This window comes from Chiroxiphia lanceolata, chromosome Z (genome assembly GCF_009829145.1).
Source record: "Chiroxiphia lanceolata isolate bChiLan1 chromosome Z, bChiLan1.pri, whole genome shotgun sequence".
Taxonomy (NCBI): domain Eukaryota; kingdom Metazoa; phylum Chordata; class Aves; order Passeriformes; family Pipridae; genus Chiroxiphia; species Chiroxiphia lanceolata.
This window is the reverse complement of record NC_045671.1, coordinates 52071551-52143639: the sequence shown is the minus strand read 5'-3', so window position 1 is coordinate 52143639 and position 72089 is coordinate 52071551. Positions and strand designations below refer to the sequence as shown.

General features: G+C 38.1%; 2 long non-coding RNA genes across 2 annotated transcripts; one reads left to right on the top strand and one right to left on the bottom strand.

The window, feature by feature from the left end:
- Positions 1-15738: 15738 nt before the first annotated feature.
- Positions 15739-20167, bottom strand: LOC116781195. Its single transcript, XR_004354805.1, has 2 exons — positions 19713-20167; positions 15739-17465 (listed from the first exon to the last, which is right to left on the bottom strand). It is a non-coding gene; the product is annotated as an uncharacterized LOC116781195 (long non-coding RNA).
- LOC116781193 lies at positions 19821-48137 on the top strand. The gene is made up of 4 exons (XR_004354804.1): positions 19821-20114; positions 31709-31819; positions 42598-42722; positions 47828-48137. It is a non-coding gene; the product is annotated as an uncharacterized LOC116781193 (long non-coding RNA).
- Positions 48138-72089: the final 23952 nt, after the last annotated feature.

The window sequence follows — 72089 nt, the reverse complement described above, 5'->3', positions numbered from 1 at the left end:
TTGATGGGCTCAGATTCTCAGCCTGCTTGCATGCATGTCTTTGATTCTTTCCATTTTTAACCTCATTGCAAGGAGCCTACAAACCTGTTCCTAGAGTTGTGAAGAAGATCATCTCTGTTGACACACAGGTCACCACCACATGATCACAAAATGCAGATCTTAGCATGCCTGTTGTGTTGCTCCATATATAAATGAACTAAAGTTTTGAGAACTGCCATTGCAAAATGGCTTTTGTTGGTTTCTGACCTTTATCTTAATGCGAATGATGTCCTGTCAAGTATGGAAAGCCAGATGAAATTCAGAGGTACCTGAGTACCTGGGAGTCCAAATAGCAACAGCAGCAGAAGGAACATCAGAACCAGTATTAGTAATTAACAATAGCACACCAAAACTTGTCACTTTTTCCCCATTTTTTTTCATATTCCTTGGTGCACTGTAAGTACACAAGTTTGTTTACCAAGGCGTCAGCAGCAGCACAGTGTTTTTGCCTGGCTGTGATTTGGTTGTGAAGAAGCGGGGACAAATTACAGCTCTGACATCATCAGATCCCTGAGTCACAGGAGTTGAGGACAACTTTCTGACACAGGCAGGTTTGAGAGAGGGACAAATGTGGTGAGCAAATACTGAGGCAATAGCATGCTGGACGCTCCGACTTAGGTGTGATCAAACAAATACACATGTTCTTTTTCTATGCAGGAGAGGTTCAAATGTGGCCAATGTATGCAACATTGAGCTTCAAAAGAGTAATGAGATGTTTTAAGGGCAGGCAGTGACTCTTTTCTGTGTGCAGGTACCTTGGTTCTGAGTACAAACACTTCACCTCCATGACTGCCTGGCATATGCTTCCTGAGCTTTATTAATTCACAGGAATTGGTATAATACTGCTAGATCTCTGCACATTTTACTGTCATTTCTGCATATCTCTTTCACCTCTCCAAACCTGGCATATCAAAACCTGGTGTTTCAGAACAGGAAGTGTTATGTCGTCATTATTTCATCAGCACTTCAGCATCATTCCTGGAACCTGTTTCATAAGGCTTGGTGTTCCTGGAATTAATATTTGCAATGCAGAAGTTACATAAAGGATTTAGATGTGCAATCAATAGCAGAAAATGCAGAATACCTTCAGATACATACATCTCAAAGGAATCAGAAAAATAATTTTCCAACATCATCCAGCAAATGTTTGGCTAGTGTCTTATTGGGGTCTTAAATCTGCATGAACTGAGCTCTCCTTAGTAGTGACATTGACTTCAAAAGGACCAAAATCACTGTCTCTCATCCCATCCTCCAGAACAAAGGACAATCTTGTGTCTATAGTTTGGCTCCTACAGTTAGTAAATCGATGTTAAATTTTTTGAAACTTACATTGATTTTATAAAGCTAAAACCTATCCAATAAAACTAGTGGAAACTCAAAATCACACAGAGGTATTATCTTCCTCAGTTACAGATGAGTGTGTAGGCCATGTTTAAAAGAATGTTGTTTTTCCTCTCATCACAGACACAAGAGGCAGCAGGAACATCCTGCAACAGCTGAAGCCTTTTCACCCTGCATTTACATACATGAGAGACCTTTGAAACAAATAGTGCCTACCAGCAAAGGCCAACTAAAATAAGGCATTTCCCAGGCTTTGGACCAAAGAGAAGAAAAATATACTAAATCCTCTTTAAAAGTCTATCCGGAAATGAAATGAAACAAACTTTTATGTGAATAAATATCTACTGGACCCAAAGAAAGGTTCTGTGAATAGAAGAAAAACAGTAGATCAGTTAAAAATTGGTGAAAGAGAAAGAAAGAAAGAAAGAAAGAAAGAAAGACAGAAAGAAAGAAAGACAGAAAGAAAGAAAGAAAAGAAAGAAAGAAAAAGAGAGAAGAAAAGAAAGAAAGAAGGAAAGAAAGAAAGAAAGAAAGGAAGGAAGGAAGGAAGGAAGGAAGGAAGGAAGGAAGGAAGGAAGGAAGGAAGGAAGGAAGGAAGGAAGCAAATAATGCTAAAATGTCTTTCAAAACCCAGCTGAGTCCCTGACAAAGAGAACAAAATTAGTTAAAAGGGATAATATGATAAAAATACAATTATGGTACCCCAAGGTTATCTGTTTATCAGATTTCTGTTGTAAACTTCCCATGTGTTCTTCTCCTTATATCTCGACAGATCCTTCCCAATGTCTTAAATGATTTCTCTGAACTAAAAAGTGACCTTCTTGTATTTTTCTATGGGCCAGTATTTCCTCATATTTCTACCATAACTTTTTAGTGCAACAGTCTGCCGTTAGAACAGAGAGAGATACAGAAGTTACTTTTCCTTTGGAAATGTATTGGTTCCTTTCTCATTTTTAGAACTTTTTTTAACACAAAATTTCTATGATTTCAGGTCAGCAACAGTGAGCTTTTGAATGGCAAATTCAACAGCCAGACCTGTAAAAATGATGCATTTGCAAGGAAATGTCTATATTGTTATTTGAAGTGTATATATATGTAATAATTTTATTAAGAATAATAATATATAATAATAATATGAATTATTAAGTATTGTGACATGTACGTATCTGCATGTTTGTTAATTCCTAGATGCTATCACGCCATTTGCAGGCTGGCTTTATCCACATTGGAAAAACAGTCAGGAGTTACAAGGAGGTTGATGGTTCCAGCCCTATCTGCCTGGTGGTTTGTACAGATGATGATGTGAACACACCCTGCCAGAGAATCAAATGTTTTGTTTTTCTTCTCCTTGGGGTGACCATTGCCTCCAGCTGGTTCTGTACAGAATGAGTCATTAATTAAACCCGGATTCTTTGCAGGTGGCCTGTTGCAGGGCTGTGGTTTATTCTTGCTTATTCTGCTCCCATGAACAACATTTTGGGGGATTTCAGGCAATGTTATTTTTGTGATTTCACATTTTCTTCACTTTTCTTTCTGCTGCAAGTATTCCTCTAAGAGACAGAAAGTGAAAGGCGCAGTTAAGAAAAACACAGCCACCTCCAAAATGCTAAAACTGCAATAAACCCATCATCTCTAACAACAGCAGCATGAAAAGATAAAAACCAGCCTGCCAAGAATGTAGTAACCACCCATTCACTTTTAAATGCTCTCCACACTTCAATGCACAGACCTAATTACTTTTCTGCATTCCCAAATCCACTTTGCAGCGCTGCAATCAGAAACCTGGTGTTAAAATATTTTACACTCTAAGGATCAAGACTAATTATGGGCCTAAGCCTCACCTTTTGGTTTCCTTACAAACTAGCCTCCCCCCTCCCCCATCCACTGCACCCCCTTCCCTTCTTTGGGGATGCTTTACAGCACACTCCGCTAGACGAAAGGCTGTCCAGTCTCAGCCGGGGGTGAAGTAAAGACAGAATAAAACAAAAAGCTACTCAGTCCAATTCAGTAAGCTTCAATGGACCTGGTATATTTAATGTGAGCCCAGGGTTTGCCTACAGAATTGTGATAGAATGCAATATTCTCAACAAAAAAAGATGTGTTTAAAGTCAGGCAAGGCCCCATAAGGCTGTTGTTGGTGTTTAAGCAGTACACTGAGGTATTTAGCTCTGAGGGTTTCTAAACATTCCAGCTGAGAATAAAACAACAGCTTTACAGTAGCTTCTTAAAGGTTTGGGGGGCTGGGAATGTTCCCTCCCTGTTGCATTGAAAAGTCAATAAACAGTAGGAAAGATCATGTCATAACAAAGATGAAGTCACCTATTACAGGGTATAGTGACGGCTAATGGTTCTATCAGGAGGACTAATCCCATACATTAAATGATGTAATTGTTATAATAATATTATGGTTATTATAACGCCCAGGCATAGGGCATTTTTCATTTTGTGCAGCGTGAAGCTGCTCCTGACCATCCACCCTTTCTATGACTGGTGCTTGATAAAATATGAAAATATTAGGTAATTACTATTTAGTTAAATATTAGCAACATGGCAGGTGGCAGCCAGCAATCCAAGCACATTTTCTGTTACACATATCTTATTTTTCATGGCATTTACCAAACTTCTTTAGGCCATTTTGTCTGGAGCTACAGTCCTAAAAAGATTTCATTCATGATAAACCATTATCTGCAAAAGTTGGCACAAGTGTTTTTCTCTGTGAAACACTTTTAGTTCCACTTATTAATGTAGAGTATGAAATAAGAGTAATAACAACAACATCAATACCACCACTTTTTGCTTATTGCAACATAGGTGGTGAGCCACTTTTAAGGACCTTAATGAGAAAAAAACTCAAAGAAAATATTTAGTTCTCTGATGTCTCACTCTCTTACCTTTACATGCTTTGGGATAGGCTCAGATTATTGCAAATCACACAGTTTTGCGCACATAAAGGTTTTAAATCCCGGTCCATTTTAGGAAAATCAAAATTAAGTAGTCACCCTCAGCTGGTGATACAAGGGAAAGGGTTAAAACAACAAGATGGTGTGAGAAGCGATAGTTCACATGAAGGTTTAAGAAAAATAATAAGGGAATTAGCAGAGAGCATGCACTTTGGCTTACAACTATCAATTAACTCTCCTTGTTAGATAGGTGGTTTATTCCACTCAGTAGCATCAAATATAAGAAAAAAAGGTGACCAAACCAATAATTATCTTCATGGAATTCAAAGGCTTGAAAGTCACAATTCCTAAGAAATAAAAACAGAGTTCTTTTCATAGTATATGTTTCATCTAAAGATTGCAATAAGAACCAGGCCCTAGCTCTGACCCTTTACGCTTCAAGGTGAAAAAGTAGGTTAAAGAAAGTAATGGCAATAATCACAGGGCTTTTCTACATAAAACAGTCTCTGAGTTGAGGTCAAAGATCAAACACTCAGGGCACTACCTGCGTCACACAAAGATCTTTTCCACAATAGAAATGAAGAGCAAGGCTGGCAGAAAAGAGCAAGAAGACTAATCAATTCTAAAATTATTAGGAAAAGAAAGAGACAAAAGGAAAAAAAGTGGACTCTGAAAAGTCTGGGTGAAAATAAAAAGAAGTGTGACCATTCTCTCCTGAATTTTTTGAAAAAATAAGTCTGAGGATTTCTTGCACTTTGCAGAGAGGTTCTAACAGGAATGAATGTTAAATATTTCCATTTCATCTTCATCCCCACCTACCAGCTATATTCTCTTGCACCATCTGAAATGGTCTTTACATTCTTTTTCTGTACTAGTTTGGGCCCTTTTACAGAGAACTGAAGATGTCTATGCTCTAAGGATTGCATTCTTATTTTTTTGATTGTTGTTAAACCTCTGGATGATTTTTACACCGTAGCAAGTAATATCCCTATTCTGAGCTTGTTATGGGAACAGATTTCACATTAAGAACCACTAAGTGAAACACACTTCTCCTGCCCTCCATCGCTTCTACTGTTTGAGAGTTCAAAGATAGATCCCCACAATTGCATGCAAGAGCTCTCTGGACTTGCTGCATATCTTGAGGGCATTTAGTCAGGAATTTAATAATAAAGATACTCCTTATTTTTCAATGGAGAAGTTTAAGGCATGAATTCAGTTGCCCAATTTAAAGAATTTTTTGTTTTACAATGAGTTTAATGTCTTACAGGCTACATTTTAACATGTGGACACTGCTCTGTTGACTTTACCAGGTAAGGCTTTCTTCCCTTCTCAAGGCTGGGTAGACATAAAGATTTTGCTGAAATCAGAACAAACTGCTCAGCAGTGAGCAGGATCCAGTGCCAGCAAAGCAGAGGGAACTGCTGCATGTATGCACACACAAAGAGGTTACTTGCGCAGCTCATTTTTTTCCTTTGGTCTTCCTCGAGTTACAGTTGTCTAGGTATCTACTCATTGCCCCTGACAAAACCTTTCTTATAGTTGAAACAAAATAGAGATGTTTATCTGCTCTACAAGTTGGTTGAGGGATCCCCACCCCATCTTGAAGTTCTGGTGTGAGATATAAAGCTGATATGTAAAGAAATCCAGAATAGCATGCAGATATAGATACAGATATAGATACAGAGACCTGGCCATGAGCATGACACTGGGTGTTCTTGCTGAAAAGGTTAAAAAGGTTAAAGTAAAAATTGGTCATTATGTTTCTGTCATCAGAGTGGATAGCTATTTTATGGGACACTTTAAAAGACATATATAACTAATGCTTCCTATTCTTTAAAAGAAACAAAATAATAAGTGCATACTGTATGATTCTCCCTTTTTTTCTTTCTTTTTTTTTTTCTTTCAATGACAAAAGCCTTCGCTCATTCTCTCATTCTTTGCTGCTACCATGGAGTAGTCAAAAACTCCTTGGATGTCTGAACATTTTATGTCATATAATCTAATAATTCACTATAGCATCAGGTCACAGAAGGCTGATTCATCTATCTGACACATTCAGCTATATATTAGATACACGCTAACCCTGATGCCCATACTGTACAGAGCACATTCTGTATAAACTGAAGGAAAATATGACTTGACTTTATTTTTTCTAATGGATCAGAGAGGTCGCAGGGGTGGAAGGCAGAAACATAGGTGCACTGTTCATCTAATGTTCATCTAAGTGCTGAACTGCCTCCCCAAGATTTTAAGATAGACCAAGAGGATCTGAGACATGAAAATGTGTTCGTTTATTTGGTAGCCTTGGAAAATTGCTGTCTGAATTTTCTTCACATACAGGTCTTAGAGCATCCCCTAATGAATGTCATCACAGATATATTCCTGATTTTTAAATTGCCTTTAATGTGTTTAAGTCAAATATTTGCATTCGTTGTCAGATATCATAATTCACTTCCTTGTGATATAACTTCAATTAGCAATTATTGTCTGATGACTCCTTAGAAAAAAAAAGAGGCCTTAATAGTCACCATGTTAGAAGGTACAATAATGGCTACGTTGGCCTATTGTTTGAGATCTTGCCCAACTAGCAGAAGGTCACTGAGCCTCATCCTACTGATGTGATCTGACTGAGCATGAAGTTAAAATTATAGTCACACAATGACTGTGATGTTTTAGGTTGCAATATTTGCAATTAGCCACAATGTGACCTTCATGTTTCATCCCTTAAAAGCGGAGTTACATTATTGATTATTATTCCTAGCATTGCTGTAGTTTATTAGTTTTGTCAGATTTATTTTATATTCAGTTATTTGTCACATGAGGATTATGTGGCAAGTCATGGAGTATGTGACACACATTTTTTATTACAGCAGATGTTCCTAAAATAGATGTAAGCATCTCTGCAAAAAGCAGCCTCTCTGTGCCAAATTCCAGCTTGTGCTAGTGTGAGAATCCAGTAGAATGAGAGAAAGAGTATAAAGAATCTTTATCCATTGCTACTGCAATGACAGTTTCTGGTTTTTGAAAATGCACTACAGATTGCAGTGAGTTGCAAAGAGAAGAAGGATGGTGGAGGGCAAATCTTGGGTTTGCCCCTCTCTCTGCATTGCTATACTCCAGACCACAACTGGTGTCACTTATTAGTGCAATGTAATCTCTTCCTGACTATAACACAGGAATGGTTTGTTTAAAGTCAAAAATATATCCTATAAAATACTGTAGTCTAGTATACAAAAACTTCAACAACTGACCACATTTTTCCCCAAACTTACAATTTTGGGATGTGTCAAAAGTAACCAACACTGTGAGCTCATCTCCTCCTACCCTGTTATTTCACCCTGTTATTCTACTGCAACCTGCAAGGTTAGGCAAATCTTTCAAAATTGTTGTTTATTTTCCCATTGTATTGAAGATGTACCTGTAATCAGCACATACTATTTATTTTTTCTCTAAACTTAAATGAGAGATTAAAGTAAGTTTTTCCTAAAAAAGAACCTTGAGAAACTTCAGTAACCACTTTTCCCAAAATTAATAATTCACTTTAAACTGTTTTAGTATTTGAATTCAACAGACATCAGTTTTTCTAATATCAGCCCCTGCCCCTCAAGCTTCACCAATGATTTTTTACATGTCACACTATCAGGTACTTTGTTGAAGCCTAGTTAGTTGTGATTTGTCTCATTTCTTTAGTCCAAACGTGTCAGTTATCTTTTCCAAAAGATCTGTCTGTTATGATCTTCCTTTGGTTAGGACTCAGGCCTGTTTTTATATGGTATATGATGAATCATGGTAACTGGCCTCTAAAATCTGTTCTGATGTTTATGTCAGAATAAAAACAGGTTATTATAAGGTTACTTGATGAAGTAGAACTTTAGGACTGAGCAGGGATAACCTAGTTTGTTAGTAGGACTGCTACAACTAGTAGAATTGATAGAACTAGTAGACTAGTAGGCTTTGCTATGATAGTTTCTGATTAGAGAGGTGGAAAATCTAATTTGAACTTCAAGGGAAGTTTTAGAGAATAAGTTAAACTCATGACCCTGAGCTTATAATTTATTTGTCCCCCATGTCCTGTACGTGTGAGCAGAAACACAAACTTTTCTAATTTTACATTCAGGTATGCTCTCCTGTTTTTCAAAGCATGTACTGGGTTTCTGGCTAGTTTTCAACATTTTCTGGGAACTGCTGCTTTTTCTCTCATTGATGTGAAAGTACTGTGAAAGATTTTTAGGACACTTTTAGCCACAGAACAGTTGGGAAATTCAGACCAACCCTGTAATTTCCAGACGCTGTCTAGAAATAAGGAGCATCCCAAATCAAGCCACCCACTGTCACTAACTCAAGTGGGGTACAGAAAAGTCAGAGAACTATGCACAGTATACCAAAAGCAGGTTTAAACTCCCACACATCACCCACATTTAAGCTTTTATAAGAGTCAAGCTGATGATGGACAAGTTTTGATTTCATGGAGATCCAGTCAGGCATAGCAGGATGCAAAGGGAATGCAAGTGATTTTAAAATATGAAGTAAGAGGGGGAAACAGAGCAGGACACTATACTGGATAAGTGTAGAATGAAGTATTTTACCAAGACTTGGGGAATGGGTCAGGAGAGTTTTGTGTAATCAATTACTTCAGTAGAACATCTGTGAGTTTTAACAATTTTAAAATAGGCAAATTAGAGCTGGATAAGAAACAACAACCCATGTATATGCACAGTAGACTCCCTGAGAGCCAACAATAAACATTCTTCAAAAAGAGACTATGCCTACCAGAGATCTCCCAAGTTGCACTTGCAGCATTACTAATCGCAGCAACTGAGGAGGGTATCTTTAAGGTAGAAACTCTGCCAGTGAGGCCCATGAAGCAGTGAGGTAATAGGCCATGTGTTGTGTGATAAACCAGCTCAGGTTGGAAGGCAGCAGTGATACAACCCTCTTTGGCAGCATGGGGAGGCAGAGAGATTACATTTCACCTGCTATCACTTAAGCTTTTATATCACTTTACTTGTGTTTGCCAGGATATACACAAGCCCATGCCAGTTAAGATGAATATGTGTTTTCTTAACTGAATTGTAGCATTTTATAATGAATTTATTAAGGTTTAGTCCAAGTTCTTCAGTTACTTCTAAAGAGTACTGTCCATTTCATTATGCTAACAGCTGAATTATTCATGTTGAGCTGCATTCTCTAGCTCATGATATTTTTCTTTCACCTTTGCAGCAACAAGTTCCAGACAGATGCTCCAGGTACCTGTGCATACCATTCTGCCCTTTTGTTTCCCTTCATCTACCTCTAGGCTCCTTCTTCACTGTGTTTAGTCTGTAGACATGTGAATAAATAGCCTTCCAAGCAGGGATGTGGTTCTTGAACTCTTTTCTGGGGGTGTTTGGCCTTCTCACATTGATGACAACCTCTTCAGGATGCACAGATTTGGTACTGACACACACAAACCATCCCCCTTTCAAATGCCTTTCCACAGCAATCTCTGTGAGGGACACTTTTAAACTACATTCAGACAAATAATGAAATTCACCTTTTTTAAATCTTTGATACTTTTTATATACTTTTTATATATTGGATACTTTTGTATGTTTGGATTCAATGTCAGTTGCAGTTACTTGGCAGATCTGGAAAACCGGGTAAATTACGAACATTGAATTATTTGAATTATAAAAGCACCAAAAAGATGCTTGTAGATAGTTCATGAAGCCAACTGTAATATATTGTTATAATGAAACCTTAAATACAATGGGCTATTGTGTTAAACACAACAGAGAAAGCTTATGGTACGCAATGCTCTATGAAAGGTACAACATCTGGGCCTGATGGCTATTGACTTTGAGAGCTGAGAAGAACTTTCTGCAAAGTGCCATCACTGTGCCACTTAAATTGTTTACAAAAACAATGTTGTCACTTGTTCCAGTGATTTGCTGTAAGGAAAAATAAAACTCTTCCCAAGTCCGTACCATCATTCTAACTCCTTTGGGAATACCATGTAGCCAGATCTTTCCAAAGACGTTTAGGAAACAGCAATATTTCCTGAAGTAGGTCTGCCCATCTAGAGAGAAGAAAAAAAAATCCACCACCACTGTTTTCTAATTTCAAAACACATGGAGTCCTCTATTTTGCTACTATTTTACTGCCTAAGTTAGGCTGCCATGTCAGGCTGCAGCACCAAACAGCCCCACAGAAATACAGGAATCCCATGCTATCATTAGGACATTCAAAGTCAGCCCTGCAATAAACAGGTCTTAAGGGAGCTGACTTGGAAAGATGCCTTCCTTGATCTGCTGCTTGTCAACAGAATGGATCTTGTGAAAGGAGATGAGCGATGTCTTGGCCACAATGACCATGAAGTTATTGCATTTAGAGTCTCTGTTGACAGGACAAAAAGTGCCAGCAAAACTTCAACTCTGGACAAGAGGAGAGCAGACTTCAAGCTTCTCAGGGAATTAGTAAGCAAGGTCTCAAGGGAAAATGTTTTTGCAGGTGCTGGGGTCCATCAGTGATGGTCACTTTTCAAACATCTCCTCCTGAGGGCCTGGGAGCAGGCAGTTCCCAAATGTTGGAAGTCAAGCACAAGAGGCAGAAGGATGACTTGGTTGAACACCAATCTTCTCTTGGTGACAAGGCAAAAAAGGAAGGAGTATGCCCAGTGGAATCAAGGTCAAGTGACATGAGAAGACTTCAGACATACTGCTGCCACTATAGGGAGAAAATCTGTGTGGCCAAAGCTCAACTGAAGCTGAAACTGGCCAGAAATGTTATGACAATAAAAAGAGTAATTTCAAATATATTAATGGCAATAGGCAGTATAGAAATATCATCGGTCTGTTACAGGATGAGAATGGTCACCTCTCAAACAGGGACAGAGATAAGGCAGAGGTCTTTAACAATTTCTTTTCCTCTGTCTTCAACATGGATGATGGACCAAGGAGATTCTAGTGCCCTGAGCTGGAGGACAATGGCTGTGAGATTGATCAACTCCCAGTTGACCCTGAAATTGTATGGGATCTGCTGCTCCAGCTGGATCCCTACAAATCTATGGAGCCTGATGGGATTCATTCCTGAATCCTCAAAGAGCTGGCCGAAGTCATAGCAAAACCTCTCTCAATGATTTTTGAGCAGTCTTGGGAATCTGGAGAGGTCTCAGTTGATTGGAAGCTGGTGAATCTTGTCCCAGTTTTCAAGAAGACCAAGAAGCAGGACCCTGGAAACTGCAGGCCTGTCAATCTCACTTCAGTGCCTGATAAAGTTATGGAGAAGATTATTTGGGGAAGTGTTGAAAAACACCTGAAAGACAACACTCTCATTGTTCACAGACAGCAGGGCTTCACGACCTGATTTCCTTCTATGACAAGGTAATCCACCTAGTTGTCAAGAGAAGTTAGTTGATGTAATCTTTTTGGATTTCAGTAAAGCTTTCAGTACTGTCTCTCACGTGCTCCTTTTGGGTAAAATGTCCAGCACATAGCTGGATAAATACATCACAGTGTGGGTGAGCAATTGGCACATGGGTGGGGCACAGAGGGTTATAGTGAATGGGGTAACATCAGACTGACAACCCGTCACTAGTGGGTTCCACAGGACTCCATCTTAGGCCCTGTGCTCTTCAATGTCTTCATAAATGGCTTGAATGCAGGACTGGAAGGGATACTAAGCAAGACTGCAGACAATGCAAAACTGGGAGGAGCTGTTGACTCCCTCAAAGGCAGGGAGGCCCTGCAGAGAGACCGTGACAAATTAAAGGACTGGACAATCATCAAGGGAAACAAGGGAAAGTGCCAGATTCTGCACCTGGAATGGGGCAACCCTGGATGTATGAACAGACTGGGGAACAAGATGCTGGAAAGCAGCTCTGCGGAAAGGGACCTGAGGGTCCTGGTCAGTGGCCAGTTGAATATGAGTCAGCAGTGCCCTGGCAGCCAGGAGGGCCAACTGTGTCCTGGGGGGCACCAGGCACAGCATTGCCAGCCAAGTGAGGGAGGGAATTACCCTGCTCTGCTCTGCACTGGGGTGGCCTCACCTTGAATATTGTGGCAGTTTGGGGCACCACAATATAAGAAAGTTATTAAGCTGTTAGAGAGTGTCCAAAGGAGGGCAACAAAGATGGTGAAGGGCCTTGAGGGGAAGCCTTATGAAGAGTGGCTGAGATCACTTTGTGTGTTCAGTCTGGAGAAGGGGAAACTGAGGAGAGGCCTCATTGCAGTCCACAGCTTCCTTGTGAGGGGAAGAGAAGGGGCACGCACTGATCTCTTCTCTGGGGTGACCAGTGACAGGACTTGAGGAAAGGCCTGAAGTTGTGTCAGGGGAGGCTTAGGTTGGATCTTATAAGAAGGTTCTTCCCCCAGAGGGTGGTTGGGTGCTGGAACAGGCTCCCCAGGTAAGCAGTCACAGCACCAAGCCTGACAGAGTTCAAGAAGCATTTGGATGATACTCTCAGGCACATGGTGTGACTGTTGGGGATGGTCGTGTGCAGGGCTAAGGGTTGGACTTGATGATCCTTGTGGGTTTCTTTCAACTCAGCATATTCTGTGAGTCTGTTCTCACACAGCTTCCACAAGCTCTGAAAGTTGCAGTCCTAGAAGACCTCTGCCAAAATCTAACCTCTCCTCTGCTGACACCAGACTGCTCAAGAGTCAATGTCTGCGATGAATATTTCTGTGTCATCTGTGTTGATATTGTGCACTCTAAAGGATTCCAAGACACACCTGGGCGGGCTGAAGACACCCTTTACTGACATGGAGTGGGAGCAGCAGCAGCAGCAGCACATCCATACTCTGCAAGTAATCTTCACCCATCCACAGTCACTCAAGAAAGATGTGCTGAATTCCTTGGAAGCTGCTGAAAGATCTGGGTGCTCATGCATGTGGTTGGAATGGGTGGTGGAGTTCTGTGTTCCACATAAATTTTTTTTTTTCTTCGTTTGTTTGTGGTTGTTGTTTTCCTGATTAATCATTCATGTCTCACAGCGGACAGGAGAAAGAGCACTGATCTTTAATGGTATTCAGTTTTTGTCTGATGGTTTGTAAAGAAAAGGATGGCACGAGAGGGGTACCCTTGCTTTGGGACAACGTGTTCCAGCATAGGAGGGCAGCCACATGCATGGAGACCTCAGCAGCCTTTTCAGTTGCAAGCAATTTTTCAGCTGTTTTTTAAGAAGGGAAAATATCACACTCATTGTTTCATAGTCTCCTTTTTTGGGTATTTAAAATAAACCCTCTTACCTGTACAGAGGGGCCATTTGCAGAACAAGCACCCGTCTCATATATTTCACGTGCAACCTTGAGGGCTTCTAGCAAGGTAATTCTCATGCTAGGATGAGCTAATCTAGCACAGGATGCTATGCCTGCTTCATTTTGCTAACAAATCAGCCTCTGCCTGCTGAAGACTGCCTGATCAGACCTATAATACATTCCCCATCAGCAGAAAGACTCATACCATCAGTGGGCCAAAGGTGAATTGCCTGGACTCAAAGTCAGAATGAATTTTTTGCAGTCCTGTTTCACCAGGCGTTCAAACCACTTCATACTGAGGAGAGAACTCCTTTAACTGTCGTCTGTATATATGCTTATAAGGGCAGAGCAGATTCTCCTTGCAAATCTGCTCCAGGTGAATGTATCAAAACTGGTAAGCAAGAGAAAAGTGTTTTGGTCAAACCTTTTGTTCTACAACATTATCACCCAGATGAAGAAGAGGTATGGAAGACCATTCTGCTACTGATGTTCCCCATGTCTATTAGCATTTATGGAGTTAAATGTATGTAGCACATGTTAAAGCACAGAGATATTCAAATTCACACGCAGTCATGGGTTATTTGGGGAGAGCAAGGAGGGGAATTAGGAATTATATCCTTGTATGTGGCTTCTGGTCCAGAAAAACATCAAGATGTTTCCAGCTAATGTCAGTTTTCGTTTGAAGAATTGCTTTGTATTTACAGTTTTCTGAATCCCTAAAGTTAAAGAGTCTAATATTAATTTAAAACCCAATAACAGTTAAAATCCCCAATTATGATTAAAGTCTACAATGAGCAAGTGTTCTAGCTTTGTTTATTGCACACGTAAATAATCATACTTCAATTAACATATTAGTGTCTATGATCTCCTCCCAGATTAAGGTTGCCTTGTTTGGTTTGGCTACTGTAAATGTGACATGAATTACACTCAGGAAAATGTGTCTTACGTGCTGGGTTTGAAGTAAATTATTTTTTTCTAATATACTTACATAACTGCCACAAGGAATTGCACTGCAGATTTAGTAATATTAAGTGTCAATTATAATTCCGTGACAATCACTTTATTGGCTATGCATATTGCTCTGTGAGGACCTACTTCTCAGTATGGAGGCCACCATATCATTAAAAATCACTGATCCTTCACTGATGACATAATTTGACTGGCAGAGAGAGGAATATTGAGGGGTTTCCTTCTACCTGCATGGAATCTGCTGTGTGTGAGAGATGAATTTCCCTTCAAATCAGACACAACATAGCAGACGGGTGGCTGTGATTTTGTATGATTTCTTTTAAGGAGTTTTACTGGAATGGTTTCTGAGCAGCTGATAGGAGTGTGCCTTAGTATGTCAAACATATATACTATGCAACCTGTAAACAATTAAAATATTTTTAGACAGTGTGTTATCAGTGAAATACTTTCAGCTGAACTGTGCCACATGCTTTTTCTCTCCACCTCCTGCTTTATGCATATGCATCCATCCATCCTTTGGTCTGCAAGTCTGACTCTGCAATAGGCTCAGAGTATTAAATTTTTGTGTTAAAAAAGGAAAAAAATGTGTTGACATAAATCCAGTGTTTCAACAGATAAAATAAGTCATATAAATTGTGTAAAATTTAGAGTAAGAGGAGAACTATAATCATACATTCTGAAAATTTTATAAACTGACAATTCAAGTTACGTGTTTTATGCTCATACACATAGTGGTAACTTATAACAAACTGTGATTCACACATAGGGAGTAAAAAAATTGAAGGTATTATATACATAATATATATTTTTCAGATGTATATCTTTATATATACACATTATGTACTTATTCCGAGAAAGAGGAAATAGATTCCAAGACTTTCTTAGCAAATTTAAATCAACATAGCTGCCTTTCCATTTCCAGTATGTAAATGAATTTTTCCCTTTTTTTATTTTTTGCTGCAAGGCACTGCAATGAACAAAGCAAAGTACCTTAAAAGAGTTTCCCTAGTAATTTCACCTTATTTCACACCTATTTAGCAGCTTTTCTTAGCCAACTGGTTTCATTGAAAATGCTGACAATGTTCACATATTAAAATTATCCATATGGCAAGGTGTGCTTTCCCCTTCAGATTCACTCTATTAACTTTAAAAATAGAAAATAGTTCTTTTTCCTTAAGACAATCAACATTCCTCAATATATATTTTTGTCTATCTCCCATTTTTTCCACACTTATTCTCCTTTTTTTTAAAAAAAATCTTTACTGAACAATAAACAACACAAATTATTCGGTCAGTTTCAGTCCAGTGGCATAAATAAGACTCTAGCAGACATGTTAGTTTTGACAAATGCTTTGTGTAAGAGAAACATACCACTGAAGGTTTAATCAGAAGCTCTAAACATTTCAGACTTGCTCAATTTTTTTCTTCAGAAGAAGTACCATTTTTTTTCATATCTTCAAAAGCTTTGCAGGAATGTTCATTTTACCCATGAGAATAGGGAGGCCATTTTTACCCGCTCCAGAAAAGAGGAAGGCATTAATAAAGAACACTTTCTTCAAGAAAAATTCAAGCAGGTTTGGCAAAACTTCTTGCTCTTGAAAGCTCATCTCAGAGGGAGCCTTAAATGTTTTAAATGCTTCCTATATGATGAGGTATCAGGACTTGCATACTGTCCATTTTGAAAGCATAAACAGCAGGTATGAAAACACAGCCTTTTATGGGATAAAAGGTTTTTTAAGATTTTATTAACACAATTTAAAAAAAAAACGCACACCATGAAAGACACCCTCCACCACGAACTATCACCCTTCTGTTTTGCTGTGCTGTTTAAATAAGTCCATTAGATGCTTGGCCAAAATTGCCCTTCATCTCATTTAGAATCATGGTTTTTTATGGCTGGGAAAGTTGAATAAGTAGTTTATCCAGAACCAAACCATGTCTTTAAATATTAAATGGAAAATCCTATTGATCCTGAGGAATTTTTGGCTTTGTTCCTTGCTATTCTGAAATTACTTTTTTAAGAATATCTGCTTTGCTGTTAGGATTGTCTTTTTCATATCACTGCTGTAGAAGCCTCGAGCCTTAAGGAACAGCTGGATTACACCCTCCATGTTCCCAAAATTAGTACCTATACTCTAATAGAATGTTTTTGTTGGGGATTTTATTTCAGTATCATCTAAAATGTCGTTTGAGGTCCTGAAATAAGGCACTGATTCTTGGATGCCCACCTCTTGCATAGCCAAGAAAAATACTATTGAGTCAAATTTATTGGAAACAGCCACCTGAAAAAATGAGGTCATAACAGAAAGGTGGGAAAAGAACGGGACATAAACTATGTTCATCAACACAGTGCAGAGCTTATGTGTGAACACAATACAAATTATGAATAGTTTTCAAGTAAAGAGTAGAACACTAAAAATATATAGACATCCACCAGATTAACACAATTTGAAAAGTAACTGTATATAGACAAAATTACTAACATGTCCTTTTAAAGGAAAGTTGTTTTTGTTATTTTTATGTTCTGGCTGAGATGAAGACACCTGAATAGAGAAGGACCAAATGCAAAATGCCTATGCCAATTTTTGTTATTTTAGGTCATTCTAGGTAGCACCAAATAAAAAGGGAACATGAGTACTGACATCCTAAATCAAAGCTGTGGTTCTCTAAGTCTCATAGATACTTTAGCATAAGAAAAAGATGTGCCACTAGACACAGCGAACAAGTCCATTACCTATTAGTGATTCTTCATGCTTTCTGAGAGTGGTTATTTGTACAAACATTTGAGTCAGAGGCAGTATATTCATCCAACAAACATATTTGGATTATATATATTTGGATTATTAGAAGTCTTGTTTGCCTGTGCCCAGTTGGTTCTTCATGAGTCTTGCGAGATGCTTGGTCTGAGAGGTATTACGCACTGAAGCTCCACAGTATCATCACAGGCTGAGCAAGTGTTTATCTTTATTAGTTCACCTTACTAATATTGCAAAAGAGAAATTAAAAATTAGTACAAAGCTCCCATTATAAACCTACTGTCAGACACAAAAGAAAAAACATGAGCTTCCCCATCTAAGCGAATCTTATTTAATTAAAAAATCTCCCACAAACAAGGAGCAAGTGAAAAATCTAAGGGAGATTCTCTGATGCACTTTGGTTCTCAACAAACACTGCAGTAGGGTTAGAGCACACTCCTCTAACATTAAAGGAGTGTAAAGAGTGTAAGGAAAACAGAGTGACATTCCCTCTCACTTGCTTAGTTGATCATGCAAAGCTTTCCAGTCCACGACTTTCTCTGTGAACCGTTTTGACCAGATCCTTGTCCTTTCCTAGTCCTGCAAAATTCACTACTGGAGCAAAGTGCTGCATGAGTGTTTAAACGTGGATGCAGCTGAGTGAAGAGTCAGAAGCCTGGATGATGCAGTCTCCACTTTGCAAAACATCCTTTGTACAAAACCATGTTTAAATTCCAAGAATGCGAGCAACAGTGCACATCTCCAGCCGAGCGCTGCTCATTCATATAAATGCAATTTCCCCTCAGCTAAAGGGTCAGTGTAGTGAGGGAAATACCAAGAGCTGGAAATAATAAGATTTGTAACCTGAACATTTTGGAACATTTTTTGCATTTGGACCTCACAGGAAGGCAGGGAGACATTTATCCTTCTCAGAGTGCTGCAACTTGGTCTTAAGTGTAAAGGATTAAGAGCAGGACTTTTTTTTTTTCATGTTAGCGATGGATATAAGAATAACGTAGAAGATTATTGAAGTAGTTGATTGGTCTCATACAAAAAACTAAAAAGGGCCAAGTACTAAATGTAAAATAAGAGCCAAAGATTTTGGACATGACCTTCAGACTTTTTAATAATGTTTAATTGCATTTTAATTAATGGTGATGTCAGAGGTCATGGGGATCTAAGTTCACAAACAACAGATGTGAAGAGGCTACAAATTATGTGAAAGGGGTCAATCCTGATTTATTTACTATATTATGTGTAGAATTTTACACATATGTATGGATTGGTAAACACAAGGTGTTTGAGATGAAGACAACACCACCCAAATCAGACTGAAAGCTTAATGAAGTGACATTTTCTTTGTTTTTTTCCTTTCCCCCCTCCTTTGTCCTTTTCAAATTCTTCGGAAATCTCTTCCCAGTAAATGAGTTCATGAAAATCTAACAATTGTCAACATTAGGGCAGGCCAGGACATAGAAAGACATGTAGTGTAGCTTCTGTGACACAGGTATCAAACTATCTACAAGGTTAAAGCAAGTTCAAGCAAGGTCACACCTTTCTCCTGAAAAGGCTTTAAAAAAAATCTGTCCCAAACCATGCTACCACAAACCACCATGAAATCCACATCAACCCATTGTGTGTAACAAAAACATCAGTTCACAGTCTAAGATTCTTTGTAGCTTTGATGAAACCTGAAACTAAACCCACAAAACCAACTGCTGAGTTGACATGACAGTGTGAGAAGAGCCAGAAGATCACTATCATGTTTTAGTTCTGCTTTTCAGAAATTTGTTCAAGATATAGAATTTCTTCTGATTGTTGAATCGCTACTTAAGGTCAGAAAATAGATTTTTTTTTTTTTTTGCTAGGGTCTAGTCTATGAAGTGAGAAATTCAGGAATTGTTCAGAGCAGTGCAATATGTGAAAAATATTATTTGAATATTTTTCTGCAGTAGCTCATTTTCTGGGATGGCTTAAATCTTAATTCTTTTTTTCTAGGCAGCCTTCTCTTTTATTTTCTATAACTGAGGACAAAGTTCATCACAGACACTAGAACGGTGGTTTTGCATCCTAATACCGATTTTGTTCTTGCTTCACCTTCTGTTGATATGTTAGCAGGCACAAACCATGACAGTTTCTTCACATTGGCAAGAAAACCATTTCTGTTTTCTGTTTTCTTTGAAAATCCCACATTTGCTGCATTTTTCAGTGTCTTCTCAATTACAGCATCTCTCACCCCAGTAGGTCCTAAAACACTGATGTACAAATGACTGCATTTCTCATGATGGCAGCATGGGTTTTTAACTCACTCTCATAAAAACCTTGAAAAGACAACTTTGTTCTTTAGCTAATGTTTTTAATTGGGCACACACTGGTTGCTAGGGTAGGACTAATTGTGAACAACTGAGCTTTTATTTATTTGCTACATTTTTTCCCTCAAAGAGAATCTGAACTCTGCTATGAGAAAATTCATATAAAGACTTGGTACATACCTTGAGTTTGTAAAAGCCTAAGAATCCTTTGTGAGATCCTGGATCCAAATCTCACTGAATTATTGATATGGGTCGGAAGCACCTCACCGTGAGTGTGTGTGTGCATGTGGGGAAGGGCTGGGCCTGGACCAGCAGGAATATGGCAAAACCTGCACACAAGGCCTGTGCTTGGGGCACAGGGCAGAGCTGGAGGGCAAGGCCTGCTGCCCACACAGAGCACAGGCAGAGCTGCAGGCCCTGCTGCCAGACTGTCAGTCAAGGCAAACCGGCCCGGCAGCCCGCCCACAGCACACCCCTGCAGCCTGTGACTGCTACAGCACAACTCCCTCTGGCCTGGAAAGCACTGCCGAGATATCCTGCCTGGGAGGGAAAACTGAGCTCCATAAATACACGAGACTCCATGTGAGCTCTCTCTCGCTCTTCTCTCTCCTCTCTCCTGTGACTTGAACGATGTGAACCATCAGACCTTGTATGGTAACCATTTTCCTTTCCTCTCTACTTCTTTCTTCTCCTTTACTCTTTTAATCTGTTTTCTTCTTTTACTCTTTTCCTTCTCCTGCGGGTAACTTAAAACCAATGAATTGTATTTTACTAAAGCTAGTATATTGATTTTTTTGTAGTGGGTATTTTCTGTGGAATGGATCTTTGTGCTGAGTGTTTTATTGAAATATTTTTTCTTGGTTGTATTTTACTCCTGTAAAACCTTTTGCCAAAATATCTTATTTTTCTCAGTAAATTAAAAGAATTTCTCTTAGAGTGTGTTACTCTTTCTCCAAATGTTAATTAGAGGTTATAATAAACCAAAAGCCTTTTAGAAAGTCTTAAATAAAATGTAACCACACTGGGAAGCTTATAAGCTTAAATCTGAAATGTAACATCCTTAAAGTGATGTTCAACAGTGTCTCATTCAATTTGCGTGAGTTGCGTACATCAGAAACCAGCATGTTTGTATGATAACTGGACAAATAAGAACTTTTATTCCATTCCAAGTGCATGTAAAAAGAAGGGTGGAAAAAAAAGACAAATGTACTATAATAGTCAAGTTCTATGAAAGGGAAGGACAATCTGAAAATGTTGACTATCCTGAAATTAGCCTTTACTTATTGAGGAGAGTTGTTTCTCAAAGCTTCTATATTCACCTAAGTGCCACAGGGAAGCTCTGTAGGACAGAAGTTCTAAACCAGCAAGAGGAGCCCAGCATGAGACCCCAATGTTTAAGCTGTTATCAGCAAATAAGATATTCAAGTACCCCATTCAGTTGTATTTCAAATATGTATTCTCTGTAGACTCCTGTTAGTAGACTAGAGTCATCCAGGAGGAATCAGTGAACCACAAACATGCTGGTATCAGTAATAGTGTTGGGTATGAAGAAGTGACCAAGGATAGGAAAAAGAGGGAGTTTTTGGTAAGTTTGGTGATCAAGACAACTCATTATCATTAATCAACAGTGTACACAGAGAAAATAACTGTAAGACAAGGAGGACCTCTGTGTTGCCTTTTGGAGATTGACAGTGATAATTTTAGCATAAGCCATTTACAAAGCAGCTGGAGATTCCCAATCTACATGTTAGTAGTCCTTCACTGAAAGATGGCCTCCCCTAGAGTACATATATGGGTGAATGCTGTTGATTTGCTTTAGCATGGAGTTAGTGTTGTCAGCTCAAACTCCTCGAAAACGTTAGTTAACTTGGGGGCTGCTGTAGAGAATCAGGATCAATTCATCTATCCTAAACTTCTCGCTAACATACAGGGAACTGCTTCTAGTTCCCAGCCAACAACCACCTAAGTGGGTTGATACCTGTAGCTACACAAATATTTGTCCATGCCTTGGCTCTCACTGCATATAAACCATGAAACATTTCACTCCATATATCCAGTAGCAATAGTCTTAACTACAATGTGTTTTGCAAAGAGTGCTTAGAAGATCCAGTTATGAATAATAGCTAGTCATAACAAAATAACACCACTTTCTAAATAAAGTACTAAAGCATTAATATACATTTTGTAAACTTGCTCGTATTAGGGACATCCTCTGGACCAGAGCAGATGATCCTGGGCCAGGAATATAGGCTGTAAAAGGACAGAAGTCCTGGGATGGAAAACTCTCTAGGAAAAAGCTGTAGCTCCTTCCTTGAATTCCACCTCCAAAGAGAAGGTGGCATGGATTTGTGGGGCAAGCTTCAGAAGCCCTTACCAGCAGGCTAGAAATCCTACTAAATTTTTCAGAAACAAAACTAATTTATTTCAAGAACGAGCTTATTATTGAACATACTGGTGAATCAAGTCTGTTGTGAGTGTCCAGTACATCTGTTTGCTAATTTTAGGTTGTAACTCAGGGCCAAAGAATGGTGTAACGTAAAGTTACATGTAAACACCAAAAGGAATTATTTCTGTCTGCATGCCATAGACATACATACCTTGGTCTGAAACAATGGGTAAAATTTCCCATTTTTCTCAAATGATATTTCCCAGTGTATCCCATGTGTATCCATTCCTAAAAGTCAACATCCAACAATTACATAAAATGGACATCTCCCTTTAAAACCTCTTGGTCCAAATAAAGACTATTTCAACAACTATATGCATTTATGTACATTTATCAAAGTAATTAAAATTGCTTGGGATTAACAGAACAAAATACTTAAGCTTTCAGGAGAACTAAGCTGGTAATTTATATATATTTTCCTAAACAAAATATTTATGTTAAGCCATTTCCCTAAAGGTATTTTTGGATATGTTCCCTGTATTTGAATAGTCATTCACTTTGCATTGGGTGTGATATGCTTTTTTCTGATGAAACTTGGGAGTTTTCTTTTGAAAAATGATGTGTCTTATAGATAGCATGAACTAAGCAATTTTAGCTACGGCAGAGCAATAAAAAACATTCCTACCATGGATTCATTGAAGGTGCAAGGACAAATACTAACCTTGGTAGCTTTATTACAGCACTTACTTAAAGGAAAGGAAAGGAAGAAAGGAAGGAAAGGGATTCATATTTGAATTGTCTCTCTGTCTTCATATGAAGAAGAAAATTTATAAACCTAAGTGGATACAGGTTTAGGAGTTAGATGCTGTCAATGTGTTTAAAAATGTTTTAGAAACAAAATATGAAACTAAATAACAGTTTGCACAAATTCCAGAATCTTCTTGCTCATTTTTAGTAATAAAAAGATATATGTTGTATATGTATATTTAGGTATAGATTCAGTCTGTTTTCATATGTACAATGGGAACATAATTGTCTATATCAAATGTAATACAAAAAATCTTTGCCTGCCCATAGAAATGGCATAAATGCAAATCCTGTTCACTTTAAGCAAACAAGAAACCTGTTGAAACTGATGGGACTGCTCCCAGAAGAAATGCAAAAAGGATTTGGCCTAGGCATATCATTTAGAATGAGCTGAGTCCTGCCTATGCAGGTGCAAAAGGCAAATAGGAACACTCAAATATAGACACCCAGTCTATACTTCACACCTCCTCCATGCGATATGGGAATTATTGTTTACTATTTAGGATTTTTTGGGGATGGGAGGGTGAGAAAAGGATTTAATAAATGTTTTCATGTTGAGCCAGGGAACCTGACCATCCTGTCAGTGAGAGGAAGCTGTAAAGCTCCCATGGGCCCTGCTCACTGGAATTTGTCAAGTGCTAAAAGCCTATGGGCTACGGTTTTAGATTTGTTTTCTTCAGCCCTGACTTCTAGTTGATCCCACTTTTAGAACTGATGCGCGGTATTTAGAATCTGGCACGGAACCAGCGATATCATTAATCCTCTCTGCTAGCTCTAGCAGAGAGCAGTTCCAGGCTAGGAGCTGTCTTCTTGTCAGCACAACTTCTTAAATACCCACAGGATGGAAAAAAGGAAAATAAATGAATTATTCAGGAATAAGTTTGGTAACCAAAGGCTGAGAGATTTTATTAAAACAAGAACAAAGCTCTTGTCATCAATTAAAGCACTTTTGTCTTTATGTAAGTGCTTAACAAAAGAAATGAAGCTATTTCTAGTCCTTCCTAAAATGCATTGGGGATATCATGATGAGTATGCTGAGCATTCAGCCCCAATTGTTGCTCTCTGCGGGTGGACACACTTGTCCCAAGTGGAACTGTCCATTCCCATCTCCACATCTGATTGCAGTACTCATTCATTACTTTAGGCTCTGTTTTGGCACCAGAACAATCACCTACCCCCAAAATTTGGTCCTGCTTTTCCCTTCACCCAAGGCCAATGAACAGAAGCATCATTCTCAAAAAAGAAGCAGAACTATTTTATCATCGAGACACTAATTCTGATATCTTCTCCTGCTCAGAGCTTATTTTCTTAGTGTAAGTTAAGACCATTATGTAAAGTTGGATGTATTTTACATTTTTAGGGGAAAAATCACAATGTGCTGTTTATTTGCTGCATTTTCTATATATATGTGCTTGAGAGTATAAGAAATAATGGGCTAGTTTATCACTATGTGTATGAAATCCACAGACTGCGCTGAGTTATTGGTTTCTGAAGGAAATAATATTATCAGGTCGCCATAATACTTAACAGTATTACATTTTAGTAGATAATTTCTGAAAAGTGCTTACTTTTGAGAAAAAAAAAACAACAACAACCAACCAATCCTGAAAGAAAAAAACCCTGGCAACAGTGCTGACTGAAAAAAATGTTTATGTTTATATCAACCCCCTCATCTAAATTATTAGACACATCACTGCTTAAAATGCAGTCACCTGACAAAACCAGTTCTAATTATTACCCCCTTGGGCTAACATTTTTCAGAGTGACTGGCTAAAGTGCACTCCAGCTCATAATTTTTATCTCTGACAGTGGAAGACATAACCTAGTTTCCTCTAATGCAAAAGTCTCTAATCTAGAGGGCAAGACCCTTTTCCGTATAACACTGAAGGGAGAAAATGCAATTTGAGCACAAGGAAATTGCCCACATAGTTTGATAGTTCTACTGTTCTCATTTTTTTTTACCCTGGATTAAATGTCTTGTTTTACTTTATGCTAAATTATGACCTAGCTTGGACTTGTATATATTGTTCATCATATTCTGGGAATTTTATACTGTAAAAACAAACAGATCTAGAAATACCAACAAACAGATCTAGCTTTCTTTTTAGCCATTAAAATTTCCAAATTACCTCATAGAGGTAAGGATATTTTCTTCTTAATGGATAGTCTGTGCTTCAGCAAGTGGCAGTTGCACACAATAAGCTTTATTCACCTCTGGGTTAATCCAGTTGTGTATCAGTACAATGTGATTGATTTCATACTGGTGTAATGCAGTAGTGAATCAGGCTCCAAGGTTTGAAAACAGAGCACTACATTAACATCTACATTTGTACCCTGACACACTGGAGAGCAGATTTGCAGATGGGCTTCATCCCAACATTGTTTCCTTGCAACACATTTTTCACCACCAAAAATAAAATAAAAAAAAAAGTCCATAACTTTGTGCTCATGAACACCACAGGGAACAAAAGTTAGAAAGTCTCTTGGATAGCGAACTCCCTGAATTATACATGCACCTACTTGAATTATACATGCAATTGAGTAGTTAGATGCTTAACTACTAATATTTGCAATAGAGGGTACCTGTCAAAATCCGGGCCTCGATGTGCAAACTAACTGCTAACAGCTTCTCAGCTGAGATGAGCAGATTTACCAGTGTGCACAGAGGGGGCTGCCTCACTCCAATTAGCAGAACCGGAATGGTACAGGCTTCCCTCCCTCCTGACATCAGGGACATTGCTGCATCTGCCCCTGGCTGAGCCTGACCAGAATGATTCATGGCAATGTTAGGAGAAATGAATTAACTTTTTTTTTTTCTTTCTTTCTTTTTTAATTTTGTTTTTGTTTTTGTGTTTGTTCAGTTCATATAGGCAGTGGCTGAATAATAAATTGCCCTCAATCTGATAAAGGCAAAAATGCTGAAGAGTTTCAAAGAAGTGAGTCAGGAATGCTGGAAGAGATGCTCTTTGTGCTGAGTTTTTATTAACAATTTTATTTCTCCTAGCCTAAGAACCACCTTTTCCTTTGTAGCTTGACAGCAGCTGCTTAACACCTTTTTTTCCAGCTGACAGGGCAGCAGGGTGAGCATGTTTATGGTTAGTATGCATTGCTTTTGTGAGCAGTGGGTGCGCCACTTCCCTCTTGAAAATACATGTCACCTTCACAATGTGAACATCTTCCATCATTTTGAGGAGTACCTAGAAATACCAGTGGCAAAAGTGCAGTCCAAATCAAGGGGAACCAAACCTATCTTCCGTTAAACCCCCATTGCTGCAATGTTTATGTTAGTCCACATTCTTCAAGTTGGACTCTACTTTAATTTTTTTTTTTAATACCAATCACAGAATCAACCAGATTGGAAAAGACCTCCGAGATCATCAAATCCAGTGTTTGGCAGAGTTTTCAGTGAATTACTGTACTTTGTGTTAGTGAGTCAGTGCTGTATGAATGGTCTCCTTTGCCTTTTTTTTAAGGACAGAGAACGAATGAATGTAAGCAGGGGCAAACAGGCGCCCAAGGCCATAATAACCAGAAAGCTTAAATTTGTGAAAATCAGTTGGGTTCAGAGTCTTGGGCAGAGAGAATTTTTTTTTTTACACACTCTTGTCTGTGTATGCACATATGTTTGCAGGATCTAGTCCTGCACTTGCACAGAACATAACAGTATTTTTTAGCATCCATGCTGCAGGCTGAAATTGCAAAAAGAACAACAGCTCTGGAGGGTGACTTTGGTTGCCTGGCTAGGGTTTTGCAGGACATGGTATGAGCTCCTGCATGAGATCATAAAATGTAGGATATTTGGTGGGTAGATTCTTGCCTAAATAAGTTTACCCTTTGCAATCAGAAGAGACAGATGAGATGTTGGATACTGAAGTACAAGCCTGGGTTTAGCTGAGCTGTGCAATCACAGTAAAATGGCATGTCCCCAGATATTACACATTATTATAAGATTTCCTTGTATTTGTGTAGTTAGTGAGGCAAGCAGGGAGATATAAAGCAAACTATTTATTTTCTACCATCAAGTATCACACCATTAGCAATTAATCTCTGAATTACCTTGGTTTTTCTTCCTGCCTGTAAGGACTTGAGCTCATAAAACGTCAGGAGAATCCTTAATGGATTTCCAAGAAAACTTCTATTCTGAAACAAGCCTGTCAATAATAAACATATCTTATATAACTGCAGTCAGGCATATCAGTGATCCTTATTCCTGGCCGTGGTGGACCCCTGCAAAGGTCAAAGAGTTGTTGATGTCACCCTGAACCATCAGTCCTCAGGCATCCTGCTCAGACATCTGCTTGTCAGCCTGCCCAGGGGCAGGAGAAGCTCAGCTCCTCTCAGACGCTGTAGAAGACACATGATTAACAGCTTTTAGTCAGTCCTGGTGAGTGAAATTATAGTCAATGCGGAAAGCTTAACACCCATTCACTAAGACATCTGTCTTCCGGTTGCTGGGTTTCATAATGGTCCATTGTTTGATATAGACTAACTGATGGCTTGCCCTTCAATGTGGCAATAAATACTGAAAGATCCCTCATAGCACTGGTGTTTAAATCCAGACTGACAAATGAGCATCTGAGGGAATAATCCTACAACAGCTCTTATGCAGCCAATGTATTGGCAAGAACTTCCAATGGGCAGGTCTCTCGAATAACCTTTGCTGAAACCCAAGCTCTAAGTAGCGAAGGGCTGAAACATGCCCAAACTCCTGGGTAGAGCCACCCAGCTAGGCTCATCAGGTTGACCACCAGCACTGACAGGTCTGAAGAAGAGCTGGAGGAAACCCCAGAGGCCAAGGAGTAATGCAAATTCTGTAATGCAGAACACTGTATGGGACACATCATGGAATGCACATCAAGAGGAAGAGATCCATAATCAGCAAACTTGATGCTTGGGGGGATTTCTGGTGGTTCTTGGAAAGGGCAGTGAACAGCATTTGAACATTTTTGAGGCGAACACCACTCCTTTGCAAAGAGTGCCTACAGGCGTGCAGTTGCATTGTTTTCACCTTCCTATTCCCCTCACTTTGGGCAGTGTCACACACTTCCATGGTGCCACAGACTCTCCTCACTCCACAGTCCCACATGAGACATGTTGCTGGTCTTCCTGAAGACCTGCTATTTGAAGCCTGGTGCTTCTGCAGTGTGAGGTGGTCTCCTTCATGGAGGAGGACAGTTGAACAGTCCAGACCTCAAAGCTCCATGTAAATGGTTTGTTAGAAGCGAAAGATTTTGGTAAATATCCAGTATTTTATAAGACAAAAGTACATTTCTCAGGACAGTGAAAAAAACCTAGTCCTTTTTCCTTTTTGTTTTTGTGAGGGCTGTGTAGACCATAAAGGAAGAAACCTTTATAATCATTTGGGCTACAAGTGGTTTGGCAGAGTAGCTGGGAAGATGAAGTGAACTTAGGTTTTGAACTTAGCCTTAATGATATGCTGTTTAATGACTGCAGAAGGGAGAAGTGTGGAAAGGAGAATCTGCTGAAGTCAGTGGGAGATCTGCAGTTCACTGAAGCCAAGATTTAATCCCAAGTCTGCTGCTGACAACAGTGTCATTGAACATCTAAAAAATATTGTGGTATGATGTCATTGTTTAGTTGGGAACAGAGTATGTCTATGTCTCATTAGTAATTCACTATATCACCTAAACAACTTAATCATCTGAGTTTTTCGTGTGTACTGGCAAAGAGCAGACTCATATATTTGAAAAGGAGGAACAGTCTTATTATATTTGAACACTTACTGGAGGATACAAAATCTCTGTACTTTCCTAGGGAGTTTTTCATTTCAGCTGCACTGTTTCTGAACCATAACCCTGGCTTAGTAATTTTCAGCTTGCTACATAAAGAATTTCACTGTTACAAATTTTCATACTTAAGAGTAGAAAACTGTAAGGAACTGAAAGAGGAAAGCAGTAACAGTTTATAGGCACAGTACTGTAGAATTATCATAATTCTGCAGTAGAGTTACTGATTTGATAGCCCTTCTTTTAACCACTTACCTGCTTTCCTTAAGTACAAATTACATGCATGTAAAAAACAACCCCATGTATGTTTCATTTACCTATTTGCTGTCCACATTCTCCTGAAGGAACTGGAAAGGTTCAGGAAGACAGGGTACAAACAGGTGCATTACATCTGACTCGCTCCAAAAGTAAGCAGAAAAAACAAAGGGAAGGCCTATGCCTACTTAAGAAGAGTATGATATAAACTTTTACTGACCTACATAATCGTTATTTAGGAGTGCAATGTAAACGGATTTCGAAGGGTAAAGACCCTTCCCAAATCTTCGTTCGCGAAGACTGGCCATACATACGTAAACGGATTTATAACAACACACTTGCTCACTTGCATACAGACCACATGAAACGCTTCAGAGTGGTTTCTCAGTGCAATCTTGCGCACTGCAATTTTTTTTGAGCAGTCCAAACATGCCCATTAAACAAACCTGAATAGGATTCAGAAAGTGCAGGGTTCTAACACTTTCCCCCAAGATCAGAGAACCACTGAGCATTCTTGTTCAATTTAAACAAAGTAAATGGCAGTTAGTATGCCCTCCCCTAATAGGCACCCCCACTGAGGACATTGTTTGAGCACCACTACGGACATGTCCCCAGTGCAGCTGGATATGTAAACAAAGACATAATCCGCCTGAAAGAATGCTCAGAGTTTGGCAGAGCTTGCTGTGTTGTTAATGTATTATGCCAAAGCAATAACAAAGACATCATTTTAAAGTTTATTTGCAAGCCCTTATTAATCAAGAAATTTTCCAGTAATCACTTCTGAAGGAAGGATCTTCCACAAAGTCACCATTTGGAGGGGAAGGTTTCCAGATTACTGTTTTTCCTAATCTGTATCCTGTTCCTCAGAGTAAATCACAATTTAGTCCAAGTTCATTTGAGACAGTAAACACACTGCTGTTATTCAATGTAAGGGAGCCTTCTGGGTTTTTGTTTTGAATTCTCTCCATTTCCTGCAAGACCAATCGGGCTTTGGGGTGCAGTTCCTCACTAAGGTGGAGATAGTCAATGTGCTGTACCTTGGCTTATTAGCAATGAATTCAAAACATTAGCAGCTATGAATTCAATATAATCATCCTGAGCATGCACAAGCCAGTATTTCCAAGTTAGGTGCTCCAAGAAAAGAAAGTAGCTTGGCAATTTTTTCAGTTTTATTGGTTGATAGTCTAAATTTTTAAAGTTTTCCTAGAATTTTTGGTACAGTCATAAAAATGGCAGAACAAGTGACAGAAGGAGATGACATTTTGAAAATCAGATTTCCATGAGCCTTCAGTCTGACAAAATCAATGGTCTGAGGTAAAACTGTGCCCAGAGGTAGATACTGGCAAGATTTGTTATAGATATGACTAATTAATAACAAATTCTAAATGTGTTTGCTTTTTTTTAAATAAAGCTCTCATAAATTAAGGAAGAAATTGTTTTAGATGTATTTAATAAGAAAGAAGACCAAAACAGAACAGGGAAAATGATGGCTGGTTATCATTTCATGTCTTCATCATAAGTAATATTCACACTGAAGAAGACATATTTTTTTAATAGTCAATGTTAGAGGAATTATTTTTGTGGGCTTTTTTTTAAAAAAAATTTTATTTCTTTTTCTTTTACAGTTGGACCATATGTTCAGTATATTTTGGTGGCTCCAAATGGAATGATGTGTACATTGTGTATGCATGTGGAATTACGTATTCATTGTGCTGTGTGCAGCTCCACTTAAAAATCACTGTTAGACTTATTTTTGTGGGTAAATTTTGGCCCTTTGCAATGCTGCTACACTGGACGCTGCTACAGCCATTTCACCAGGATATTGGATCCTTGGATATCCTGGATAAATTGTTACCATGCATGAACAGAATAGATGTATATACACTGAAAAACTCAAAATGCTTCTTGTTGCATGTAGGGCATTGGCTTGTCCCATCCTGTGATGAATTTACCACGTAGATTTGGTTCAGCTGACCATGTCTGGCAGGTTCCATGCCTCTGCATGGCTACAAATGTGCACGTCAGCTGCAACATTTCAGTTTATCATTTTGACACCCACTGAACTCAACACATCTGTGTTTAAGCAGTTTTTCAACTAAAGGGTAACGGAAACCCCATATCTGCCCTCTCAACCTAATCAGAACTATGAAGTGATTAGAAAAAAAAAAAGTGTAATTTGGTCTAGCTTGACCCTGATTCCTTTGGTGGAGCAGTTGAGGTCCTGCTAATAGAGCTGCATATTTACTATTTCACTCTGTTTTCTACAGCTCTATGCTATGGAAAAGATTCCTGCACAAAGTGTCATTCACCTTAAAACCTTTAACACTGCAGTTGCTGACTGTGCTGATATTTTCAGAGGAAAGTTCAAAATTCACTACAGTCCATGCATTCAGACCCATTGAGAACGGGCTCTCAACCTTACAGCCTGTGGTCAGGTGAAATAAAACCAGGGCAAAGCCTTTAATTTCTCAGATGTGATACCTCTGTGTGCAAAGGTGCACATGTAGTCGGGAATGGTGAGCCTCAAGTTGAGTATATAGACAGGCTTTATTTTTATAACTGTGATTTGACTGGCTGCCAGCTGACCTTCTTGGTTGTGGATCACACCCAAAGAGCCAGGTACAAGAATTCTCTTTTGTCTATGGTGTTTTGTCTTAATTTTTGAAATCTATGGATAAAAGATACTGTTAACACTGACCACAAAATATAGATGTCCTTTTGTCACAGCCATTCTGTGGTGACTATGAGAGGTTTATTATAGAATATTTGCTATGAGATCTCCATTATGTGATATTCAACCAAGGAGAAGGCACTGGCTTAACACCAAATAGTAACACGTCTGTCATTTCAGATGCTACTGCTTTTGAGACCAATGTTCAATTATAATAATTTGTTATATTTAAACTTACTTATATTATAATTTTAAACTAAAGAGCTTATTATTTCTCATATCACTGACAAGTTTTTCTCTGTTTTTTCAGTGGTCACGGCTCCCCTTCCACCACATAAAGTCACCTTCATAATGTCACTGAGATACGAACTAGTCAAGCTGGCTGAAATCTACTGATAGCTTGAAACACTGGGCTTTAATGGTATGAAATACCCCAAGTATGTAAACAAACTCCTAATACAATGCTGTAAGTCCAATTTAATTATCTCAGTGCTGAAAATACTTCCATTTTGGTCAAAGAATTGAAAAAAATTGCTCAGCTGACTGTTAAACCTCGTTTTGGATCAACAACTTGAGAGAAGTAGAACCACAAGCGAAGCATAAAGAACAAATATTCTTTCCTTCTGCTTACTGCAGTTATCTGCAAGCATAGGCCTACATCTCTGCAAATTGACCCATCTCTATTTTAGAGTTGGCAAACATGATGTCTCAAAGTTAAATAGGGAAGAAAGAAAAAAGAAGTGAGAAAATGTATGTTTAAGTTGTCTATGTTTTAATGCCTTTGACCTGGAAAACCCAAAACTTAAAAAAAACCCAAGAAGATTTAAAGTAAAAATGTGCCTTTTTTTTTTACCTGAAAAAATACTCAGTGAAGTCTGAATTTATACTTTTCATCACTAAGTAATATAAAGCCAAAGAAAAATGGATATGTACCTGTTCTTTTTTGGTTTTCTTCCTTTTTCCGCCCCCCAAAATTGTATACCAGAAACAAGGATATAAAATTTCTCTTTCTGTTTTCTGTAAAAGCAGTGGAAGGGTCATACATGAGCATTAGAACGATACCAAATTTCTGAAATAACAGATCCCTTTTACTGAAGTTTCCTTTATGTTAGTACCACAGAAGTGAAACAGTTAAATAATTTTGCCTTCTCTTGAAGCAATATATAACCTCTTCATTATTATACATAGCTTTCATGCATATTTGAAGATATAGTGATTTATCCATCTGGTTACTTATATAGTCTTGAGGTATAAACTTATATATTAGGAGTTTTAGTATATTTATGATGCATAGTCAAATGCATTTAAAAAGTAACTTATGCAATATATTAGACAGTCTTGCTCAACATATACACAGAAGCTTATGAACTGACCTAGATTTTCTGTTCTGAACTTCAAAAATAAGTGAAAACATAAGACATTGCCAAAATCCCTAATTTCCTCTACATAGGACTTACGTTGTGAAACATTTTCGTTCTATACGAAGAACTATTTGGGGGGGGGGCACACTACACAAAATTAAAATGTCTATGAAACGATTACGTGCAACAAAGGGAGTAGTACAGGAGAACAATGTAGTTTCTATGTGTGAAAATATGCACCTTAATCAAGGTGCATATTTATTGCCTGAGTTGACCACTTCAACAATTCAACTCTTTCTCTCAAATTCCCTGGAAAAGCCCTGTGTGCGTTTTGAAATCTTCTTGTGTAATGATGTCTGATTGTTAGATAACCTGCATTTCCATAACACATATTTCCACTACTTTAGAAAATTTTATGGTTTTACAGCAGTTAATTAGTTTCAAAACTTTTTAATGTAGCTTGTGCCATACTCTGTATGGTCCTAATCTGAAAAAATCTCTTGAGCACCATTTTACACATAAGTGACATTCCCCAAATCACTAAAGACTTCCAAGTGTGTTAGCACTTACATCTGGACCACATGTAATGCTCAAGGATATCTAGCTTCACAGATGCTTAAAGGTTTAGGTCATGATGAAGCCTCAGGTGGGAGTCGTAACTGAGGTATTTCCTTGTTTGCCTTATGAACACAGAGAAAAAAGAAAGTAATATGGATTACCTAAGTGATAAACTAACTACGTGCAATCCTACCTGTAGAGATAATTTTCTCATGCTAACGATTTATTGATAACAGATCACTTAGATACTGCAGAAGCATTGAGACCTGTCATCCACAGGCTCTTGATGAGATGCATGGAATTTCCTAAAGCAGAAAGATTGAAGGTAAGAATTTGACATATTGCTTAGAAGCAGAGAGCCCATACCCTGCTTTTACAGCAGTGTTGCTCTTTGAAACTAGCAAAATTTCATGATATAGTCTAGAACACAACATGGTCCACAAAAGAAAACAAAATTCAGCCTTAGATTGTATATGTTTTTTAGCTGATGGCATATCTAACAAATTTTGGTAATGGATGTGAGAAAAGAGACATGAGACATTCACATTTAAATTCAAGATATAAAGATACTGAGGCAGCAAAAATGCTGTTATTAAACTCCTGGCATGTCATACTTGCTGACGAAGAAAACCCGCTGAGAAATTCTTACTTACAGTGTATTAAGGGTTCTGTCACCTTTCACTGAAGCCCAGGTTAGGCATCTGTGACTTTCATCTCTGAACAGAAATATCTGTGAGGGCATGGAGTGGTACATTTTGCTATATGCTGAAGAGAAAGTGAAAGAGCAGAAGCAGCAGATCCTGAAAGATCTATATAGTGGTCTGAAGATCCCATTTACAGGAGTCAGTGTGCAGCTCAAAAGCAGCTTCAGGGAAAGTGGTGGTTGGAGCCGTGCTTGGAAAAATCTGTGACAAATCATATATGATCTCTGAAGTAACTTGTGTAAACTACATTTGTTTCATTTTGGAAACTGTTAAAAGCAGTCAATGATTAGTGTAGTCAGGCTGGGACTTTGATGTGCCTTAATTTTGGGTGGAAGGAGCAGTTGAAGAGACCTGGGCACATGGTTCAAGGTCTTTCCTTGAGTCTTTACAACAGGAACAGGAATAAAAAGTAGGTTGTTTTACATGATGTTTTAGCCTTCCTAGAGCCTCCAGCCCATGCCTTTATTCTGCTATCTCAAACATCAAAAGCTAGGACCCTTTCTGATTAATTACATAAAAAAATCACAGTTCAAAGATCACCCTGCCTAGTGAGGTGAGTAAAAGCAAACAGTGAGTAAAAGCAAATCCCTCATTTGGCACACAAAGGTCTTCAAAATCACACATATCCTTTATTCTATCTCTTTATAGACTATAGAACTGTTTTATTTTAAGACTTGCTTGGGAATAACTGGATATACAGGGTCATTGTCTGTTCCAAGGTCCTATTTGGATAAATATATCTTGATCAAAAGGACCAACAAATGAAAAATATACCTATCTTGGTAAAATGATGATTCTTAGAGTCAGAAAATGGATGGTCACATATCAACCCAATACCTTTTTTAAACTACTTTAAAAATTTGTGAAATCAGGAATAAACAATTCAGTCTCTCAATTAATAAGCATGTGAAGTACTGCAACAAGAGGTCTGAAACCATTAAGATAAGTAAGATATGTTGTCAAATCCCCACAAGAAAGAATTTATTGGGAGTCTTATTCCTTCTGAATAAATCTGGCTGACCAATCTTCCTTAAATATAAATAAACAAACAAATACACAAGGAGAACTTCCACCATACCAGCTTCCTACTGGATTATGGCTCAACTCTATCAGAAGCTGTAGCTGGCCTCAAACCACATTTAATTGCACAGGGACATATTTGCCAGTATTTCCAGTAAATAAATACATGCTTTTACTCAGTCTGCACTTTTGGGGAAATTTCTAGAGCTTTCATTTTCACGGTTACCACATGGGGTCAACTAGTTTTGCCAATTTTCTCCTTTCCCCCCTCCCAGCCCAGGGCTCACAGTGACTTAGGCAAGTCTTTTACTGCTTTAAAAGAGCTAAATTGTGACAGAAATTTTAAGCTGCCAAACTAATCTCAAGTAACTTTTCAAATTATGTTTGGAGGAAAGGTCATACCCTAAAACATATGATAAACAAAAGATGCATAAATGTTCACAAATTTTAGGAAACTTGGACTTTGTGTCTCTACGACATACTATTTCTTATTTAGCCACACAAAACTTGACATTCTCCCTAAGCACATAATTTTTTCATAGGCTGGAGAGGAGAGGAGAACAGAAAGGCGTGAAAGTTTAGTACTTTTCTAATTTCTCATGAGATGCTTCCTATTATGGTTGTAGGGTCAGTTTAAATACCTAGGACAGAATGACAGAAAGACAAAATGAAGATAAACAGTAGAGATTCAAAAATAGTAATTAAAAAAGCACATGAACTGTTACTGAGACAGAAGAATTCTTGTGAAAGAATGAGGCAACAGCTTGTGATGAAGGCTGGTAGTTCATCTAATAGAGTCCCTTTGCATTAACTAATCAAAACTCATATCATGGCTGTTGCATTGCTACTGGAATTGGCCCAATTTGGATGGTTAGAAATCTAATTTCCATCAGTAAGATACTCATGACCTGCTTTGCTTCTCTTGCTGTTTCTCTTTTCCTTGAGCTGTGTGAACAGTTTTTCTTCCACTGTACAGCTATGTTTTGGATGGCTCTCCACATAGCAAACACTTTAGTATCAACTCTTATCAGCCTTTTCCTTGCTAAGTGAAGCTAGTAAAACTCTCCTACATCATCTTAGTCTCTTGCATTTTCATAATGCATAATGCATTTTTACTTGCAATAGATCTTTCTTGAATAGTGGGTAACTAAATTCATAAGAGTATTGTATAAAAGCTTCGATGTATTGTTTAACTAGACTAATTATGATGTGGTCATTAATACTTCTTTCAGCACTCTTAAGTTGGGGTTATCATAGGGAGTTTTCTTCACAGCTGCTTCATCTCAAGACCCATTCTGTGATCAACTAGCTCAGCCCTGGTGATGAATAAGTAGCTGCCTTAATGTATTTGTCTCTCAGCACATGACAGTGCATTCCTATTTTTGCCATTCTTACCACTGACTTTATTCTGGTTCTCATAGCAGAGCTTTAAGAGAGACAGTGAAAGCTAGTTGATTTAGGAAGAGAGGAAGAGAAGATAGAGACCAAGACACCTGAAACCTACTGTCTTTTTTTACTTAATTTTCTTTTTTTCCATTTTTTCCTTTCTTCCTTTCTTTCATTTCTTCCTTTTCTTTCTCTTTCTTTCTTTCTTTTTCCCTGTATCCTACTAAGTCATATTTAATGCATTTTGCAAAATTACTACCCCAGTTTACCGTCTGAATATGGTCCATTGCTTTTGCAGCTGGCATTATCCATTCTTCCTCTTTCCTCTAACTTTATACTGTTGTGAGGTCAAAAAATTCCTGCAAACATTTGAGTTAAGCTGGTGCAAGTCTGGCAGTTTTCATCAAACATGGGAGCTCAGCTGCATGCTTTCAGATTGTGCAGACCTGGCAAAGAGATTCTGCAAATCCTAGTTAAGAGACAGAAAAAATCACACACTAAGAAAGCATTAACGCTTCATCCTCTTGAAAGTCTTATAGAGAATGCTTTAGTTTTGGTTCCTCTACATCAACAAAGCACTACTAATTGACAAAAGTGCAGTCTAGAGACTTAGTTGTCTTTAGAAGAGAAATTTTATACTTGTAATCTCATAACTAAAATAGTACACTAACTTTTCTAAATCTAAATATGTGCAAGTTGTAATAAAATTTTTAAAGAGAGAACTAAGGAACAGCTTATTAGTACACAATGAATACCTACAGCAAAAAAGAATGAATAATCCAAAGAAGATATTTATTAATAAAATACTGGTATTTATATGAAAATACAAGCCAAACTAAATTCTAAAATAAAAAGTCTGTTCTGAATCCCCTTTCCCTTTAGGCTACAGTCATGGCATGTGATGGGTTACAGTTTAGAGAAAACAAAGTTGACAGTTTTTAGAGACATACCCAGTTTCTTGCTCCTTGCATGTGCAGTGCTTGGCATGTGAGGACTCTGATGCTGCAATGCTCTTCTGGAAATAGTGGAGGATGACACCCAATTCAATTGGCTGTATTACTCGTGTATGCTATGTGTGCACTAAGGTGAAACGACAGAAAACCAAGCAGATAGGAATAAGGAAAGTTCATAATTTGCACTTTTTATGTTAGAGGTTTCCATGCTGAAGGTATATGGGTGCAAACAAACCTGACATTTTAAGTAAGCATTTTTCTGGCTTTTTAGCCCAGAACAATAGGCCATAGCCTTAACCTTGGATATCTGATACATAAATAATTTGGGAGTTCTTTCCTTCTAAAAGATGCACTAATTTAAATTTCTTCCACAAGCCCATCATTCATGTTTCCCCATCAAAGGGTCTGGTCTTAGAGCTGCTATCTTGTTATATTGCTCAATGAAAAAAATTAAAACTTTTTATAATAAATATCAAGTAGGTAGCAAAATTGTCTTTGACTTTTCTTAAGAGTCATAATATTGACTTCACAAATTAAATAGAGCCATTAATGCACACCCTGGAATAGATTTTCAATACTTGAACAGAATCATCATATAGAGAAATGTTTTATGACACCCAGGATATTTCCTAGTGAAGAGAAGAAAGAATAATATAGAGAGGAAAAAAAAGGAAGCAATTATGTATGAAGAGTTAAACAAATTGTTGGGGTTTTATTTTGTCTAAGTAATCCACAGTACTGTGGTTTGTTTCATTCTTTCCTTCAAACTTTTTTATCTGAAGATATGTATCTGAATTAAAACAAAATTATGAACTCATTTCTACTAAACCCACAATCAGCATCCAGCCTGAACTCCTCCCTTTCTTCTCTGCTAACTCCTCCCTCTCTTCTCTCCTTCCCTATGAAGGTTTTTGTAAGATTTCCACATGAAGTCATAGCTAGGAAGCAAGAGTTTTATGTAAGCTTGTGACAAATTGAAATAAAATGTGCAACACATCTGCACCATGTTGCAACAGTTGAAACAGTGTTAGCTGAGGTAGGAAATTTTACAGAACCTCTCTATAATATATATACCTTTATTTCTGCTATTTCTATGTCCCATTCAGACTACACTGTTTACTGTGCTTCTGTATACATTGATTCTACCTGAGTACGTAGGTGTCAAGGGAATGAAAACACTTGCTGCAAGGCCAAAATCTGTTCCTTGATAATACATTTGCTCAAGTGCAATTTTGTTGAATTAATTATGGTAAATGAGACCATAGCACTAACTCTTTCTTTTTTTTTGCCTCAACCTGCTGTATTTTAATGTCATTGCATTGCTGCACATCCAAGTCTACCATTCAGGCATTCAGACATTAGCAGTTTCCATGTGGGAGGTAACACTGAGGCAGAGGCCTCCTCTTGCTTTTACATGTGTTTTGAAGAAGAATGTGTCAAAGCTTCTCAGTCTCCATTGTCTCTGATCTGTACTTAAGAGACAGCACAACACACAAGAGAGTATACAACAACTTCTCCTAGGACTTTTCCATCCTCCTTGATAGAGTAACTGACACCTCTTCAGAAAAAAACCAAAAGAAAATGAAGAAAAATCCTCAATTCTGCCTGGCAAAGGCTATGATGGCTAACAGGTGGCAATTAAACACTAGTAGAGTGTGTCCACTTCCCATCTTCCTTAAGACTCACTAAGCAGAGTTTCAAATAGCAATACTCAATCTGTGGACTGACATATCTTGCAATTATACTGATTGGTACTTCCACCTATATCTGAAAACATTAACTCAGAGAATTTTCAGCCTCTGCATCATATAATCAACACCTTGTTCAATGAATTTAAAAGAAATCTTCAATAGATTTTTCTATTTATTTATTAATTTAATTTCTGTTAAAAAGTAACTCAGATCTATTCCAGTTGCACTCAATGTCTCATCTACTTATGATAAATCCCATCTGTATAAACACACCTGTGTGAGAGAAAGAGCACACAGAGGTCTACAGATGTTAGATAAAGTGTAAAAGAAAATATTTCAGGTGGGTTTTATCTTGATGGTCTTAATAGCTATATTGCTCTCTCAAGATAGATGCTTTGTTGCCATTGTTTCTGTAAGAGAGGCCTGTTTCTAGTCAGCTTTTGCTATACATACATACCCTCACATTATTTATTTGACCTTTTGGCAAATTCTTGACACTGTGCAGGTTCAAGATGTGGTTTTTTTTTCTCTCCCCCTTTTTTTTTTTCTTTTTTTCAGAAACAAGGCTCTTCCTTTTTTTCCGAAAAAAAAAAAAAAAAAAAGATGTATCTGATCTTGCTTCCTATCTCAGAGCAGGGAGAAAAAGAAAGTCTCAAATTCCCAGTCTTTGCAGCAAATAAGATCCAGAAATGTAAAACACCTGATCAGCATAGAATAATATTTGGTAAAGACTCTTGTTCACCATAACCTAAATACATCCTGATAAGATTGAGGTGCATGGCTCTCAGATAAGCCAGGTATGCAAATATATGAGATACAGATGCTTGTTATGGCTACAAACCAGGGAAGGGAGTTACAGCTATGAATATTCATACTGTTATGTCATCTGAAGATGGCCACCCTGCCCTCCTGCTGCAGGGAGTTCTGGGGGGGCAGAGTTTGCCATGGGTTAAAGTTGTTCTGGGGTCTCAGCTGCCACCAGAAACAGTCCCTGCCTGGCTGAGACAGCAAAAAAAGCTGCACTACCCTAGTCACCATGCTGACACAGTTGCCCACTGCTGGAGTGCTGGTTCAGGCACCATCGCCACTGTTAGTGCCACTGCTGCCGCGGCCTGCCCGGGATTCCTGCACCAGACTGCTGCTGGAGCACAGCTGCCATTTGCCCGCCACTCACCCGCCACTCGCCATATGAAACCACTGCCTGTGCTGGAACCCCTGCCAGTGCCGGGATCACTGAATGGGAGACTGAAAGTGAAACGAATTGCTACCGCCCACAGCCCAGCCAAGCCAAGTGGGACAACAGGTGACAGGGAACAAAGAGAGTGTAAAGTGGTACCATCACTGCAGTTGAGACCTGAACCTATCTGAGAGGCATGGAGTGGCCATTTTGCTAGCGTGGCTCCTTGTGATCTGCACATTTTTCCTGGGTTTTTGCTTTTGCCCCTTTCTCCCATGGTTTTCTTTTGTTTCGGTGGATGGGAGTAGTTGGCAGGGATGACCTTCTGCCATTCTTTTTCCCCTTTGTTCCTATGGGCCATGTGATGTGGTGAACTCCCTTTTTTGTGGGTAAGCCATTTCCCTTTTACCTTTTTAGTGATGCTATTTTCTTTTATCTTGTTAGTAAACCGTTATTTTTTCACCTATAACTTTCTCACATTTTTTTGTCTCTTTATATTTTGGGGGGTGGTGTGTGTAATAGGGATTAAAAAGGCAAGGGACTTCATTTTATTGGCAATATTTGTTTTTAAACCACAACAATGCTGTACTGGGCAGTTGTCTGTGGAGACAAATAGGTGAATTTAACACTCAGGGTATGAGAGTTGGGAAGGACTTCATTTAATAACAGAGGTTTGTGATGTAGAAGATAATTTGAATTTTGTGTCAAAAAACACTTGCATTTTATCTCTATACTCACATTGCTTTGTTACTTCCTTTCGGGATCACTTTTGGATAGCCTCTATTCAAGATTTTATCCAATAATTTGCAAGATAGCAGAGGTTTCTCTTTCTAGTAAAGTTCAAGTAGTGATTGCTGCATCTTTCTGCTAGTGAACAGCATAGTAAACAGCTTAAAAATCTCACAGCTATGGAAAGACTGCAGTTCTCCCATGGCCATTGCAGGTCCTTGAGAACCTTAATTGGTATTATGAATGGTATATAATATATTGAATATAATTATTGCATCACGGCAACTTCTATTGAAACAGTTCACTGGCACTGGTAAGGCAAAAAATTGTTTTTAAGAAGCTCTGTTCCTGCTTAAAGCTAGGCAGATGCTCATAGGAAATAACAAACTTTTTTAAAGGACAAAAGAAGTCAACAGAAGTCAGGAAACCAAGGTAATATTTTTCCTGTTTCCTAGTGTAATTCTTAGACAGAACTGCATATTTAATGTAGCGACAACCAAAAAAATTAGTCTAAAATCTACTTTGTAGAAATAATTTTTCATATTTGGCATTTATGAACTATGAGGAGAGACTGAGGGAGCTGGGCTGTTCAGCCTGGAGAAGAGGAGGCTCAGGGGAGACCTCATCACTCTCTACAGCTATCTGAAAGGAGGTTGTAGCCAGGTGGGGGTTGATCTCTTTTCCCAGGCAACTATCAGCAAGACTAGAGGGCATGGTCTCAAGTTGTGCCAGGGGAGGTTTAGGTTAGATATTAGAAAGAATTTCTTTACAGAGAAGGTAATCAGGCATTGGAATGGGCTGCCCAGGGAAGTGGTGGATTCTCCATCCCTGGAGATTTTTAAAAAGCGACTGGATGTGGCACTTAGTGCCATGGTCTAGTAACTGCAGTGGTAGTGGATCAAGGGTTGGACTTGATGATCTCAGAGGTCCCTTCCAACCCAGCTGATTCTATGATTCTATTTTGCATCTAGCATTAAGACCTGGAACTAGATTTATTGTGGAAAATTCGTTTTGAGCGAACTCATATAATTTGAGGATTTGAGTTTTCATAAATTTTTATTAACTTATTGGTCTCAGACTTCAAGTAAAAATGAATAATTCACTTGTATTCAGCCTTTCTCTGAGGAGTTTCATATCCAGAAATGCAAGATGATCCAGTGAATATTGACAAAAATTAACTATAAGATCAAACTTTCAACACATCTATCGAACTGTTTAATTAGAAGTTTTTGACATATTGAGTTCATTTTTGCAATTAACTATGCAAACCTTCTCTACAAACTTTCCTGTAATGTGCTAGGGACCAAAAGAAAATAAAAGGTCATTCTGAGCAAGAACAGGCTAAGGTATTAAAACACATCAGACAGCTGATGTTTCTTGAAAAATTTGTTTCTTGAAAAAGCTGAGAAATGGGGGTTTATTACTCATCTCCAGTTCCCATACTTACTATCAATGTGCAACTTACATGAAAAAGCTAATATTACAAAGCTTAACCTTTCTTAGTTTTCTACTGTGACCTTCTTGTATCTCTTTTTCCTATCTATCTGTCTTATAAATACTGAAGTGTATGGATGGACATAGATGTTAAGTGAATGTTAACCATTAACTCTCTTATTTTAGAAAATTATTCTGAATTCCTGTTATCACATAAAGAATCATCAAACCAGGACAAAGCCAGATTTCCTTCCCAACATTTTCATATGGGGAAAATATAGGAAAAGAGTGGGAAGAGAAACTTCCTGAAGGTAATGTGGGAGACCATGATTTGAGTGCTTTTATGATTATGAAAATGGCTCTTCATCTTCAGTAAAAACATTTGCTTTTTTAGAGTTGTTGAACACCTAGATTTTTCACTAACCTTAGTAAGAGCTGAAAGAATCCAGGCCCTTTCAAAGTCAATACCATAAGAGTACAATACCCTCTAGAGGAATGGAAAGCAACATGCATACATGTTATATATGTTATACACTATTATTGAGTATTTCATGTCTGGCATTAGCTTTGTTCTGAATATATTTTTTTTTATTCATTTCTGAACTCAATAGTAACTAATAGTGATTGAAATATATTATATTACCCTAAATACCTTCCCCCCACCCCCACCCTTTTCTTTTTAATTTGCTAAAAGTGGCAGAGATTCTTTTGCGCTGGAAATACCAGATGGTGATTTTCTAAACTACCCATGATTGCTTCTTTTTTTCCTCACAGCATTTAATTCATTCCTTTTTGATGTGCTTAACTCTCTTGTTACCACTCATTCTCTATATGATCAGCTTGGACTTCTAAGATTGGTATCCTGCTCTCCGGTGAAAAAAATAACCTACAGTTTCAAAATTGTAGCTCTTTTACCTCCAAACTCCATTATCTTTCCCACTGATATTTTTCTTAACCTCAAGAGTGATTTCTCTTGAGATGTGTGAAACTGCACAATCACAGCCAACATAAAGCCAGAGGCACACTCCCTTCTAAGAAAATACTATCTCATTTTTTTCAATCTTCTCCATCTTTCCATATCGCCCATTTTTCCTGCCATGTAATTCTTGTGCTTTACCTGTTCTGCAGAGCATTTAAATATCTTGTACACAGCTGGGTCTGAATTCTTCTTGTCCAGCAAGTTCAAGAGAGAAGATTTTCCCACAGACCTGTGCTTCTGCACAGATACTAACAGGAATTTCATTGAGGCTGTAAGTCCTTAGTGCTTGACAAAGGTTGGGTCTATGGCAGCAGCAGAATTATCTGGCTAAGGATTAGCTCTTCAAGAATGATTTTAAATTTACAAACCTATAAAACACCCGTGAAAACACACATGGAATTCAAGCTTGGCACTCTGGAGATGCAGCTCTTCTGCACAACTTCTATATTTCCCTCCACGAGCTTATTAGCTCCTCAGACAGAGCCTACCATGGTCTCTGAATTCACACCTGTTGTTTAGTGCACCTAGATAAAATATCGTCTAATGTTCTCTGATTAAGGAAAAAATTTACTAGCTATATCCTTGCAATGTTTACCAATACCCTTTACACTAAAGGGAAAAAAAGGATTATGTGAATCCGCATTTGATTGGACTAGGCCAGATCATTTAAAAAGCAGAAAAGAGAAAGTCAAATGATCTGGTAAGGTAGAACACTAACATTAATATTATTTATATAGGGTTGAATATATTCTAGATGAAGAATGTTATGCTACTATGACAGTAGTCATCCACCTCTATTTTTCAAAAAAGAGAGAAAGGAAGGAGTTTCTGAAAGACCAATGCACAGATTCAGAACTAGTTTATTTTTCATAAGGAAACATCACATTTTCTACCTTTATGTTATTTGTCAAATTCCTTTTAACTTAATTGCTAAATGTTGAGGTGGCTCAGGAGAACATTTGTTTAATCTGTGACTATGAGTACCACTGACACTGTAATATAGGTGTTTGCCTTTTATTTATTACAATAAGCATCAGCAAAGGAAGTATTGTATGCAATGTTTTGGAAAGAAAACAGGGTGTCAGGGTGATAGGTTACACACAAACCAATGATTGTTTGCTTGGAATGGTCTGTCTAATTTCTGATTATGCTGATGTTGTATATTTGATTACAGTACAACTCTTGAGCTATTCTTAAGGTTTCTTTACAGTTCCAAGTAATGGAGACACCAGCATTTTCCTCAGAAGTGCAAAACTGTGCCTGTAATATAGTAGTGCATGAAAATACTGGTTTTGATTTTAACTCCTACATCCCAAGTTCCAAAAAATGGCATTAATGAAAGAACTATTTCAGTTTGTAGAGTTTCTTATACTTCAGTAGAATTGAATGTGCAAGAAAAACATCATTCACCTCTCTTTTTGCTTGAGAGCAAATTAATGATTCTCAGAAATGCATCCTGAAATCTCAAGACAGTACCAAAAGCCTGATAAGTTTTGGGCAAACATTTGCTGTTGAAGCCTGCCCAGCTTCAGCAAGAGTTAATGGCTGACAGTAATAATGTACTGAAGATGTCTTTCCAGACCAGCTGAGGTACAATTAAGGTCAGTCTCATTTTCCTTCCTCCTCTTCTCAAGAGAAAGGAAAGAAGGGACAACAACCTGATTCATCAGTCTGTCCTGCCACTGCTGCCACCACAGCATAGCAATTGTGTTGGAAAAAGTTCAGCTCATATTTAATTGCAGTTATGACAACAAAATTAAACTGGTATTTCTAGCATAGGTTTCCCTCTTCACCCCAGTAGCTCAGTTGATACATCTCTGATGGAATAGGAGTGTCACTGGCTGCCCATTTGTGGCCTGATACGTGGTTTTTCTCATCTCTTTTTCTGTCTCTAGAAGTGTTTCCGGATTTTGGGATTGTGATAGGCTAAATGGATCGGATTCCTTTATAGCAGATAGCTGGCATTTAATCTCAGGCATGTTGGTACATACCAGAGGCTGCTAAAAATCTTTATCACCTCTCCCATCCCAGTGTGACAGAGCAAAGCTGGTCAAGACAGTGAATTCTATCTGGAGTTTTAATGTGGCAGGTGTGGAAAAAGCAGTGTTTCTGATGGTCTGACCTTCTTCTATGAAAGCAGAAGGGCCATGGTGACCACTGGGAAATGCATGGAAACAAAATTTCTACTTAGTTCAATCTGTTTCATGTGTTCTTTCTGTAAAGTTTAACTTCAAAATGCAGTCTTGCTGTGGTGCCTGTGTTGCAGATGTCTGCATGTGCGTTCATGTTAATTTAAAATAGAAGTCATGGTTTCCTAATAAAGATTTGAATAACATTAAACCAGAAGATAAATATTGATTCGTATTTCATCATATAATGTTTTTCCATATGCTAGAAATTTGAAGTTTTCATCTCAAATCCATATAGGAGTTAAATTTGACCTCTAAGTTTCAGCTTAGTGCAAAGAGCAAGTAAATGCTGGAAATCAGGATTTGTAATGGCTAACCCAAACCATCCTTAACTACCTACACCTCTGTAATGTCCTATACTGGCTATGCAACTGTAGAAACAGACTTAAAGAAGTAATCTGTCCTTTTAGCTAATAATATCAAAATGAGACCTTTTTCTTCACTTTGCCTGGACCTCTAACCTTTAAAGGTGAGTTAGACAGCTGCAGAAAACCTGATCTCATTTTCTGCCCCTGGCAAGATTTTTTCAAGTTCATCTTCTTTTTTTTCCCTTCTCTCAAAATCTGATGAAAAAATGAAATGTCATGAAAACAGGCTCTGAGGCTAAAAAACCCTCTGTCTGTCTCTGTGACAGATGTCAGTTTGAAAGGTTTCAGGTCACCTGTCAGAACTATGTCAGTATGATCCATACAAACATCTACTCAACCTCTAACACTAACATTGAGTTCTGCTTTTTAAAATACCCCTTGAAAAAGAATCAAATGATTTCAAGTCACTGCCTTTTCCCCTTTCTTTTAACTCTGATTAATGAGCCAAACTCTTAGGAAAAAAAAAAAAAAGGTGGGGGGAAAGGAAAAAGGAGCCTTTAAGAAAGGACAGTTTGACCTTTTTGTGCCCCTGGCTGTGAACCAATCAGGATTCTCGTAATCCAAACACAGATGCCTGGAGCTAAACAAATACTATACTTGTGAACAAGAATTCAGTTTGCTGTCAAAATACAATGATGAGCAGCAAAGTGCTGCTCTTAAGAAAAATACTCTGAATTAAATGAAAATGTTTTTAATTAATAAAGGGAGTATCATGAGTAATGTCATACATCACTAATCATTTGGAAACAAACACATTGAGATATTTATGCATATATGTTACTTATGTATGTTTAAACCGCAGTACCTCATCTCTACATGAGACATAATCCCATAATATTTTATGCCACCAGAAACACTGCTCATCTAATGCTGCAATTCAGTATTTTGTAATGATTAATTAAGAGGCTTGAATGTTATTTTGTTCCTATCTTAGTGTCATAATGTTTGCATTATTTCTCACATGTGTGATCTGCCCTTTTAAAGACTAAGCCTCTGTTTTGTTAAAAAATTTAATTGCAGTATTAAAGGGAAGATCCCAGCTGCATGACAGTTTTCATCAGCATGTTAACAGTCTACCAAATAGATATGATTAGAGCTTTTTCCCAATTTCTATTTCATATGTCCCACATACTTCTTATCAAGTATTTTCTTGATGTCAGTGGACATATTTTTGCATGTTTCTTAAAAATCAGGTTTAAGGTCCAATATCACAGTTGCAAAAAAAGATCTGGACATCACATTGATACATCACCAGATGCACCAGATACAAATTTAAAGGTAATCACAAAGTAATTCAGTACTATTGTGGTTTTTTTTTTTTTTTCAGGGCTAAATATGTCATTTAATTCATGCATGAAACTGGTGAGAAAACATAGGTGGTGTTTTTATGGTATCTTTCTGCAGAACACTCTCCTCAGGTGTAGAATTTTATTTTTTAACATTTTTCCAATACATATTTGTGTGCCATTGCTCACTAAATGTCCATAATCTTTCCTTTTTCTCATATGTGCCTACAGCAAATGTGGAAACACATTACAACAGATTTGAGTTCCTCTTTTTTTTTTTAAATAATTAATGATGGCACTGTGCCACTCACCAGGGTATAATTTCATTAAGATTAAAACTGAGTCATATGACAAGAAAACAGTCAGTTTGGTATCAAAGCTCTTACAAAACAAGTATGAGCTTCATTTTGGGCAGTCCTAAAGAGACTTGAGAACAGCTGGAGACAAAACCATCCACAGAAAACTATTGTATTGTTTAGATGAAGGTAACCACAAACATACTGAAATACTTAACTGTGTCTAATCTCTTAGTGAGTCGTGTTTACACTGGTTTTCTCACTTTAATGTCAAATTCTTCCTTTTTTATTTTTCCAGTTGAACATTATTGTTTAATACAATCACAGAGTGGAAATGAAGAAATTTACATGTCATATTAAACTGCAAGGTGAACAGTATGATTATTTCAAAGCTCTGATGGGAATGGACAGTTTCACTGAAAACCTGCCAGCTGCACAATTTTTCTTGTCACAGCGGACATGATGAAGACTGGACCATGACCAAACACCTTCTTAAATACTTACTGATGTAACTCCAAGTCCAATTTGCAAATGAGGGTTAACCACTTCAGAAAGCAATATTCCTTGTATCTGCAGAATTGTAAGCAGTAATCAGAGAGATTTCCTTTCCGGTGTTCTCATAACTTCAAGGTTTGCAAATAAATCCGCAAGATATAATTTTTTTCGTGTGCCAAAAGGCTTATTAATACTATGAGTTAAATGCTAAGAATGTTGAAAAATATGATAAATGATTTAACGTAACTTTGTTGCCCCCAGTTATTTTCAGCACTTAGTGTGTGACACACTGTTCCTCAAAATAAAGCAGTGAACTAAAAAATATACACAGTCCTTATCACACAGTAAGCCCTTTTAGAACCTAATAAATTAATTACATCTCTAAAGAAAGTCTTTCACTTGCTTCCCTCCTTTAGCATTGACAACTACATCTGGCCAGTCAGCCAGATACTCGAAGGGCATTATTGCATATAAGAATCGAAAATGTTGAATCAGTTATTGGCATCACACTGGAATAACATGTTAATATTGCCACAAACAGTGGCCTTGTAAGAATAACACTTTGATGTTTCAAGAGTATTTAACAAGGGTATTAGGAAACAAACCAAACCAAACCAACAAAAACCCAAAACAAACCAAAACCCCACAAAACAACAAAAATAACAACAATAAACAGAAGGGAGAGTGAAAACAGCAATGACTGTGAAGATAGATGTCCCAGCTGAAACTAATAATTCTGAATAGCACTAAAATTAATTACTCTGTAGTTGTAAGCAGGCAGTGGATTTATGTTAAATGACAGAGTGTTTGCAAATTTTCCTGACCACTCGATTAGAAAATGTACCAAGTACAGGCATCAGCTGAGCATGCATTATTTAAGCAGTTGGTGTCTGGTAACAATCTGGAAGCGGCAATCGTTGTGGTTGCCTGTAGGAAAATTCACACTTTCTGGGAGAAATTCTTTCACCTTTGTGTGCCCACAGCACAGATCTCTCCTCATGGCAGCTGTAGGATACACTGGAACTTTGTGACCTGGAAAATGTGGGACAACTGACACAAGGTGACCCCCTGAATGCTGGGGTAGGCCCAATTAATTTAAAATTTTGCTTGGCCTTGTCTCTTCCAATTTTCTAAATCCTCTGGAAAAATGATTAATGCGTACACTGCCAAAGCGAAAATATTTTTGACCCTATTAAAGTCGACCAAGGGTAAACCAAGTGTAGGCTGGCATTGTATCAAACTAGCTTTATTAAATTTGATTGGAGGTTTGTATGAGGAAGGGACAGACAAGGACATTATTTTGCACAGCAACTCCCTTTTAAATGAAAATACTGGGAGGAATACAAAGTACTGGTATACATTGGTATGAAGCTGTATTTAACCAAGCAGAATTCTACAAAAAAAGAGATTATTTTTGAGAAGGCTTCGTATTTTCTCACTGTGAAAGCATATTGTCAGTGAAGTTGACTCATTATACAATGAGCATCGTTTCCCTTGAAGGGGAAAGAAATTCAAACTTTGCCTTACTTCTTACCTTTTCAGATTTTTATTCCCCAAATTGTTCTTGTCTTGCGAACTCCAGTAGCTGGGGACACATTCAGAGGACAGTTTGAGGAGTTGGGTCTTTAGCAGATGTAGGCCTCTCAGCCATTGAAAGTGCTATTTTCAACATTTTCCCCACTTTCTACAGCACTCCTTTTTGTTGCTGCTATTGTTGCTGTTGTTAGAGAAGTGTTCCTGTTATGCCCTGGCTGGCTTAGCAGGTTTAGGGGAAGGTTCAGTAACAAACTTTTGCTTGCAAACTTTAAAACACTAAAGTAGAAGTATTTGGCAAATTTTAAAACAACATCCGCACAAAGTAAGGCACTTCACAAAATTTAATTTAATAAACTTAAACTTAGCCAACTTCAATTTATTCAGATACAACAAGGCACTTACTAAGGCATTGACTAGAATTTTTTAGTCTGGCTTACAATATATTTTGAGAAGAAGTTAGCAGAAGAAAGAGAGTAAGAAAGAAAAAAAAAGGATTAGAGTAGAAAGGTGTATAGTCACCGCCTGTGGATCCATGAATGAGACTTGATTGTTGCAATTTTAGTGTCCATTGGTCAGAGTAATGGTTACAGTCTTGATCTGCTGGGTGTAGAGGAAGCCCATGAAATACAAAATTCAATGGGTTACTATATGCTCAGTCTTGGTGGGAACGCCCAGGTAGCTCCCCTGGCGCAGGGAGTTTTACACTGTCTGATGTAACACTGTGGATCATGGGGCACTTTGGAGGCTTTGAGAAAGGGTCTTTATGACACCTTCTAAGATGTGACAGCTGCCTCTTATGCAGTTGAGCCAATTATGCCCCATTAGAAGTGATGAATACCTTCAGGCCTACTGTGTGAATGTTCTAATATCTGCCCTGCCTAAGGCATGATGAAAGCACTATACCACTTTGCAAGATCTGCTTCTTATTGGCCTCTTCCCTTATCTGGCTCAAACCCCTGCTTGTAGCCTTGGTGGTGGGTGTGCACTCCCTCTGCACCTGGGTGGTTATTTTGTACATTGTCAGCAAAGCATCCACTGCTTTTATAAATGGCTGATTTTTTTGAGTCATTAACCGTTAACATTCCAGTCTCTCACAGCTCCAAAGTTCTGCATAAACTGAAAATCACTAATTTCTCAACATTTATCCTGGTGCCTTAATGATCTTTAAATACAAGACCATATTCTTAGCTTGCAGGAACATTTTAAGGCTGCAAAAGGAATAATGTCCAGATCTGATTCCTCACTGCAATTATTGCAGCTAAAAAAAAAAAAAAAAGAACCAGAATTAACATGAGTTTGCAATTTTCTGAATAGAAAAGAGTGATAGCTCCTCTGTTTTTCAACCCCCTAAAACCTAACTGATGAATTCAGATGTCATCCTGTTCTTATTGATTCTTCTTGGTCTTTTTATGTATTCTGTTGTCAAGTTTAGCTAATTTCAGGTAAATTTACACAAAGAGGGCAATTGGTCACAGGTTTGTCAGCTGCCAGTGTACTCTTGCCTAACTCCAGCTTGGAAAGTGCAACTCCATTAATTTAATTTGATGTTATTTGTTTGCAGGGAGGGCCTGCTAGCTATGATGTAGGATCTCCAAACTGACTCTTCCTTGCTTAGCGGCTTAACTGGGATATGTGCAGGAGCCACTAGACACCTTGGGGTGATGGTTATGGAGTGCAGATCTGAGGCTAAAATAACTGATTTAACAGTATTTTACTGCTTTGTCTCAGTTGACATTAAATCACAAACAACCCCCGGTTAAATGTAGTGGTACAGTGCAGAGGAAAACATTCAAATATTTTAGTACTTTTGAGTGATATAAGGATTATAGCTACAAAATGTTCTGTACTGACAATATGAAATAATCTTTCAGCCACTCAAGAAAGAGCTAAAACAGAAACTGCACAGCCCAGACAGCCTGACTTAGAGGTGCAACTACAGTGAAAAAATAACCAGGCTACCATCTTTGAGGAGATGGACATAATGAGGCACATGAATGACAGCCTTATTTTGGTAAGATGTGAGCTCACTGGAGACCACCACCAAGCTGTCAGCAGATAAACATTAAATGATTTTGATGAAATGACTGAAATTCTGGTTGAATTAAGCCTGAGCTAAAAAGAAGAGGCCCCTGAACATCCTTATTGAACTTCCCCCAAAGGCAAATTTGGCAACTTCAGAAAACCTTATATGACATCTAGATGTAGTGTAAATATAAATATATACATATATAGATATATATGCATGAAACTTTTAAATTGGACAAACTGTATTTACCTACAGTAGTTTTAATGTACTTACCTGGAGTCAGAGTGAAGTTCTGACTTCTCTTCCTCCAAGTGCTATGTCAGTAAAAGATAGCTAAAAATTAGACATGACATAAAAAGTTTGGAGCTGACTATCAAACATGATTTTTTTAAAAATTCAGGTCTCATCCATTTATATCTAACCAGTCACTAATGTAAGCAGATCTTTGAATGTCCACTTACTGATATAAATTTGAATTAGCTGAAATTAAAGACAGTGCAAGCTTGATGTGAAGGAACTTAGATTTAGGCATGTGAAAGAGAAACATGATGGTAGCGCATCCCAATCTAATATACAAAATGGTTACAAGGATTGTTGAAATGGAAAATAGGAGTGTACCACTGCTGTACTTCAACTATTTCATAGTTTGCCCATGAGTAGACTTGGTAACCTCTTCATTAAGTTAGTCTTTCTAGCACATAGTGGACTGCCTACAGCATTTCTGAGAATAGCATCAGACCCAAGAGTTAAAACAAAAATATTTGCATGATTCTGATCAACTTTTAATACTGAAACTTCAAAGGTGAGTTCACCTAGGGGTGAGAGGACTTTCAGAGTATGCAAGTCTAATTTGCTGAAGAGATGCAGACAGTTTTTAAAATGACTAAACAAATTGCAATTAATTTTTTCCAGTTCTACGTTATCTCCATACTTGATGTATTTATAAGATATCTATAATTTGTACTTAACTGAAGTATTTTGAGTTACATTTTCATTAAATTTTTCCCTTGGTAACTAGAAAGAGAAACACAGAGAAACCTGTAAATGGGTTCAACCAAATATTTTACTCATCTGTAATACAAACTTCTGATTAGAGGGCAACATCTGCAGCTGATGTTTTGCAAATGTGATTTTGGAGATACTTCAAAAGCATCTTATGTTAGGTTCTGTGTTTGGGTTGCTTCTAGGGCTCCCACTTCTTTGGCCTTTACCACCACCTTGCTATTTTGCTTTTCCTTTCTGGCTTTCTGGAGAAGTCAGTAATTTTGTTGACAACTGTCCATAAAAAGACAAACTATGCTTTACTGCCAAGGTGTTTGGGTGTTGTTGAACTACATGCTTGATGATTACCTGTCCACTCTTGGAGACTAGGGGATAAATCAATTAGGGGGATAGTGAATGTTTCTTATATCTTGCAAAGGGAATACGAACAATATCTGCATATTGAGCAGGACACCTATTTTCGTTTCAAAGCTACGTAGCGGTGAACATCAGAGAAGGAGGCTTTGTGTTTGACTGGAAAAACACTGTAGGAACTGCAAACATAATAAACTAACAATTTTGTAGTGTAAATGGAAAATGAAGGGTCAGGCCTGAGATTAGTTATGGTACTGAAGGTGCCCAAACAGGCTCATTCCCACTCCTACTGATAACTACAGCCACCACATCATTATCTTGAGGGAGAAAATGTGAGATACGCTCTGCCAAAGTCACTTTGGTGTCCAGTTTGCAGTAAGACCGCTTAGGATTTATGTGAATTCAAGGGTCACAAAGTAATAAGGTCACATGTTGCCCTTAGCTTAGATAGCATTTTGCTGATATACTTCAACAAAAGAGGGAGATGGTCAGGCATGAACAAGATGAATGCATCCAAAATTTGCAGCATCATGAGTTCTTCGGCTCTAAATTTCTCCACAAACTTTCTCCACAAACTTCACTGGAGCTGGTACTCAGCATGTTTTGATTTCAAGGCTTCTTAAAGCTTCAGACTAGTTGTTTTCTATTTTTAATCTCTTTTCATAGTTCTCCGTTTTCTTCACTTGGCACTTCTGATTCTTGAGTGCATAAAACTTTTTTTGTTTAAACCAAAATCCATGAGTTTCCTATTTCCCTCAGGATGAGAGAACCAGGATCATCTCACTCTCCAAGGTAAGTGTTATCTTTAGATCTAGCTTTGTGGTGATTGTGTCTATCAAAATACCTCTATCAGACCAGATCTGTACTAGTAATATTCCTCTGTTCCTGAATGTATCATAACTTCTGGGAGAATTTGGGCTGGCTCTACTTTGTGGCGTGCTAAACACAAGCACTAGACTGGCATTTTTTGGTAGACTACAGATAGAAGTCGGGGAGAGCAGCTGAATATAAGTTTACAGAGAGAACAGAGTAATTTTGTTGGAAAAATGTAGTAATTTGAGCACCTGGCTGAGTGCAAAGGGTTGATTTGCTGGATATTAGAGATGTGTCTGTTCAGGGATAGCTGACCGTACTCATTGCCTAAATGGGAACGCATTCACTATTCATGCTGACAGCTGCTGTGGGGCGAGGTGAGACCTACAGAAGAGATGATGAGGAGTAGATTGATAGTGCCTCAGTGTTGAAAGGCCTGACCAAGGCTAGTACAATCTTGAGTTCAGTCCAGCTTAACTCTTCAATGAGGACCAGACATGGACTTTTCCAGGAAAATTGTGTCTATAGGGTAGATGACTGGAATAACTGAAGATAATTTTCTCTTTTATGAGTAAAGACACGTATACATTCTATATTAACTAGCACAGCAATACTGTACCTAGAATGCTAAATTTTGTGTTTTGTCCTGTGGTATGTTGAAGCTTTCCAGCTGACGATTCTGCAGAGGCAAAGCCTGCAGAAACTGGTGCCCAATTAGTACTGTAATTCCCGTATTTCCAAAATTAAGTATAAAGGTTGAAGTAATTAGTAGTTATTTCCTGTCTTAGGCACAGTAGAAATTAAGTCTTTCATAACACCACAGTTCCTAAGTGATTGATGATTACCTTTTATGCAACATTTCCTCCCAGGTCTTACTGTGTTACTGAAGCTGCATGGTTCAATCAAGACAGGAATTAGATTCTCTGCATCCCAGAGATCCAATTGCAATTACAGCTTCTTTGCAAATCTCACCATGGAAATGTAGCTGATTGTTTGGTTCTGGCTCAGTACAATTTGCTGAGGGCGAGACTATCTGGGATAGGAAGTTATTTAAGACAGAGATCTACTCTACAGCTTAACTCTGATGGAAGCAATATGTTTGGAGTCCTCTCCCTTTGTATATTTCTCTATTTAAGTGTCATGACTCCCCCAATTTAGTATTTTGTGTATTGTGTGGGCAAGAAGGTATTCTGATCATTATTAAAGTGTACATTTTTCTTGGTGTTTTCAGTTCACTGCAGAATTGTGACAATTTCAGGGTCAACAGCTGACTCCCTTCCAGCCTCAGCTATTGCTGAAGATCTTTTCCAGCAAAGTATTAACTGCTCATTTTAATAATTCAAAGATAACTTGAAATATCAGTAGAATTTAATATTCTAAAACTTTGTATTTAATTTTGAGGTACTGCACAATATCAGCCCACTTCTATCACATCATTTTGTGTTACACAAACTTACAGTGAGAAGAAATTTAACAGGAAGTGACATCGTGTAAGTGATGCACTGACATGTATAATTTAAAGACTATACTCTTGTTGGAAGCAGACACCTGCAATTAATTCAGATATCGAGAAGTCAAAATGAAACTGATTAAAGCCAGAAGGAACTTAGAATGCACATTAAGCTCACAAACTGGTGAATTTATCTGTTTATCTAGAAGAGAAGCATCATCACAGTTACTAAATTTCTTCCAAGAACTCATCTGTGGAGTACCATTGTTGTTCCTTTGATGAGGTATTATCAGTCTACAAAATACACAGAAATTAATGTTTCTCCAGGTCTTATCTTATCCATGAAGACTGATCTTGATTTGAAAGCAGTTTAAAAGGGAGATATCTTTGTTTTCCATTATCTTAATATTTTTTAATAAATCAGTGTCCAAATTGGTGACTAAATTAATGTAGGAAATTAAAGTTATTCTGGTGCTATGTTGGTGGGTTTACTGGATATAAAGAAGAGATACTGCTTCATGGGTGCATCCCAAAGTCATAAATCTGTATGAGCAATTTTGCAAACACAGTATGTTACATCTTACCTCTTCACAAAAAAATTCAATGCAACAAAGCGTGCAGGCCTTGATGTATGCCCACTAAGCCTGTAGATTTTTTTTCTGTAGTTATATAATTGTTACCTGAAATTCAATATTTTGATCATCTCTGATAGTGGGAAAATGCTACGTTGTTTAGCTGTGCCCTACTAAGAAAGCTCTAAATGAACCAACAGCTTTTAATCCTGCATACTAGTAGTAATGTACATAGTGGGAGTAAGATTGAAGAAGTGTTTACTTTCTGTCTATTAAAATAATTCAAGACATGAAGAATATAGATATCTTTGTATCTATTTACTAAAAAGGACACTTAAAAAAGATATTGGAACAGCTTTGAGATACACATAATGTGAAAAACATAAAAGAAGAGCAGCAGTAGAATTCATCTTACTAACACAATAGTAGTTTCCACTGTGTCCTGGTTTAAAGGGAAACTGGGAGGGGAAACGAACCCAACTCAAAAAAGATTATAAGTCAGAATAACAATTTAATAAAAATAATACAATGAATACAGTTACACAGACAAAAAATTGGTTTAACCCACAAAAACCAGATGTATAACCCAGCACCCTGGGGCATGAACAGAGTGGTGTTCATTGGACCCCCCTCCTCGTGCTGTGCCCCACGTGATCCCCCAAGTCCACAAGTAAAAGGAGAGGGAAAACCTGTTGGTGAGAGTGCTGGCTGTAGTCCTGTCAAGGGTGGTGATCGCAGTCCTGTTGGGAGTGCTGGTGCAGTCTGGTCGAGAGTGGTGATTGCGGTCTGGTTGAGAGTGGTAGTCGCAGTCCAGTTGAGAGTGGTGGTCTCAACCTGGTGGAGAGTGGTGGTCGCAGTCCAGTCCAAGTTCTGGTCCTTCTCTGGATCCCACGAGAGGTACCAGAAGTCCCAAGACTCCAAGATTATATATCCTCAGGTCCAGGCAGGAATGCCCAGCACCTCCCTCAGGGTGGGGACTGAGGACAGGAGCATCCTCCTATCTCACAGGCCTCTTAACACCCAGTTTATAGCCTGAGGGGTCAGGCGTGCTCTGGGAAGCTGCTGCAAATGGCCTATTGATAACAATTTCTGGGAAATGGCATGGAAGGGTATAGAATACACAGTTTGGGTTACACCCACACAGTGATGAGCTGGTCCCAGCTGTTCTAACTACGACACACTGTAAGTTTATATTTATGAATTTTATAGATAGTTTATCCCTGATTAAATGCTAGCCTGTATTTATTTATAGTTTGTGTATTATTTCCCACTGGACAATTGATCAAAAAGAGCCTGTTAACAGACACCTAAATAAGTAAACTAGAGATCAAGATCTTTGTTTAAAACTAATCATCATGTGGATGTTAATGCTTGGTGCTCTGTAAACAGTTTTGACTTTTTCTTTTAAGTGTAAACTTTTCTTTTTCTAAGACCGTGAATGTTGACGGGAAAATGTAAGAAAATTAAAACTTGGAGTGTACCCTGGCAATACGAGATTACTCTGGTATCAAGTCCTCACACATATTAAGAAAGCCAAACAATTAAATGATAATGTAGGTATACAAAATACATAGCAAACTCTGGAATATCCCAGATGGATTTAATTGGTCAAGAACACAAATCCAGGTAATCATTGTATTGCAAAGTGGAAGCAGCATTGCCAAGATCTACTCTTCCGAGTTGAGGCAGCCTCACTTACAAAACTGCTGGAAAATGCATTTCCCTGGCATTGGAAATATACATATTTATATTTCTAAGAAAGCATTTAAGCAAAGGCAGTCCATGGATGCCCCCTGTGTTGACAATTATTCACTTTTCTGCATACTGTAATTTCTGGGAAAGTTGGACAAGGCAAGATTTTTTTATTTTTTCTTTTCCTCTTCTCTTTTTTTCTTTTTTTTTTTTTTTTTCCTTGTTCGACTACTTCTGTCAGCCAATAACGGCGTTTGAATTGTGAGGCTGGCCAACCTACTACAACATACTTGCTTAATTTTCCCTGAAGAGTTTGGCAGTCCTGAAAGACATGCTTGGCGTAAACGAACAACTGAGAATGTAATTAAGAGGCATGTTAAACTATAAAAAAAAGGTAGTAACCACAGTATGCTTTCATCAATTAAAGCACTTTCTAATATCAGCCAATTACATCAACCTCCTCTGGCCCTTATATTTCTCAGGCTTTGTGTAACCTGTTCCTTTATCTCTAATGGGATCCTTATAATGCTGACCATGTGGCTTTAGAACAACACCAAAATGCTAATCTAATCCCCAGTGTTGCCCAGAGGCATTACATGGGCCCTGACATGGATCCAAGAATGGTGGCACCCTAATCAAATAAAAGCAAGAATTAGGGTTGATCAGGTGTCTCGATGACAACAGTACAATGAGTGACTCAAGGAAGGTGGGGGCAGGTTGGGGAGGAGGAGATGGCAGCAGCAAACGATCAGGCGCATTTCAAAAGTAATTGGTCTCCAGGGAGGGTGTGGGTTGCTTCCTAGACCACTTCTACAGAGCCCTTTGCACCTTGCCAGCTGGAGGGAAAGTGCAGCCACTTCCAGAGAATAGCAGCAGGGCTAATGGAATTGCACATACGTGTGCAAATGAAGAGCAAGCAGCCTGAAACCAAAGCAGTCGATTAAAATGGGAGTTCCCTCCAGATTTTCCCTTTTCTTCTTCTTCTTTTTTTTTAATTTAAATTTGGTCTCATCATTATGCTGACTTCACAGGGAGCTAGATTAAATGCAGAAATTTAGGATCCCTGAAACAACTAGTTTAAAATCACAGGGCTACACTCCCATCCCTGTCATGCTGCATATGTGGCATAAAATGAGTACAAAGCACAATAAAGCTTTTCAGTATTGAGAGTTTGTCTGTTTTGGTTTTTTTTCTATAACATTGACATTTGTGAAGAACTTTTGTCCTGTAGATTTTGAGGCATTCTCCAGTTGTATGACTGAACCATCAGCCCCACTTTGTGCGAAGGGGAAAGGTGCCAAGAGCTGGAGTTTTGTGCTCAAAGACACTGAATGCAACCTCCAGAAATGACTTCTTCTTATGTGCTCACCCCACTAGATTACAGACATCTTTAAAACCATAATAAATAAATAAATAAATAAAATCTCTGCTGCAGTTCTAAATGGAGCATTCCATGCAGTGGAATAAGAAACCAAATAACCCAGAATACATTTCAGCTCATTTTAGCTGTTAGAAACTCCCTAGGAATTCTCTTTATCAGACCTGCCCTGGCTTTTTGCTCTGCCAAGTCAGGTATCAGCAAGTCTCTTAACTTTAGCCTGTAACCACTATCAGACATGACTAAGCTTTTCCAATGCAACTAAAACACAGTATTTAGTCAGTGGAATTTAATACCCTCTTTCAAGATCTGTGTCTCTGTTGCTGTGTCCTGGGCAGCTCATCCAAACCAAACCGTGCTTTTGGACATTAGGGTAGAAAATTTCAACTGTTGTTGGTAAGATTTTCTTTCAGAAAACTGCAAGAGAACTCCAAATTTTTATTACTTTATACTGTAACTTTTTTAATGACTCTGGAAGTGACATAAATGTGCAACAGGTGAGTAAGCACTGATTTTTTGTTTTCATCTACTGGAAAAGTGTAGAAAGGTATTAGAGTACATTAGAAGACAGGGCTTGCTCATAGACTCTATCAACTTTTACAAAATCTTTTCTGAGTGGGTAGCAGAAATACATTTACATACATAATATTTGTCATTAGGCTTCTTTTTTTTCTTTGACAATAAAAATCTTCACTTATTTCACTCCAACTTTACCACATAAGAAAACACAATTCTGATCTGTGTTAGTTCACCTGGAAAGCTATAGCTTAATGCAGAAAGATTCTAGAAACTGACAGACTGTGGGTTTTTTGTGTTCTCACTCAAGATCATCCTCTGCAAAAACAACCTACCAGTTGTTAGAGCAACCTGCTTTGTAGCCTGGGAACACCATCTGACTCTTATAAAAATATTTCAGCCTTACAGTCCAGTGTACTGAATACTCTTCTTTGAGTTCCCAAGCTATTCTGATGAAGATTTAAATAAAAAATTGACTACTATACTTTTTTATCTACTTACTGAAAGAAAGATGGACTATGAATGCCACCAGGCTATACCTTTTTTAATCCTAATGATAAAGCAGGTTAAATCCAGGTACATTATCACTATCTTATGCTGGCAGGAACAATGGAGCCAGAGAGACTTTAGATGAAAGGAACAAGTGAGAGATCAACCCACAGTATCTTCTCGCTCTTACAGAAACCAATGGCGTGTCCCTTTGTGCAGGGCAGAACCTCAGGCTACTACACTGATTTTTTTTTGAGCCAGAGGCATACTAGAAAATAAGACAACTCCTCCCCTTGCAAAGAACACCTCTCCCTTTGCATGAACAATTAAATGCAATATGACTGTGCACACACTGCCATTTTGCTTTTGTCTTCTGCTGAACATATTTACCAGTTATTAGTGGAAATATATTCTCTTAATTCTGGAGAGTGTAACAACTCTGATTATATTTTCAACTGGTTTATGGACCACACAACAGACCTACAGCGTGTTCTCAAAAAGACAACTAATTTTCATTTTCAATCAGCTTCTCCACAAGATTTTTCACATAGCCTACCTTCATACCACTAATTTCATTTTAGACATGCTATCATATTACACATTTCTTTGCCTGCTGTGCTAACATGTTTTCACATGCTTATCCTTTATTACCACAGGAGAGGCAAGAGTCCTAACAGCTCTCACCCCTGCATATTGCAAAAGTTCTTGGGGTAGGACACTGGTTCCACTGGAATAAAAAAATGTAGAGAAAAAAAGGCTTTAAGGAAAAATGACCAGAGAAGAAAACAATTCAATTAAGAGTAAACAGAATCTCTAGGCTAAGCACACTTGAAGTGATTTCAGCAGGACTTGGCTACCAAGGAGAGAAACTTGCACTGCAAATCTTCAAAGTGTCCTGTGTAAAGCTATAGGCTTTCAGATGGGAATTTTTTTGTTCATATTCAAGAAATTTGAGTTCAGTGCAGGTAAGGTTCCCTTGTTACAGTCTGGCAAGGAAACTTGAATTTGAGTTGCTCTACATAAATGTATGGAGGCAGCTCTCCATATTCCAGATGCAGTGGGTGGTACTTGCTCTACTTTGGTGGCCACTTTGCCTGTGCAGGGAAAATGGCTGGTGGAGAGGAAGGCAGCAGTCAGGCAGCTTCTTTCCACACACGTAAGCTGCAATGGTCACTAGCAATAAGGAGACTGTCCTTCAATTTCTTCCCCATATGGTAAAGCTGAGGCTTTTGTGTTTTATGGGAATTGATAGTGCTATTGGAATCTCCTAAGTCATCTCCTTTCTGTCAGCAGAGACACCAGAGCTAGCTTTTAAACATGCCCCTGGCTTCCCACTTGTGAAAGTGGAGGAAGCAAAGGGAGCCTTGCAGATCAAAGGACCATTGCACAGAGCATGTGGTTTGCACACCAACATAGCGCTCCGGCTTCCACCCTGAGTGCATCTTCAGCTCTTGTTCTGTCACTCTTACAAGCTACTCTTTCACAGAGGTCATCCACTCTAATTATACCTGTGCCAGAAACAGTGACGTCTCTGTTGATGGCCACCTTGTCTGTCATGTGCCTCACCAAAATGTCTTGTTGCTTTGCATGAGAAGTGTCTCAGAGCAATTGAAAACAGAGCACAGTATTGAACTACCAGAGTAAGATAAAGATATAAAACATATTAGTGTTTCCCATAACAAGGACAAAAATTGAAAAAATTGATCAACTGTTTTTGCAGATTCATTGATATTAGTTCAAATGAAGACCCTTTTCTGCTCATTACCTTAAACTGGAAAACTCTCTTGTGTGTCACCACTTTTCTCAGCTTGTAGGAAATAAATAAGACGGTTTTATTACAAGCAGGGGTTTCCATGGTTGCCTCATGTTGAGATACCTGCAGGCCATTTTATCTGGGGAGCTGGGGAGCCGTTTTGTGGCCGAGGACTGGTGGGCTGCTTACTGTTCCGCTTACAGTCACCCATTGCTGCTTATTGTTCTGCTTACAGTCACCCATTGCTGCTTATTGTTCTGCTTAAAGTCACCTATTGCTGCTTATTGTTCTGCTTACAGGGTTGCTTACAGTTACTTACCGTTCTTACAGTTTGAAGGCGGCTGGAAAGTATGTAAGGCAGTAAGACCAGTCTGGGCTCATTGCCGAGGGACCATGCGGCCGGGGGCAGGGAAACCAACCTATCAAGATAGGTTGGTTAAAACCACCAATGGACCGCAAGAAGAAGACTATTCTAAGGAAGAAAAGAGCGAGGCTTGGCATGGGAGGAGTGAGGGAGTGGTTATGTAAATCAAAAGGTCTTAAAAGGGCTCGTCCCTCCCATTCGGGTGTGCTCGGACCTGGTGAGGAGTCTGGTGCACCCAGCGCGCTGTTAATAAAGTTCTTTGTTTCATTTCATTTAGCCGTCTCCGAAATTTTAATTAGAGATATTTCTCACAAGCTGAAACAAAATTAATCCAGAAGAGAAGAGGGAACGAGAAAGATTTCTTTTTCTACGAGTTTTATTGTTAATTAAAAAAACAATTACAAGGAATTTTTAATTACTTTATAAGTACACTTTAGTCTGTACCTGTTACTCAGCAAATTAGAGAGAAAATACTTGAAACATCTTATTAAACAGAATTACTCTTCCTCCACATCCATTCACACTTCTGCTTAATCGTCTTTTTGAGTAACATCTCCGTGAAACCTTAAGTCCTTTAAGGTATCTTACTGCAATTAATATTGTTCAGCAGTTTCCATGTTTTTCTGTCAAAGATGCAATAAACTGTGAGTTTTATTAGGACTGAGGGGCAGAGTTGGAAAGACCTTTAAATATGCTCATTATGACAGATGGCCCAAGAAAAGTGGTTGTATAACATGTGGAGCACCCCAGTAAGAAGGTGATAATCACTTCAGAAATTCAATAGACAGCCTTGAGAGAAAAAGACCAAACAGCATGGATACAGCAAGGGGAGGATGGGCGAAAACTTGACCCAGCCATTGAAGGAAGTTAACAAAGTTAGAGTAAGTCTGTCATCTCTGCTACAGTGAACAGAAAACCATCCAAGAATTAACCAGGTGAAAAAAAACCGCAAAAATCTGGTGATTTGGGGCAACAAATACATAAGCATCAGGGTTTTGCTCCCCACTGGTGCTGAGTTTTTTCCAAAATACTTGGAATTAATTCCAAGCAATCAGAAACAAACAGAAAAACAGTGGCCTTATTAGAGAAGTTCAGCATAAAATACTGAAACAATAGAGAGATTAATGATGATGGCAGTTCAGAAAAAAAATAATTATTTGATAACTCTTCTGAAATATTTCAAAGATATGAACTGAGAACATGTGCTACAAAGGGAACCTTATTGTGACCTTAAGAATCCATGTTGTTATTTAGACATGATTTAAAATAAAAAAAGGGAAAAAAACCCCAAACAAACAGACAAAGGTGTTTTAGAGTTTGGAGTGCTTTTCAAAGAGAAGCAGTAGAGTCCCATTGATTTAGGTACTAGACTTTAGCTAAAGGGCAAAGCAATATCTAGTAAAGCATATAGGCCACCCTGCTCAGGACTTCTAATGATCTTATATTCTTTCCCAAATGTCAATGGTGTAATTCTTTGTTTCATAGTCTGAAAGCCTTGGACTACTCTCAATTATAATGAAGGCAACTGAAGTGAAATAGAAAATAAGAAAGAAAATTTCATGATGGGATTGGGGGAAGGGAGGGCTTTTTTACCATTTTCCACTCAGCTTAATGCATTTTAAGGTCCACTCGCTTTTTTTCAGTCTAATTAATTGGTCACTTCCTAATATATACAGAGCCTATAAACATTAATTGATTGAGGTAATACTTTAACTTCTTCCCCTCTTCCTAGGAACAACTGTGGAACAAAGAATCCTCTGCACTTGGAACAACCAGGGGCTTTAGGTTTTGCTTTTAAAGAAAACTTTCACATTTGAAATACAATTTTTAAAATTTAAATTCTATCTTTTCTTTTTAAGCATTGGATCAGTTACTATGTGATGTCAAAATCCTGACTGAACCTTACTTGGAATATTCAATTATTATTTAGCAATTACTTACTGTCACTATGTATATTTTATATTGTAGATAAAGCATGGAGATGCCAAGAGGTAAGATGCATTTTACAGCTTTTATTAGCAAAATACCAGGGGGGGAAAAAAAAGCTCACTTTTTTTGGAATATCTAGAATTGAAATTTTCTTACCCTAATTCTTAGTTACCATACTGTTCAAGACTCTAAAATATGTGCTATGAATGCTTTTTTTCTGAGTGTCTAAAACCACTTCCATATTTCTCTGTCCCCCCTCCCCATAGAGATTTCCATATATTTGAAAGCAGAAAGAGTCTTTGAAAAATGAAAGATCAACTTTGGCTTGTAAAGCAAAAAAAAACTTTAACTACCCCAATCTGCTGTTTGCTTATGAATTTCGTTTAACCATTTGTGTTGTACATTGCTTTGTATTTACATTCAGAACATGGAAACAGTTACACTACTTATGTAAAATACAAAGACAGAACTTTTCCTGAAACAACCAGTTAGTCTTAGAGTTTCCATACAATCTCCCTCTTGAGTAAGTAATAAGAACAAAATCACATATTGAATGATATTCTCAGAAATGTATGTTTTAATTGGTTCCTGTGCACCATCATGTTTTCCAAGATGGCAGTACCACGAAGCAACATTAATATCTATTCAGAGCAAAGCAGATCATAGCTGGCAGGTAGATTTTATTAGAGACTTATGAGGAAGAAATAAATTAAGCCACAAGGGATAAAACTGAATAGGTTGAGGGCTGACTGAACCCAGAATATTATTCACCCTCCTATGTTAAACTTGTCTGGCTTGCAACTTCAACTAGATTGTCCTTGAAAACAGTAAAATGAGGCACTGTGTTCATTGTGGAGGACCTCTCTTCCAGAAAGCGTAAACGGCACCAGCATTCATCTGAGCTGTCTGTTTCTGCAATGATCCCACTTCACTGATTCACCTTTCTGTGTTGCAAGGAAAGTAGTGAGTTTTCATCTCAGTAACATTGCCATAAACAGAAATTAACTCCTTAAAATTGACAGCTCTACCTTGACTGTATGTGTACCTTAAAACTTTTTTCCACTCTATCAGCTGGCTTACTAAAAACATGGCTTTTCTCTAAAAACCTTTCTCCAGCTTGCAGCAAGTGTAGGTGCTAAGCTGGGTTATTCAAATTTAGTTTAAATCATTACTGACAAGAAAGCGTTATCTGATAAACAGTGGTCTCTGGGTTTAGCTAAAAAAGGATGATTTATAGCCTATCAGATGCAACAAAGTGCTGATGATACGTATGTTTTCAGAAGGATCCAACATCCTTTCTTGCCAGTATTGCAATATGATGCCCCTAGTCATGTCCTCTGCTAGTCAGAAACCAGACAAAGGAGCTGGGTCAGAAGACGTCTTCATCTCCTATTGATTCTGATTAATTTGCTCATATTAGACTTCCGCACACATCTCCCTTCTGAGGCTACAAGCCCCAGCAAGCCTGAGCAGAAACCACTGAAAATCTAGTGATGCAACAGTGGCTGATTTGATGAAAATGAAACATTTTTGTGAAAGTAAATGGATTTAATTGATATTTTTCAAGGTGACATAAATCCTTCTAGCAAGATAAGGTTTCTTTGTTTAATCTTAAATTATGTTAGAATAAAAAAAAAATAAGAAGTTGATCTAACACAATATAAAACTCTGTAACCTCTGCAAGTGATACTACAATTATTTTTATCTTTTTCTCTGCACTGTTGAGTGTACTTACCTAAAAGTAATGTGAGACTTGAAAAGTTTAAAAGCTTGATTTCATTTCAGTTCCTATAGGTGAGCATTGGAAGCTGCTCTTGTACTGCTGAAAGAAAAAGAACAATGTTGTTGAAATAAAGATTTTTTGGACATCTTTTTTTTGTTCTTTTTCAAACATTTTTACAAATCCAACTTGAATACAAATAGATTTATGGGATGCAAATCTTTCCTCTTATTTGTTGTAATTTTTTTGTGGCGTAATATTAGTTAATTGTAAAACACAGAGAAAAGTGGTGGGATACTTCCATCTAAAAAGAAGTATTATTAAGATATGTAATAATTTATTTTTGAAATAAATACTTGAGGTCTTCAAAATGAGGATTATTAAATGATGTCTATTTAAACTTTCATTTTTTTAAATCAGAAAGTACTTCCCTGCAGACAGGAAGCTCATTTGAAAGATTCATCTTCTAGTTGTACAGGTCTTCCACAATGCACAATTGGAGAAAGAAACATTTATCAAAAAAAAAGGTAATATATATATAAAGGAGTGAAAATTGGAGGGCAACTTAAGGGACAGGTCTGATTTCTTTTACATTTAAATTAATCTTTGCAACTGACTGCATTTAAAATTTTCAATGTCCTCTTAACTTTCAGGTCTTTGTGAGGACAGAAGTGTTTTGTGCACAAGGTGACCTATTTTATTTCTTTTTCATCTATATTTTAGCACAAGAAAGTTAGTAGCATCCTAAGATATTATATACTGTAATTATGACATGGTTGTATTTATATAGTTTCAATGCTGATAAGCTTTTTTTTCATGTTCTGCGTGAACCAGTTGCCTTCAATAAGAACTGAAGTGACCTCTTTCTTTCAAAAACTATTTACTGCAGTTGCAAGACCTACATATTCTATTTCCATACACACTGCTGCTAGTTATTGAAATATGCCGGTAGCAGGCTGTTTTTCTTAAGCTGTGGTAACAGCCAAATACAAAAAGTAGCACTGCTATAAATTCATTACATCAGCAAATAAGCTTTAATAAAGCTGGACATTAAGGGTGTACAAAGACTTTTAAAGTTATGGAAGAAACCTTTGAAGCTTCAAAGTGTTCTAGATGCAGTGGTATAAGGATACAAAGAAATCAAGTGAGAAGCATAAGGAGAAGTGATATTTCTGTTATCCAACTGATAAAAGTTGGAATGAGCATTTCTGAAGGGTTTGTGGCTTCCAAGACTTGTCCATTTTTCAACTCATCTCCCCAGCTTGTCTAGCTTTTCGTGTCTGAAAGTTTATGTTTTTGAAGTGTATGATTAGTCCTGAGAAGAAATATTTTGCCTCTTTCCAAACTTTTCCTTTCTTGGACTCTTAAAAAAGTTGAAAAGAGGAAATGTAAAATTATGTAAATGAAGGTGATATTGTAATATAAGCCTGAAAAATAGTCTGTGCCTTTGTTACCTGTCTCAGGTTCTTGGCTTTTATCTCCCACACATCTAACACACCAATGCCTGCCCAAACTCAGTCTTGGTTGCAGGCATTATTCTGGAGATGATGATCTAATCTATTTAAATTAGAAGTTAGGAAGAAATTCTTCACTGTGAGGGTAGTGAGGCTCTGGCACAGGCTACCCACAGCAGCTGTGGATGCCCCATCCCTGGGAGTGTTCAAGGTCAGACTGGATGAGGTTCTGAGCACCTGTTCCAGTGAAAGGTGTCCCTGCACATGGCAGGGGAGCTGGAACTAGATTATCTTTAAGGTCCATTGCAACTCAAGTCATTCTATGATTCTATGTCAGGTCTTTCCCAGTCTACTAGTCTCTAAAGCACTAGAAGCTGAGAAGTCATTCAACTCCTCTAAATTAAAAATGTCTGCTATTGAGCTAACTCTTTTCTTGATCCTCTGTTCTTTCTGCTATACCATTTCCATGTGGCACTAAACAGATACTAAGAGAGGTTCTAGGAAAGCAGTCAAGATAGCAAAAATGGCTTGATTTGATTAAAAGAAAATTCTCTAAGAACATTTGCCTTGTAATAGAGGTTTTGCCAATAGCATTTTTCTTCACTATAGGTTTTACTCTGCAATCTCATGACTCATATGCAACAGTTTGCTAGGGTTTAAAATTGATATGGCCAATCTAATCTCCATTTCATTGATGTGAAACTGAAAACAAATCATTAGGTTATCAGACCTGTCTCCTTCACAAAATTAGAATCACTGAATATTCTTATTTGGAAGGGACCCACAAGGATCATCAAGTCCAGCTCTTAAGTGAATGCCCAGGTGGGTGCTGTTAGCACTGGTGTTCTAACCAACTGATCTATTCAGTGCTACTCTTCTGTTATGGTTACAAAAGCTAGTGGGTGGAGCTTTAGCAAGGAACCTTCACATCATCACGGGGAGTGGGCGGTGTGGGCCTAATACAAAAAAAAGGAGCCAAAGACCAGAAGACGACGAGACCACTTTTTCTCCCAGCGCTGAGGGAGGGGCAGGTTTTCTCAAGCCTAGACGCAGGTAGCTGCTGCTGCCAGGGCTGCTACTGCGCAGGCTGCACCTACAAACCTTGCCAGCAGCAGCCCCTCGAGTTTCCAGCCTCTGCTGTTTTTTTTATCCGTTTGGCAAAATTGTGGGGAGGGGGAAAGTCTCTCAGCCATTCTATTTTTGCCTAGGGAAACCACATGTCAGATGCCATTTTGTCTTTTTTTTTGTCCTAGGAGTGTGGGGACTAGAAAATGATTTCTGCCTTTGTTGGCTTAAAATGCTTTCCTTTGTATCTTTGTAGTTACTGCTATTTCCTTTAGTAAATTGTTATTTTTTTCTTATATGTATTTGTATTGTCCCTTCATTATTGGAGGGAGCAGAGAGAGGTTAAAACAAAAGGGGAGTGGCTTACTTGGAGTTCTATTTCTCTAGTTGGTTTGTTCAAAACCAACACATCATCTAAGTATTTGACTGTTTAGAGGATTGAATAGGATTCAATGGGTTTTTACTGTATTTGGTCTGCAATGTCTTACTCTAGATATTATGTTCATATTATGTCACTAGGAGAATCATAAAATCATAGAATCATAGAATCATAGAATCAGCTGGGTTGGAAGGGACCTCCGAGATCATAGAGTTGAACCCTTGATCCACTACTGCTGCAGTTACTAGACCATGGCACTAAGTGCCACATCCAGTCTCTTTTTAAAAATCTCCAGGGATGGAGAATCCACCACTTCCCTGGGCAGCCCATTCCAGTGTCTGACTACCCTCTCTGTAAAGAAATTCTTTCTAATATCTAACCTAAACCTCCCCTGGCACAACTTGAGACCATGTCCTCTTGTCTTGCTGATGGTTGCCTGGGAAACGTCCATGGCACAGTGCTGGACTTGGCAGGAGCTCTTCTGTGTCTCACAAGCTTGGGCTTCTCCTGACCAAACTGGAGAGGTTTTTCTTCTAAACCGGTCTGGAAAAGTTACAAAGCCAAGTTTGTAATGTGTAGAGGTGCTAAAAATCTTAAAAGGAACTGCCTTTTTTTTTTTCCCTTTGCAAATTTTTCCCATTGTTACTGGAACATCAAAGCTTCAAGGCAAATTTTGGTTTGAGCTCAGACAAAAGCTGAGCAAAAAGAGTTACATGTTGGATTGCTCCTGGCCTGGGAAATTGTGAAGGATATACAACTTTTTGCAGGTATTATTTTGCATTTTCTTTGTCTGCAATTTGCAATATTCTCCAAGTTTGTATTTGAGCAGTGGCTACACATGGCTGATCTTATCTCTTGTCCATACTTTCTCCTTGCAGTTCCCCAAGCTTTATATCTGTGTCAGCAGCTTCCTGGTCTGGCAAGGAAGCTGGTTAGATGAAGGAAAATGTCTTGTGCCAGGAGCAGAACTGGACCAGGTGTCCAGTGGAAGAGGAACCACACACAGAAGTGACATTCTTCTTCCAGACTGACAAATAAACTATATGGTAGATTTATAAGACTAGTAAGGATAGCTAATCAGATACGTAAGTTATTTTCCATGAAGTTTAAGCTATGAGTGCTTTTGCTTCAGTTAGAAGAATGGGAAGACACCACTTACTGCCTTGTTAAGAAATCCTGGGAGACACTAGGATGTAGATATATACCTAACACAGGTAACTCTTCTGTCTGCACCAATTTTGAACAATTTTCAAACATCCTGTTCTTCTAGTCTTTGCAGATGTTTCTACCATGTATTGAATGGCCAAACCTTTATTGCCTGTACAAGTCATACTTACGCAGTAAAATTATTTAGTATATTCTCAGAAACTCAATAAAATGGAAAGCAAAGTACTTCTATAACATTACTCCATAAAATACTGGATGCACTACCCTTTCAAAAATTCCCATAATTTAAAAACTTTTTTAAATAGAAATTTTGTTCTAAACACAGAAGTGAGAAACTGGAAAGTTATATGAGACTGCTAATATTTGGTACGAAAACAAGGTTTATAGAAGAATCAACTACACCAAGACATGGATTTTGTAACTGATTATATAATTTTATGATCTGGAAGTACAAGAGTACAAGAGTACAAGAATTCTTTTCCCAGTGGGTCTGTCTCCTCAGACTGTCGCTTTTGCAGCATAAGAATAAAGTACCTTTGGAAGTGTTTTTTGACAGAAAGTATAATACCTCTTTTCTTAGTTTAACAAGATTACAACTTCGAAATTAAGAGACTTCAGGTGGAAGTGTGGAAAAGGAAAAGAAACAGCTTTTTATTAACAAAATCTGAATAAACAACAAATGGTGCAATCAAAAACTTTCAGAAGGAAAAAAAACCAAAGTCCGAATTCCCCAGGTGTGTGTGGGAGAAACCCGCGGCAACCCGGGGAGTGAGTGGGAGAAAGGCAGGACTGTCCCGGCAGTACAGAAGCTGCTCGCAGGCACGTATGCTCGTGTGCTCGCAGCCAGCAATGAAGAAGTCCCTTTTTCCCCACAGGCAGTCTTGAAAGCAGAATACCTCGCTTTGAGATGGGTCTGTCACTCTCTCGGTCGTTCTCCGCGAGGTGTCCGGTGGGGAAAAAAAACCTTCCTCTCAGGAAAGGAGGCGGCCAAAAACCGGGCTCCTGCTCTGTCCGGTACCAGACCAAACTCAAAAGCCCTCGAACAAAGCACTCCTAGCCCTCTTCGCGGCCACCGTGGTTTCCCCTAGAGCTTGCCCTCCCCTCCACTCCGGCGCTGCCCAGCACGCGCGGCTTCACTCGCCCCACACCCCCATCCCGGAGAAACAGACGGCGGGAATGGAGGAGGGGGGTCACATTGGGAAAAAAAATTCCAACATCTATTTTCAAACCTATGACACCTCTATACAATGAACTGTACTATTTGCCAGGTCTGCTTTTGGTTGTATATGAACTTTGAAATTATATGGGTCTTATGTTGCTCTAATAATTGTAGTCCTCTAGTAGGAGGGAAAGCTTCCCCCAAAAACTCTGCTTTCTCATCTTAATTTGTTCAAATGAGATACTCAGCAGAGCAAAAATGATTGTAAGGGACAATCAATACTGGACTGGTGGTGATTATTTCATGCATATATAATGGAATTTGCTGCCATTTGTGAGGATTTTTAGTGTTTCTTATTAAATTAAATATTATAAAAGTAGAAAAAAAGTTCAATTAAAACAAAAGGAGAGATTGAAAGATATTGAAAATTACAAAACCCATGAATCCAATGTCCAAAATAAATCAGGATCAGCTGAAGTAAAAACATTTAATCTCTATACTGTATTATTAGTTTCTTTCCTAGTTCTTTCTGGAGCACGTGTGCCTATAAGAAAAGCAGTAGGAACAGATAATTATCATGCTGCCAGTAAGTTGAGATATCGTGCCTAGGATTAGCTGGGGTTTAGCAGGAGGACAAGGTCATTGCCAGGGCTCTCCAATTACTACTAATATCACCACCTTTTCTAGTGTGTCAAACGACAACAAGGTTTTGGAGGCTAAATACGACATCAGCAGCTTCTAGATGGGCTAGTGGTAAATGACTGACACTGTGTCTGAGAGTTTTACATTGTTTGTCAAGATAAATTCACAATGAAGATGACTTTCATTTCCAATATAAGCTGTTTATTATTAGAATTGTGCCTATAAACTGCGCTGCAAAATGCCTGACCCTGACAAGAGGGAGAGGCTTTAAATAAAGTTAATGACAAATTCCCAGTGGTATTTGGGATAATTAATAATTTTTATTATGTTACATTTTCAGTGGCTTTTGTTTCACTTTTTAGACTCATAGTTAAATTTATAGTGTTCCTTTAATTAACAGGGTTTTGTTATGCTAACCTGTCAAAGGGCTTTAGGGTTTGGTTCCTGGCAATGCTTTTCAGCATTTATGCAATAAGATTCAGTGGGTGGAGAGAAACCCCTTAACCAGAAGGCTCACAAACTGAATGTTATTTGTTTACTCTTTGGCATAATTTCATTCCTGCTTCCCTGATAAACAGAAAAACAACTTGATAATTCTCTCCTTT